The sequence below is a fragment of the Oncorhynchus masou genome, chromosome 15 (genome assembly GCF_036934945.1).
Source record: "Oncorhynchus masou masou isolate Uvic2021 chromosome 15, UVic_Omas_1.1, whole genome shotgun sequence".
NCBI classification, from domain to species: Eukaryota; Metazoa; Chordata; class Actinopteri; order Salmoniformes; family Salmonidae; genus Oncorhynchus; species Oncorhynchus masou.
In genome coordinates this window covers 44,323,389-44,384,336 of record NC_088226.1, presented here as the reverse complement: position 1 = coordinate 44,384,336, position 60,948 = coordinate 44,323,389, and the positions used below count along the sequence as shown (strand labels likewise).

At 41.5% G+C, this 60,948-nt stretch overlaps 2 protein-coding genes across 2 annotated transcripts; both read right to left on the bottom strand.

Annotated features, from left to right (window-relative positions):
* Window positions 1-483: 483 nt before the first annotated feature.
* On the bottom strand, window positions 484-22,190 carry LOC135556281 (regulator of G-protein signaling 5-like). Its single transcript, XM_064989355.1, has 5 exons — window positions 22,071-22,190; window positions 12,056-12,169; window positions 6,670-6,731; window positions 4,157-4,323; window positions 484-3,983 (listed from the first exon to the last, which is right to left on the bottom strand). Exons 1-5 carry the CDS (start codon window positions 22,112-22,114, stop codon window positions 3,822-3,824), a joined length of 549 nt encoding a protein of 182 aa, XP_064845427.1. The 5' UTR covers window positions 22,115-22,190; the 3' UTR covers window positions 484-3,821.
* A 22,853-nt stretch (window positions 22,191-45,043) lies between these two features.
* On the bottom strand, window positions 45,044-47,471 carry LOC135555109 (regulator of G-protein signaling 5-like). Its single transcript, XM_064987466.1, has 4 exons — window positions 47,359-47,471; window positions 46,956-47,101; window positions 46,331-46,497; window positions 45,044-46,155 (listed from the first exon to the last, which is right to left on the bottom strand). The coding sequence occupies exons 1-4, from the start codon at window positions 47,397-47,399 to the stop codon at window positions 45,955-45,957; spliced, it is 555 nt and encodes a 184-aa protein (XP_064843538.1). The 5' UTR covers window positions 47,400-47,471; the 3' UTR covers window positions 45,044-45,954.
* Between the last annotated feature and the right edge of the window lie 13,477 nt (window positions 47,472-60,948).

Below are 60,948 nucleotides of genomic sequence, written 5' to 3'. Positions count from 1 at the left end.
CTCGCGGGAAAATTATGCTCTCCTCCTGGGTACAATGTACGCACTATGTTAATTAGAAGAAAAACAACCTCTCTCTTTATGTGAGTAGTCGTGAGTCTGGAGGTTAGCTAACTCTGCCTCAGGAAGCTGTGTGTTTATTAATATACAATATCATAGCGGGTGTGTATTTTAGATGGGATTTATCATCATCTCCCCTCTGTCTTAAATTGGTTATTCATTTTGTGTACTGTATGTAGGGGAGAGTTGTGAGTTGAGGCATTTTTTCCATTCAGCATTACTCCCGCAAGGAAAATATAGTATTTTTTCTAACATATAGATATTTACATATATTTCAAGATGTTGTGTAGCCCTGGAAATAATCAGAATTCATGTAAATTGAGCCGCAGGACCGCATAAGTTATACCGACACGCATTTCTGTGCTGATTGAAAAATTACCATTACTTTTATCTTCATTTTTCAAACACAATTCAACACAATCACAATTGATTTTTTGTATTTTTATTATTTTAAGAATTAACACAGCCTTAACACCTAACAAACACTGTATTTTTAAAAAACACGTTTAATATAGGCCAGGCCCTGTTCTTTACCTTGTATCCCAGTGATAATCCCTCGCATTATGCCTTGGTAGAAAACACTTCAATTTGCTCAACTTGCCATTGGCTCAACCATTGGCTCAATGTACACCATGGCTCAACTTAACCCAAGGCAAATATTTTGTCTATAGCCCACACAACTTTCATGCTAGGTTTAGGACCTCATATTGAAGCTTATAAAGACCCTCAACTGATTTATAGAACAATCTTAAAATGATCTACTTTGGTTTAGATACAAGCATCATGATACCTCTAACACAGTAAATTAATATGACTTGTTGAAAATCTGTTTTTTGGACCAAACTTGCTTACCACTTTTCCCATGTGGTTTCTTCCTTCACAAACTCCATAAAATGATGAACTGTTTTTAAATATATGGTCAACATTTTTACATTTTCATTTTAGTAATTTAGCACACACTCATATCCAATGTGACTTACAGTTTGTGCATTCATAGCTACTGTAGGTGGGACAACCACATATCACAGTCACAGTAAGTACATGTTTTAAATAAAGTAGCTATAAGCGAAGTCAGAGCTAGTAAAGGGGGGAAAAAGTCAAGTGCGAGTGTTAGTTCACAAAATTGTTATTTATGGGAGGATTTTATGGTTTCCTAGAAACAAGGATGGATCAACTTACCCCTTTGGCTCAGCTTACCCCACTCTCTCTGTGTAATATTGATCCCTTATGCCATCACACAAACAAATAATGACTTATTATGAAACACTTGGTGTGCGAAAAATCCTTGTGTAGGCCTTCTCTTGGGTACTATGTTGAGAGATTTCTTTAGTAAACAATAAACTTGTGATCACAAAAAGAGTAAAAAATACATGGATATTGCATAATACAACAGATAGTCAATAGATAGTCAGATGTTTTCTCTTTTATGACAGTTAAAATACATGGTTCTCTCCTGGATACTCTTCAATCAGTCCTCTCTTGGCCATAACTCCCATTCAGTCCAGTGGGGTAGTCAACTTAATCAACACAAATACTACTAAAAACTGGTAGATATTTACATAGAAAAATAACTACATCTTCAGGAATTTAATGTATTGATGTCTTTTATGTGGTTGACTACAAATAATACAAGTGCCAGATATTAACTCCATAAGTCATAGGTCCATAAGTGTTTTCACCGAAGGCACAACATCTTGAGCAATAGCAGTAGATTGGCCAATCTATGCAACCAGATACACTTATCAATGCTACATCAGAAACATATTGTTTTGTGTTAGTATTGGGAAATTCCACAGTACGAAAATACAACGATGCAACTATGCATTAGGACGATGTTTCACAATTTCCACCGAAAATATTACAAAAACACTGAAACGTTTCAAAAACACATTTGCTTGAAGAACACTGCAGATGCAAAGTTTAGTAAAAGAAGGATGGCACAAACAGGACAAACCGTCATTCTATTACAAAACTTTGCATCTGCTGTACTTCAAGTAAATGAGTCAGTGGAAATGGTTTAAAGTCGTCCTTGAACATAGAGTTGTATGGTTGAACTTTGCAGTCATTGTTTTTGTTTGACATACGTTTTAAAGTGAAAAGTCTCAGCATCATTCTGTCAAAGTGGAATTGCCTTATCGTTACTAAACTCTATTAGTGTACCGTGTCAAGTGATTGCAAAGTACATGATTGAACATTGTAGCTTCAAGTGACATTTTTTATTGGACAATCAATGAATTACAATGACCATATAGTCAACTCCTGACCTGCAGTGTTGCAGTAAGTTGAATTGTGTGTATTGGGCAACAATATGGACTTGTATAGGTACTGAGTTGTTGTGTAATAATACTCCAATGTTGTGGCTATGACAGCTGCACCCTTAAAATATATAAAAACATGCAAGTGCAGAATAGAAACACAATGTAAGGTATTTATATCATTGCTACACTAGACTGAGATAGCATACTACAAGAACCTTTTGATACTGATACACCTCTACTTTTCAGACCGTGAAAGGTGTGAAGACTAGTTATGATAGTGAATGGTGAGTGATAAACAGAAATAATGAAAGCTGTATAGAAATACGATTAGTTAATTCATAATGGAGTGCATATATTTCTATTTTGCTATGGTAGAAAAGCCACAAAACTTTATGATGTTGATGTATTGGGTATGTGTCCTTTACTCATCTCCTATGCTTCATTGCTATCTTTAGGTGAAATGACTGACTTTCAATTAGTTCACCACACCAAAAAATATATATTTGGAAAAATACTGAGTTCTATTCTTTTATGAGATCCACTCTTACTCGGTATTCCCATCTTATCAACGTACAATACAGTGGTCCGTAAACCACTGAACAAACTGCCTACCACTTGTCCCAAGGATTGCATGAGAGCATGGTTGGGGACACATTCTCACAGCTTCTCAAGGCACCTGGTTTCTACTGTATGTCTTTTCTTCTTAGACTGTTTCCTACTTGGCTGTGGGAACACTAGAGTGTCCGGTCCCAATAAGTCCCTCACCCTTTCTTCCCATTTAGAACACTGGATGGGTCCTGGATGTGTCACTAAGAGTCTCAAGGCAGAGGTCATATTCTCCTCCCCAGAAACTCTGAAAGCCAATGGTATTTTATTCCAGGGAAAGTTGTTGTACAAATATGGTCTGTCTATCTGTCTATCTGTCTATCTGTCTGTCTGTCTGTCTGTCTGTCTGTCTGTCTGTCTGTCTGTCTGTCTGTCTGTCTGTCTGTCTGTCTGTCTGTCTGTCTGTCTGTCTGTCTGTCTGTCTGTCTAGGATGTTTTTATTTAGACTATTTATTAACACTTTTTTTATGGGACAAAATCATTGCAGATTATTTTGTCTGCAATAATTATGACCTTTGGTTTATCTTCTAAGAAATGGTGATGTTCAAATGTATTTTTTTTAAATCACTGTTTAATTGATTGGTGGTTTGTTTGTCTCTCAGTTGGAGTAAACATTTAACAAATAATGTCAAATTGTCATATTGTGTTACACTCTTTACTTTTTTAATTGACTTGTAAAATTTTGATTGGCTACAGCTATATAAGACAAATATAGTAGTAATTAGTCATTTGAAATATGGAGTCAAGGTGGTTTAGAATGAGGTCTATCTTTATGTTTGTCCTTAGTTATCAAACCTGCAGTCTTGCTTGAGTCAGTTCCATCAAATAATTTTAAAGACCTAATTCCACTTCAAATGAACCAATTCGTTTGGAATTTACCCTTACTCTGCAATCATCTTCTTAATTAACCAGCTCCTGGTACTTCTCGGATCTCAGGAAGCGGCCGAAGGAGTCCTTCTCCATCAGAGCATAAATTCTCTTCTGGGCCAGGTCAAAGGTTGTGGAGGAAAGGTCAACCAGGTTCCTCAGGGTCACATCCTTGGTGTAATGATCAATGTTCACCTTAAGGGAGGAAAAGTGAGAAGTATGGGAGGGAGGAGAGAGTCAGAGAGAGAGAGAGAGTCAGAGAGAGAGAGAGAGACAGAGAGAGACGGAGACAGGAAGGATAAGGTAAGTCTGGGCTTCCACAGCAAATACAACAATAGTACACATTTGCTTGCCACATTTTCTGTCACCTCTCTGGGTCCCTCGGTCTGGATGAAGTCCTCATAGATCTTTCTGGCTTTCATAGTCATCTTCATGGGAGACTTGGTCTTTTTGAAGTTCTCACAGGCCACCCAGAACTCAATGTTCTCCTCACTGAACTCAGAGCGCAGGAAGCCACGGAACATGGCCAGGCCATCTGGGAGAGATAGAGGAGATGGGAATATTAAATGATCAGAGAGAGAGAGAGTGGGGGAAGAGGGAAACATAGCAGAGAGCAAAGAGCAGAGAGAGAAAGTAGAGACAGAGTGAAATAGAGAGACAGTGAGTTGTTCCCATATTTTAACACAGAGGGCATTTGGCCAATCCTCCAACATCTCCCCTGAGTCCTGAATTCCAGAGACATGCTGCCACTGTGCCTCTGTTATGATAGGATGATGATAAGCTCCAATGGCTGAGTGTTTACAATATCAGAGTTGGGGGTTGGATTCTTACATGGCCCGCTAATCCTCAATGTGTTGCTGAAGTGAAAACATAATGGGCCTGACTGTATATACAGTATACTGATCAAAAATACAAGACAACATGTAAAGTGTTAATTTAATGTTAATTTCTCAACCATAAGCCGCCTCCAACATAATTTTAGAGAATTTGGCAGTACGTCCAACCGGCCTCACAACCACAGACTACGTGTAACCACGCCAGCCCAGGACCTCCACATCCGGCTTCTTCACCTGCGGGGTTGTCTGAGACCAGCCACCCGGACAGCTGATGAAAGTGAGGAGTACTTCTGTCCATTATAAAGCTCTTTTTGTAGGGAAAACCTCATTGGCCTATGCCCTCCCAGGCCCACCTATGGCTGCACCCTTGCCCGGTCTTGTGAAATTCATAAATTAAAATACATTTTTTTTCAATTCACTGATTTCCTTATATGAACTGTGACTCAGTACATTTGTTGAAATTGTTGCATGTTGCTTTTATATTTTTGTTGAGTATAAATAAATAACCAGAACCCTGATCCAGCAACTTCCCTTGACTCAGAAATAAGAACAATCTCTTTGCTTTCATCTATCCAGGGACTCTACTATAGTGGGATTGCCGAGAGCTGAAGCGCATAGAGTGTAAAAATCATCTGTCCTCGGTTGCAACACTCACTACCGAGTTCCAAAATGCCTCTGGAAGCAATGTCAGCACAATAACTGTTCATTGGGAGCTTCATGAAATGGCCAAGCAGCCTCACACAAGCCTAAGATCACCATGCGCAATGCCAAGCACCAGCTGGCGTGGTGTAAAGCAAGCTGCCATTGTACTCTGGAGCAGTGGAAATATGTTCTGAGGAGTGATGAATCACGATTCCTACTTGAATGCATAGTGCAAACTGTAAAGTTTGGTGGATAAGGAATAATGGTCTTGGGCTGTTTTTCATGGTTCGGGCTAGGCCCCTTAGTTCCAGTGAAGAGAATCTTAACGCTACAGCATACAATGACATTCTAGACGATTCTGTGCTTTCAACTTTGTAGCAACATTTTGGGGAAGGCCCTTTCCTGTTTCGGCATGACAATGCCCCTGTGCACAAAGCGAGGTCTATACAGAAATGTTTTGTTGAGATCGTGTGGAAGAACTTGACTGGCCAGCACAGAGCTCTGACCTCAACCCCATCAAACACATTTGGGATGATTTGGAACACCGACTCAAAGCCAGGCCTAATCGCCCAACCTCAGTGCCCGTCCTCACTAATGCTCTTGTGGCTGAATGGCAGCAAGTCCCAACATCTAGTGGCAAGTCTTCCCAGAAGAAAGGACATTGTTATAGCAGGAAAGGGGGGACCAACTCCCCATTACTTCCCATGATTTTGGAATGTGATGTTCAACGAGCAGGTGTCCATATACTTTTGGTCAAGTAGTGTATCTGTATTTCAATAGACGGTTCTGATTGAAAAGTGTTGTTTTTTTTGCAGCGTGGAGCAGTTCCCAGGAAAACATTTAATGCAATTGTTAGATGCTACCACATCCACCTCCAAATCAAAACCAAACATACTGTAGATGTCAATGTTTGTTCGCAAATGCTCCGTTTTACTTCCTGTCTGGCAGCATGGTGCCTGTATTGCGACGCTGATTAGCTAGGACAAACAGATGTGAAACACAGACATGCGTGCGCAGAAAATTAGAACACAATATGAAATTAATGTTTGGTTTTGATTTGGAGGAGGGTGGTAGCATCTAAAATTTGGATTTAATATGAAACAGCAACTGTGTTTTCAAGGCATTCAGTATTTTCCAGCTTCATTTTTGACCCAGGTGTCATCTTTTACTTAATATAGACTTTATGTTCACAGATGGATTATAAAATATTAGTTCTCCCAGGAGATCTCTCTGCATAATGATAATGAATACCATCAGACAATGTTAATTCTAGTCGGTCTGCTCAGTATTTCGTGTAAAGTATCATATGATTGGGTTGAGAAACAGATGGTTTTCTAGAAGACCTCATAGCTTTTCACAAGGACTTATTTGTTGTGTGTGTGTGTATTTCTGGGCGTACTTACAGCTGTTGGTCAGCACATGGTCCAGGGACTCACGCCACTGAGCAGCCTCTTCAGGAACGGGCCTGTTCAACACACAAACACAATATAACAGTTAAACAACACACACCTTACCCTTGATTAAACAGTTTGTCACCCACAGCCTATTAATACAGCACCCTGTAAGACCATTGAGGTTTAGAGGTCCTCGATTGTTCTCCCCCTAATACACACACACACACACACACACACACACACACACACACACACACACACACACACACACACACACACACACACACACACACACACACACACACACACACACACACACACACACACACACACACGCACACACTAGTGCGAGAGAGCCCTGCAGCATTTAACCATAATTGATGGCTGTACTACTGAGCTAGTAGGGAAAATAGTCATTATGTAAGAGGTTCCACAAGAAAGTGGATGATCTCTCTCGTTCTCATTATATTTTATCCAGAGTGAATTACAGGTGCAATTAGTGTTAAGTGCCTTGCTCAAGGGAACATTAAAAGATTTTTCACCTTGCAGCTGATTTGAATCCCTGAGCTGACGTTTCAGTTACTGGTATATGGCTGAATACAAACAGTTTTTCCCTCCGCAAGGCAATCAAACAAGTGAAACATCAGTATAGGGACAAAGTGGAGTCGCAATTAAACAGCTCCCACACAAGACGTATGTGGCAGGGTCTGCAAACAATCATGTACTACAAAATGAAAACCAGCCACGTTACAGACACCGACGTCTAAACACCTTCTTTGCCTGCTTTGAGGATAATACAGTGCCACCAAAGTGGCCCGCTACCAAGGACTGTGGGCTCTCTTTCTCCGTGGCTGACGTGAGTAAGACATTTAAACGTGTTAACCCTTGCCGCGTCCTCAGAGCACGCGCAGACCAGTTGGCTGGTGTGTTTATTCAATCTCTCCCTATCTCAGTCTGCTGTCCCCACATGCTTCAGGATGGCCACCATTGTTCTTGGACCCAAGAAGGCAAAGGTAACTGAACTAAATGACTATCGCCCCATAGCACTCACTTCTATCATCCTGAAGTGCATTGAGAGACTAAACAAGGATCATATCACCTGCACCTTACCTGTCACCCTAGACCCACTGCAATTTGCATACCGCCCCAATAAGTCCACAGACGATGCAATCGCCATCACACTGCACACTGCCCTATTCCATCTGGACAAGAGGAATACCTGTGGAAGAAAGCTGTTCATTGACTACAGCTCAGCAGTCAAAACCATAGTACTCTTCAAGCTCATCTTAAGCTTGAGGCCCTGGGTCTCAACCGAACCCTATGCAATTGGGACCTGGACTTGGGAGGAACCATTGGATATAAGAGCAACGTCAACTCACCATCATTACGATCAGGAATACGACTTTCCCGAAGCGTATCCTCTGTTTTGCACACCACCAAGGACAATGGATTGGATCCCAGCCGGCAAACCAAAAAAAAGACTCCGTATAAGGGGCAGACGAAGCGGTCTTCTGGTCAGGCTCCGGAGACGGGCATATCGCGCACCGCTTCCGAGCATACTACTCGCCAATGTCCAGTCTCTTGACAACAAGGTAGATGAAATCCGAGCAAGGGTAGCATTCCAGAGAGACATAAGAGACTGTAACGTTCTTTGCTTCACAGAAACATGGCTCACTCAAGACACGCTATCGGAGTCGGTACAGCCAGCTGCTTTATTCACACATCGCACTGACAAAAATAAGCATCTTTCTGGTAAGAAGAAGGGCGGGGAGGGGGGTATGCCTTATGATTAACGAGACGTGGTGTGATCATAACATCATACAGGAACTCAAGTCCTTCTGTTCACCTGACTTGGTATTCCTCACAATCAAATGTTGACCGCATTATCTACCAAGATAATTATCTTCGATTATAATCACAGCCACATATATTCCCCCCCAAGCAGACACATGGATGGCCCTGAACGAACTTCATTTGACTATGTAAACTGGAAACCACATATCCTGAGGCTGCATTCATTGTAGCTGGGTATTTTAACAAGGCTAATCTGAAAACAAGACTCCCTAATTTCTATCAGCATATCAATTGTGCAACCATGGCTTGTAAAACCCTGGATCATTGTTATTCTAACTTCCGCGACGCATATAAGGCCCTACCCAGCCCTCCTTTCGGAAAAGCTGACCACGACTCCATTTTGTTGCTTCCAGTCTATAGACAAAAACTAAAACAGGAAGCTCCCATCCTCAGGTCTGTTCAACGCTGGTCCGACCAATCTGATTCCACACTTCAAGATTGCTTTGATCACGTGGACTTGGATATGTTCCGCATTGCGTCAAACAACAACATTGATGAATACACTGATTCAGTGAGCAAGTTTATTAGCAAGTGCATCGGTGATGTCGTACCCACAGCAACTATTAAAACATTTCCAAAAAACAGTGTATTGATGGCAGCATTCGTGCGAAACTGAAAGTGCAAACCACTGCTTTTAATCATAGCAAGGTGACCGGAAACATGACTGAATACAAACAGTGTAGCTTTTCCCTCCACAAGGCAATCAAACAAGCTAAGCGTCAGTATAGAGACAAAGTAGAGTCGCAATTCAACAGCTCAGACACAAGAGGTATGTGGCAGTGTCTACAGTCAATCACGGATAACTAAAAGAAAACCAGCCCCGTCACGGACCAGGATGTCTTGCTCCCAGACAGACTACAGCTCAGCATTTAACACCATAGTACCCTCCAAACTTGTCATCAAGCTCAAGACCCTGGGTCTCGACCCCGCCCTGTGCAACTGGGTACTTCCTGGCTGGCCGCCCCCAGATGGTGATGGTAGGGTAGGTAACAACATCTCCACCCCGCTGATCCTCAACACTGGGGCCCCACAAGGGTGCGTTCTGAGCCCTCTCCTGTACTCCCTGTTCACCCACGACTGCATGGCCATGCACGCCACCAACTCAATCATCAAGTTTGCAGATGACACTACAGTGGTAGGCTTGATTCCCAACAACGACGAGACAGCCTAAAGGGAGGAGGTGAGGGCCCTCAGAGTGTGGTGTCAGGACAATAACCTCACACTCAACGTCAGCAAAACAAAGGAGATGATCGTGGATTTCAGGAAACAGCAGAGGGAGCACCCCCCTATCCACATCGACGGGACAGTAGTGAAGAGGGTAGTATGTTTTAAGTTCCTCGGTGTACACATCTCGGACAAATAGACAGTGTGGTGAAGAAGGCGCAGTAGCGCCTCTTCAACCTCAGGAGGCTGAAGAAATTCGGCTTGTCACCGAAAGCACTCACAAACTTTTACAGATGCACAATCGAGAGCATCCTGTCGGGCTGTATCACCGCCTGGTATGGCAACGGCTCCGCCCACAACCGTACGACTCTCCAGAGGGTAGTGAGGTCTGCACAACGCATCACCGGGGGCAAACTACCTGCCCTCCAGGACACCTACACCACCCAATGTCACAGGAAGGCCATAAAGATCATCAAGGACAACAACCACCCGAGCAACTGCCTGTTCACCCTGCTATCATCCAGAAGGCGAGGTCAGTACAGGTGCAAAGCAGGGACCGAGAGACTGAAAAACAGCTTCTATCTCAAGCCATCAGACTGTTAAACAGCCACCACTAACATTGAGCGGCTGCTGCCAACATACTGACTCAACTCCAGCCACTTCAATATTGTAAACATTGATTAAAAATGTATCACTAGCCACTTTAAACAATGCCACTTCATATAATGTTTACATACCCTACATTACTCATCTCATATGTGTATACTGTACCCGATACCATCTACTGCATCTTGCCTATGCCGTTCTGTACCATCACTCATTCATATATTTTTATGTACATATTCTGCATTCCTTTACACTTGTGTGTATAAGGTAGTTGTTGTGAAATTGTTAGGTTAGATTAGTCGTTGGTTATTACTATATTGTCGGAACTAGAAGCACAAGTATTTCGCTACACTCGCATTAACATCTGCTAATCATGTGTATGTGAAAAATACATTTTATTTTATTTGACGCACCGCCCCCGGTGGTGAAGGTAGGATACAACATCTCCAATTTTCTGATCCTCAACACCCCACAACGGTGCGTGCTCAGCCCCCTCCTGTACTTCTTGTTTACCCATAACTGCATGGCCATGCACACCTCCAACTCGATCATCAAGTTTGCAGATGACACAACAGTAGTAGGCTTGATCACCAACAACGATGAGACAGCCTATAGGGAGGAGGTGAGGGCACTCAGAGTGTGGTGTCAGAATAGCAACCTCTCACTTAACGTCAACAAAACAAAGGCGATGATCGTGGGACTTCAGGAAACAGCAGGGGAAGCACCCTCCTATCGAAGGACAGCAGTGGAGAAGGTGGAAAGTTTTAAGTTCCTCGGCGTACACGTCACTGAAAAACTGAAATGGTCCACCCACACAGACAGTGTAGTGAAGGAGGCTGAAGAAATTTGGCTTGGCACCTAAAACCCTCACAAAATTTTACAGATGCACAATTGACAGCATCCTGTCAGGCTGTACCACCGCCTGGTACTGCAATTGCACTGTCCTCAATAGGAGGGTTCTCCAAAGGGTGGTGCAGTCTGCACAACGCCCCACCGGGGGCAAACTACCTGCCCTCCCCGATGTCACAGGAAGGCCAAAAAGATCATCAACGACAACAACCACCCGAGGCACTGCCTGTTCACCCTGCTACCATCCAGAAGTCGAGGTCAGTACAGGTGCATTATAGCTGGGAACGAGAGACTGAAAAATAGCTTCCATCTCAAGGCCATCAGACTGTTAAACAGACAACACAGAGAGGCTGCTGCTTACACACAGACTTCAAATCATTGGCCACTCTAATTTACATTTACATTTAAGTCATTTAGCAGACGCTCTTATCCAGAGCGACTTACACTAATGAATGGATCACTAGTCACTTTATTAATGCCACTTTTATAATGATGTGTACATACAGTGCCTTGAAAAAGTATTCATCCTCCTTTGCATTTTCTGTTTTGTTGCATTACAAATTGTAAATTAAATTGATTTTTATTTGGATTTCATGTGATGGACACACACAAAATAGTCCAAATTGGTGAAATGAAACAAATAAATAAGAATTAAAAACAGAAAAGTGGTGCGTGCATATGTATTCACCCACAATTAGTCCCATTTTCCAATGTCAATTGATACTGTTTGAAGCAGAGTAGTTTCTATATGTTTCCTTCCTTTGATGAGTACAAGGATGTAACTGATGCACTCTGTAGCCATGCTGTTCTAAGGTGTTTGAGGGAGTGTGTGTGGGAGTTTTTGCGAGAGAGAGAGAGAGTATGTGTTAATGTTTGTGTATGTGAGGGCTGTCTGAGGGAAGGAGAAAGTTACACTACTCACTTCTGAAGCTTCTCTGGCTTCTTCTCTGGTTTCTCGGGGTTGGGGATAATCAGGTCAATGCCATTCTCAGGCTTCTGGAGGAGAACCCCCAACTTAGACTTGATCTCTTTAGCCCTGAGAAAGAAAACACATGAGGAAGTAAGGGCATTAAGGAGGATGCTGTAATTTTTTAATGACACACATTCAGAAGTTAGAACAGTATAACAACCATAGCGGCTTTGGCTAATGGCTTTGGCTAATGCAGATTGTAGTCAGGAAAACCAAGTGAACACAGATAGCTATAACCAATCAGTGAAGTTCATAAAGTTGAAAAGCAATCACTAACAGAGCAGAAGACCTACAGTACACTGTAAGACTTTTCTGTCATTTCAACAGTCAAACACTGTAAGATGCTTTGTATACCGTTCATGTGTTCTACAGCATAGATTGCACTGCATTATGGGTAAAATGCTGAAAAATACTGTTATTAACTGTAATTAGGAAGCCTCCTGTAAAAATTACTCTAATATACTGTACTTTTTTTTTACAATAATAGCTTATGCCTACTGTAGATTCAAATGATCCATTTCAGGTGCCATTTTCATGCTGTTGGGTGAGACATGAAGCTCAGGGTTTTTAATAAATATAATCTTGAAGCGGCTGTGAAGTGGAAGAATATTTTCAGCAGCTGCCGGGTAGGTACCTTGCCTTGTTTATAAGCAGATTTATAAACAAATAAGGGCATTAAGGAGGATGCTGTAATTCTTTTAAATGACTCAGACAGCCCTCACACACACAAACATGAACACAGCATTTACGTTTATTTACAAAGCCATTTTGGGTTTACTACCTTTTTGTTTGGGCATTTTTATTGTTCAGAAATGTGGTGGGTACTCTCTTCGTTCGCTGGACTTTATCCTGCTAACTGTTCCAAATGTCCAAACTGAATTTGGTAAAACGACTTTTATGTACTCTGCGCCATCATCTTGGAATGCCTTACAAAATAGTTTTAAACTGGAAGAACTTGTCACGATTGATCTTTTAAAAACACTGATGAATGATCTTGAGACTGATTCCCTGACCTGTCAATGTTTTTAATTGGCTATTTTTGATTTTGTTATACTCTTGTGAATTCTATGGTTTTTACTAGATTACTTGTAGTTTTTCATGTTGATTGTCTGTAATATTTGTAATGACTTGGTGCTGCCTATCTTGGCCAGGTTCCGGGTTGGAGCGAGCGGTCGCATCTACACTTCGGTCCGCAGGTAGTATAACTTTTCATTACATTTCATTATAGTACAACGGTTTGATTTGTCTAATCTTAGCAATTTCTTCTTAGCTAGCTACATAGCCGTCTTTGTATCAAAGATAATTGCGTAATTATCGTATTTCGTCGTCCTAACGTAGTCTACACTGCTTTCTGCCCAGCAGCTAGCTAACGTCCACTAGCACAGCAGCTAGCTAACGTCCACTAGCACTGTAGAAACTATTACACTCAACGACTCGATTAGTGTAGTGTTAGCTAGCTACATAGTTGTCTTTGCTGTCTTCGTATCCAAGGTAATTGTGTAGTTTAGAGTGTGTAGACTTAGAGTGATTATCTTAATTTACCGAGGTTAGCTAGCCAGCTATTTGTCGTCCTTAACGTAGGAGTCACTGCTAGCTAGCTAGCCAACAGCTAGCCAACGTCTTCCGAATTGAACTTCAACAACCCGGTCAACATTCCGCCTCGCTCCACAGGTAGTATCACATTTTCATTTCACTTCATTACAGTACAACGGTTTGATTTGTTTGATCGTAGCTAGCTAGCTACATAGCCGTCTTTGTATCTAAGACAATTGTGTAGTCTGGAGCGATTTTCTAGGTTAGCTAGCCAGCTATTGTCTTTCTTTTAACGTAACGTTACGTAATCAACACTGCTAGCTAGCCAGCTAGCCCCGAATAGCAGCACTGTAGAAACTATTACACTCGACGGAACGACTTGATTAGTGTAGTGTCAACAACGTAGCCACTGCCAGCTAGCCTACTCCAGCAGTACTGTATCATTTCAATCATTTTAGTCAATAAGATTCTTGCTACGTAAGTTTAACGTTCTGAACATTCGATAAGTGTAGTCCACTTGTCATTCCAATCTCCTTTGCATTAGCGTAGCCTCTTCTGTAGCCTGTCAACTATGTGTCTATCTATCCCTGTTCTCTCCTCTCTGCACAGACCATACAAATGCTCCACACCGCGTGGCCGCGGCCACCCTAATCTGGTGGTCCCAGCGCGCACGACCCACGTGGAGTTCCAGGTCTCCGGTAGCCTCTGGAACTGCCGATCTGCGGCCAACAAGGCAGAGTTCATCTCAGCCTATGCCTCCCTCCAGTCCCTCGACTTCTTGGCACTGACGGAAACATGGATCACCACAGACAACACTGCTACTCCTACTGCTCTCTCTTCGTCCGCCCACGTGTTCTCGCACACCCCGAGAGCTTCTGGTCAGCGGGGTGGTGGCACCGGGATCCTCATCTCTCCCAAGTGGTCATTCTCTCTTTCTCCCCTTACCCATCTGTCTATCGCCTCCTTTGAATTCCATGCTGTCACAGTTACCAGCCCTTTCAAGCTTAACATCCTTATCATTTATCGCCCTCCAGTTCCCTCGGAGAGTTCATCAATGAGCTTGATGCCTTGATAAGCTCCTTTCCTGAGGACGGCTCACCTCTCACAGTCCTGGGCGACTTTAACCTCCCCATGTCTACCTTTGACTCATTCCTCTCTGCCTCCTTCTTTCCACTCCTCTCCTCTTTTGACCTCACCCTCTCACCTTCCCCCTACTCACAAGGCAGGCAATACGCTCGACCTCATCTTTACTAGATGCTGTTCTTCCACTAACCTCATTGCAACTCCCCTCCAAGTCTCCGACCACTACCTTGTATCCTTTTCCCTCTCGCTCTCATCCAACACTTCCCACACTGCCCCTACTCGGATGGTATCGCGCCGTCCCAACCTTCGCTCTCTCTCCCCCGCTACTCTCTCCTCTTCCATCCTATCATCTCTTCCCTCTGCTCATACCTTCTCCAACCTATCTCCTGATTCTGCCTCCTCAACCCTCCTCTCTTCCCTTTCTGCATCCTTTGACTCTCTATGTCCCCTATCCTCCAGGCCGGCTCGGTCCTCCCCTCCCGCTCCGTGGCTCGACGACTCATTGCGAGCTCACAGAACAGTGCTCCGGGCAGCCGAGCGGAAATGGAGGAAAACTCGCCTCCCTGCGGACCTGGCATCCTTTCACTCCCTCCTCTCTACATTTTCCTCCTCTGTCTCTGCTGCTAAAGCCACTTTCTTCCACTCTAAATTCCAAGCATCTGCCTCTAACCCTAGGAAGCTCTTTGCCACCTTCTCCTCCCTCCTGAATCCTCCTCCCCCTCCCTCTCTGCAGATGACTTCGTCAACCATTTTGAAAAGAAGGTCGACGACATCCGATCCTCGTTTGCTAAGTCAAACGACACCGCTGGTTCTGCTCACACTGCCCTACCCTGTGCTCTGACCTCTTTCTCCCCTCTCTCTCCAGATGAAATCTCGCTTCTTGTGACGGCCGGCCGCCCAACAACCTGCCCGCTTGACCCTATCCCCTCCTCTCTTCTCCAGACCATTTCCGGAGACCTTCTCCCTTACCTCACCTCGCTCATCAACTCATCCCTGACCGCTGGCTACGTCCCTTCCGTCTTCAAGAGAGCGAGAGTTGCACCCCTTCTGAAAAAACCTACACTCGATCCCTCCGATGTCAACAACTACAGACCAGTATCCCTTCTTTTTTTCTCTCCAAAACTCTTGAACGTGCCGTCCTTGGCCAGCTCTCCCGCTATCTCTCTCAGAATGACCTTCTTGATCCAAATCAGTCAGGTTTCAAGACTAGTCATTCAACTGAGACTGCTCTTCTCTGTATCACGGAGGCGCTCCGCACTGCTAAAGCTAACTCTCTCTCCTCTGCTCTCATCCTTCTAGACCTATCGGCTGCCTTCGACACTGTGAACCATCAGATCCTCCTCTCCACCCTCTCCGAGTTGGGCATCTCCGGTGCGGCCCACGCTTGGATTGCGTCCTACCTGACAGGTCGCTCCTACCAGGTGGCGTGGCGAGAATCTGTCTCCTCGCCACGCGCTCTCACCACTGGTGTCCCCCAGGGCTCTGTTCTAGGCCCTCTCCTATTCTCGCTATACACCAAGTCACTTGGCTCTGTCATAACCTCACATGGTCTCTCCTATCATTGCTATGCAGACGACACACAATTAATCTTCTCCTTTCCCCCTTCTGATGACCAGGTGGCGAATCGCATCTCTGCATGTCTGGCAGACATATCAGTGTGGATGACGGATCACCACCTCAAGCTGAACCTCGGCAAGACGGAGCTGCTCTTCCTCCTTGGGAAGGACTGCCCGTTCCATGATCTCGCCATCACGGTTGCCAACTCCATTGTTTCCTCCTCCCAGAGCGCTAAGAACCTTGGCGTGATCCTGGACAACACCCTGTCGTTCTCAACTAACATCAAGGCGGTGGCCCGTTCCTGTAGGTTCATGCTCTACAACATCCGCAGAGTACGCCCCTGCCTCACACAGGAAGCGGCGCAGGTCCTAATCCAGGCACTTGTCATCTCCCGTCTGGATTACTGCAACTCGCTGTTGGCTGGGCTCCCTGCCTGTGCCATTAAACCCCTACAACTCATCCAGAACGCCGCAGCCCGTCTGGTGTTCAACCTTCCCAAGTTCTCTCACGTCACCCCGCTCCTCCGCTCTCTCCACTGGCTTCCAGTTGAAGCTCGCATCCGCTACAAGACCATGGTGCTTGCCTACGGAGCTGTGAGGGGAACGGCACCGCAGTACCTCCAGGCTCTGATCAGGCCCTACACCCAAACAAGGGCACTGCGTTCATCCACCTCTGGCCTGCTCGCCTCCCTACCACTGAGGAAGTACAGTTCCCGCTCAGCCCAGTCAAAACTGTTCGCTGCTCTGGCCCCCCAATGGTGGAACAAACTCCCTCACGACGCCAGGACAGCGGAGTCAATCACCACCTTCCGGAGACACCTGAAACCCCACCTCTTCAAGGAATACCTAGGATAGGATAAAGCAATCCTTCTCACCCCCCCTTAAATGATTTAGATGCACTATTGTAAAGTGGCTGTTCCACTGATGTCAGAAGGTAAATTCACCAATTTGTAAGTTGCTCTGGATAAGAGCGTCTGCTAAATGACTTAAATGTAAATGTTAAATGACACTCTTGAAAAAGAGGTTTTAAATCTCAATGAGCACTTCCTGGTTAAATAAAGTTTAAATAAAATAAAATTGCTAGCCAATGTTGAATTACTGCATATTTCCTTAGCTAGCCTAGCTAGATAGCTGGCTAATGTTTGCTAGCTACTTACCTCAAGTTGACAAAAGCCATTTTGGTCTGCTCTAAATTCCTGTAGATATCTAGCTGTATGAACTAGAAAAACATCACTGTCACTCTGAGTGCAATAGAGAATACTGAGCACAGATTCGTGACCGTTATGTTTCCACCATTAATACAGAGAAAATTGCTTGTTTCTAGCAGTTCAAAAGATGACTCATATTTTTGGGGATTGACGGGCTGCATTTTACACATGGGGCCATACTAAAGCCATACTAAAGCTGATGCGAATGACCTGTGCACCGTATTGTATCGAGGTGCCTGCCGACCTGTGCAGTGCCACTGGTCAGCTGTGGCCTAACACAGTGTCGGCGATGGAATTGAGTAACGTGGCGGATTTTCCCCTCCCAGGAGTATACAATATTTCAAGTAGGATAGCATCCTACACAAGAATAACTAATATTTGTAGCCATCTAGATGTCACCATGATATATTCTACTCAATGGGGAGAGCATGAATGGCAAAAACACTGGGAAAGAGTGTCTTCCTTAGGTGTTACAACCCTGTATGGTTCGGTTCAGTTGGCTCTCATCTGCGCAACATAAATCATTGTTTTGTAAGCCAGGATTGTCCATTTTGCCTCTCCTGCTAACCATTTGATTAATTTAAAAAACATTGTTCCATAATGTTACAGTATTTTATAGGCTAGGTCTACCATATTTATTTCTCAACTTTCCTAATATTAGGCACATTGTTTTTCTTTAAAACAGGAGTATAATCTATCTGGCTGGCATGAAAATGAAACAGGAATAGCCTCCTCGATTCACTACAATATTGGCCTATCACTTCTGAATGATATATTATCACTTGTGAATGATGCCCAGCTTAAGGCAAGAAACAGTGCATGCCTTTTTTGTTGTTGTTGACTTTTTAAATCATAGTCACACACCTCATGTAGCCTAGCCCATAGGCCTATATAGTGCCAGTCAAAAGTTTGGACACACCTACTCATTCAAGGGGTTTTCTTTATTTTTACTATTTCTACATTGTAGAATAATAGTGAAGACATCAAAACAATGAAATAACACATCATATAGTAATGTTATAGTAACCAAAAAAAGAGTTAAACAAAACTAAATATATTTTATATTCTTCAAAGAAGATGTCCCTATTTGGTAAAATAGCAAGTCCATAGTATGGCAAGAACAGCTCAAATAAGCAAAGATAAACGACAGTCCGTCATTACTTCAAGACATGAAGGTCAGTAAATCCTGAAAATGTCAAGAACTTTGAAAGTTTCTTCAAGTGCAGTCGCAAAAATGATCAAGTGCTATGATGAAACTGGCTCTCATGAGAACCGTTACAGGTAAGGAAGACCCAGAGTTACCTCTGCTGCAGAAGGTAAGTTCATTAGAGTAAACTGCACCTCAAATTGCAGCACAAATAAATGCTTCACAGAGTTCAAGTAACAGACACATCTCATCTTGTTTGCACTTAGTGGGACTATCATTTGTTTTGACAATGACCCAAAAACAGACCTCCAGGCTGTGTAAGGGCTATTTGACCAAGATGCATCAGATGACCAGGCCTCAACAATCACCTGACCCCAACCCAATTGAGATGGTTTGGGATGAGTTGGACCGCAGAGTGAAGGAAAAGCAGCCAACAAGTGCTCAGCATATGTGGGAACTCCTTCAAGACTGTTGGAACAGCATTCCTTATGAAGCTGGTTGAGAGAATGCCAAGAGTGTGCAAAGCTGTCATCAGGGCAAAGTGTGGCTACTTTGAAGAATCTCAAATATAAAATATATTTTGATTTGTTTAACACTTTTCTGGTTACTACTTGATTCCATATGTGTTATTTCATGTTTTCACTATTATTCTACAATGTAGAAAATAGTCCAAATTAAACAGGTTAATCCACTTTACAAAGCGTGTAGAGCCTAACTGGCATAAATATGCAGCATGTGAGTTTCAAGTTTGGGGAAGATAATATTAACCATAAAAATGCACCTTTATAATAAAAGCATTACATGCATAATCGCATATGCGGTCACTTTTGAGCATGGTGTTTTTCTGCTAATGGAACATTCTCCTTATAATGCGAAGACATAGTCTAATAGTTTATCAACATTTGAAGCTAAACATTCTGATTGGTTGCGTCAGCTTTTTTACTATGGGGGATAGTAGATTGACATAGACTAGTGCTTTTGCTGTTCGTTGGGCCACTCATCTTGTTGGCTGACAAAAAGTAAATGTGGACAGATCTTCCAATATCTTCAATATGCGCCTCGGAATTGGATATGGAGGCATGCAGTTGTGTCCCCGATGTGTCTGTCTTCACTTGTAGCCTGTGAGAAAGACCCGATCACGTGACGGAGAGCGATATGAGTGAGAGGTGCTTCGGAGTGCCCGGCCGGGAGAAGGGAATTATAGATATTATATTCAGCCCAAGGCCACAACTGCCATATCCTTTATATTTTATTCAGCTATGTTTAATTGTATTCTTCATACTATAAATTAATATAAAATAATGCCACAGAATTCTAAGCAAATCTTGTCAGCTAAATGAACTAGTGTAGCCCACAGCCATAATGGCATAGCCAGATCAGGGCCTAATATAAGCACAGTATGCTATTCTGTTCAACTCAAAGTATGCTATTCTGTTCTTCTGAAATATACTACATTTCTTTCATATCATGTTTCTTTAGACATGCCTAAAATAAATAATGGATTTATTGTGATGCGTAGGCAATATTACATGGACTTATTATACTTTTAAAAATGTAGATGTTCCAAAGGTATGAATTAGTGGAAGCCAGGAGATGCTAAATGTGTTTGTTCATTAATGGTCAATTACAGTGAGACTTGAAGTTATTTGCTTGACAATCACCGTCTGACAGAATTTCATGATCGATACTGCCTTAGTTTAGACCCAGGATAACACAACCCCACCTCAGATGAATCAGGCCCTTTAGATATCATGTGATGTAGCCTTTGTTTTCAATGGCACAGTGTCACAGTATACACTATAATGATCCGTTTAATAATTTACATTTAAAAGGGATAAAAAATAAATAATTCTAACATGGTTTTTCCTTTTAATCAATCATCGTTCAACTAAATATGTTAACCGTAATTTCTAATTATCAAAATACCCACTTTTAAACATCTCAAACTAAACGAAAAGTAAAAAAAGAGAAAAGAGGCAGGACACAATACTTTGCGGACACAATGACACACTAACAATTTTACTGCTATTACCAAAAACGCAGTAATCAAAATGATTTAATAAAAAGAGGACAATTTAGTGAGTAAATCAATGAGACTTTGAATAGAATAACCACGTTTATCATTACGTAGAGCTCACCTCACTCATGTATTAAAAAATGGCAGAGAAAACGAAACAAGACAAAGTCTGATCAATAATTAATAATATGGTGAACAGCAGGTAGTTGATTCCTCTTTATTACTTTCATCTATCCCTATAGTCAGCGATCAGGAGATGGGCTCAACTAAAACAACAGCCACACATGCATACATACGTGCAGCTTCTTGTTAACAGAATAGACCTGGATGTTCCTGACCGGGGATGACACTCAAATAACTAGGCCGCGTGTTTCCATTAGTTTCTACAGAATATCCATTCTAACCAGGGCTGCAATTGAGAGGTTGACCAAGAGTTTAGGGCTATGTCATAATAAATAAGGATAGACCATAAAGTAGATGAACATTTAAAAATCTCAAAGTAATGATGTGTAATTTTAAGTAATGGTGTTAAATCCCTTATGAAAATAAAATATATCTTAAATCCAGGATTTTTGATCAACTGGTAGCCGTTGTCTAATTGCTTTGAGTGATGAGCAGTTTTCAGCGAATGCATATTGGAAAAACAGCCAATGAGTTTAATTGCTTTATTTGCCAATTATTTATGAACATCCTTTATCAAAAAATACTGCTCTGAGTAATAGTTTGATTTAATAAATTAATATGCATAACTCAATATATAAGTTATAAATCATGTATGCATGATACTGGTATGTACCATCCTCTCTTGTGCCAGAAACAGGGCAGCGCAGTATATCATACTGATTTCTCTTTGCTTTTTTGGTCTAATCTGCTTCTTCATAAGTAATCACCAGAGGAAGACAAAGAGCATAAACTGTACCTATTTTTTTGCTTTTAAGTTTGGCAAAATCTTCCTGTCTTGCAGGTGGAAGAAATTGCTGAGTCTGGACTGCAGTAGTGGAATACAGTCAGCAAGATGCTAACATTAAGCCATTACGATCTTATCAGATCATGGAACAATACCTTTATCTCTGCAACTGGAACATTTCAACTTTTTGGACAGTTGAAAGATTTTGGAAGAGTATTTAATCAAGTTTCCATTTATCGTACATGTTTTGCAAAAAGTAGAAAAATGATTTAATGAAGAACTATATTCACAATTAACTTCATTACCATACAGCATATGTCAATGGCTTCAGCATGAAAAATTAACTATGAATAAAGAAATCTGATTTTAATTACAGACCAAACATTTTCCGACTAAGAAATCAGCCTCAGAAACGTGTGATGTGATATCTCTGGGGTTATTTCAGGCAAGCTACAGTAGGAGAGAAGAGATTACCCTTTCAGAGAGCAGAAGAGCATATTGCTTTTGGTATCTCACCTTTCCAGACATGATTGGGGTAATGCAGCTAATCCTCTACACATTTTCTGTTTTTCTTTTGATGTGTTGTTGAGTGAGTCCACCACTGTAAGATCCCCTTTTTCTTTTTGACTTTGTCTTTCAGCACTCTTGAGGAGTTTATATACATAGTGCCTATTGGCTCAGTGCCAAGAGCATAAGCCAATGAAATGGAGGTCTGCAACTGCAGGAAGAAAAGTCAGGGTCAACTGGATGAGAAGTGGTCTGGTAGAACTGGGATGGCTGGAAGTAGAGGTTAGTCCCTAACCACAAATCTGGGACCAGATGCTTAAATTTACAAAGGTAAAAAAAAGTTGCACTGAACTGAACCATTGATCAGGTGGTGAAAGAGAAATGTGTCAAGTAATTAAGCAGGCTTTTAACAGCCTATTTACACTCAAATCAAGATTACTTTCGATTATCTTTCTCAATTAGCAAAACATGGAAGTGAATTCAAATTTAGGTATAGACTGCAAGTAGGGGGTCCTAGTACTGGCATGAACTCCAGCGGAGCTGGAAAAACATGTTTCCGATAAACATTATCTATGTGAGCAATGCATGCTTGGCTTTTTCAACCATCACACAAAGCAAACATCATTAGCTATAAATAGGAAAGGTTCAGTCACAGATATCCTGTCTACAGCTGTTGAGGGAAAGAAAATGAAAGACCAAACCTGGTAATTTATATCGTAGTTGGAGCCATTCATGTTTATCCAAAAAGACCAACACTTATCTCCTTACAAGAGAGATCCGGACCTCATGTTAAAATTTGCTATTAAAGTAGTTTCATGTTGAATTGTTTTCAACATTGTGTTGATTAGTCAGAGTGATCTGACCATGCTGTAATCAAGAATGTTGAACAATGATTGCATTTCCCCATTGACGAGTAATGGTATGCATAGACATATAGAGTGCACACCCCCGCTCTCCAACTTTCTTTGGCACTAGCAAGTCTCAGTAGACTGAGGTTTGGACTTGAACCCTGAACAATGGGATGTGAAGTTACCATTCCTATATAGCTGATAACATTGCTTACTAATGTACAGTAACATGAAAAAGACTGGCTCACATACTCATGCCAACTCAAGCTGATTGTCAAGTTCACCACACTGGTAAAGAATGTAGCTACACCAACAACACTAAATAAGGTCTACTCGCTAATGGTGGTACAGAGTAATACTTGCTGTATATCAATCATTATAAAGCAAAATCATAAAAATGATAACAGTGGGACTTCTCAAAAACGTGCTTGTCTGAGAGTTGAGGTATTTCCCATTTATCTTGGATAGATTGTGAAACAAGCCTGCATTTAATAAACAGTGTATATTCTTAGTGATGTAATCATTCATCTAAAAACACTGGACTGATGAAGCTAATGCAATGTAACTTGTGACAACATCTCACACAATTACAGTTGAAGTCAGAAGTTTACATATACCTTAGCCAAATTCATTTAAATTCAGTTTTTCATACTTTATCACCACTTTATTTTAAGAAAGTGAAATGTCAGAATAATAGCAGAGAGAATGAGTTATTTCAGCTTTTATTTCTTTCATCACATTCCCAGTAGGTCAGAAGTTTACATACACTCAATTGCTATTTGGTAACATTGCATTAAAATTGTTTAAAACCTTTTTAGGATAGGGAGCATCATTTTCACATTTGGATGAATAGCGTGCCCAGAGTGAAATGCCTCCTACTCTGTCCCAGATGCTAATATATGCATGTTATTAATAGTATTGGATAGAAAACCCTCTGAAGTTTCTAAAACTGTTTGAATGAACAGAACTCATATGGCAGGCGAAAACTGATGAAAATTCCAACCAGGAAGTGGGACATCTGAGGTTTGTAGTTTTTCAAAGCTTGGCCTACCGAGTACACATTGAGACATGGATGAGGCTGTACTTCCTAGGGCTTCCACTAGATGTCAACCGTATTTTGAAACTTGAATGAGGAATCTACTCTAAAGGAGGGGTTCATGAGACCTGTTTGAGTCAGTGGTCTGGCAGAGAGCCTTGGTCTCATGACGCGCGCTCCAATCAGAGTTACCTCTCGTTCCAAGGCCTTTCTGAAGACAAAGGAATTCTCCGGTTGGAACATTATTGATGTTTTATGTTAAAAACATCCTAACGATTGATTCCATACATCATTTGACATGTTTCTAAAGGACTAACGAAGCTTTGAGTTTTTGTCTGGATGAAATGCTCGCGCCTCATGAAGATGGATTACTGGGCTGAACACGCTAACAACAAGTGGCTATTTGGACATAAATGATGGAACTTTATGGAACAAATCAGTCATTTATTGCCGAACTGGGATTCCTGGGAGTGCCTTCTGTTGAAGATCATCAAAGGTATGTGAATATTTATGGTGTTGTTTCTAACTTTGTTGATTCCAAAGTGGTGGCTATTCCTCTGGCTGTTTTGGGTTCTTAGCGTCGTTCTCACATTATTTATTTTCCGTAAAATAATTTTGAAATCTGACACAGTGGTTGCATTAAGGAGAAGTCTATTTCTAATTCGGTGAATAACAGTAGTATCTTTTATCAATATTTATTATTAGTATTTCTGCAAAATCATTGGATGTTTTGGAAGATTTTTGCATATAAAATCACATTATCGAACAAAACATACATGTATTGTGTAACATGATGTTCTGTGAGTGTCATCTGATGAAGATCATCAAAGGATAGTGATTAATTTGATCTATATCTCTGCTTTTTGTGACTCCTATCTTTGGCTGGAAAAATGACTGCATGTTTTTTCGACTTGCCGGTGATCTAACATAATCATATGTTGTGCTTTAGCTGTAAAGCATTTTTGAAATCGGACATGGTGGGTAGATGAACAAGATGTTTATCTTTCATTTGCTGTATTGGACTTGTTAATGTGTGAAAGTTACATATTTCAAAAAAATGTTTTTGAATTTCGGCGGAACCACTGCGCTAGAAAGGTTAACCTCTTGAAACTCTAGGGGCGCTATATCATTTTTGGATAAAAAGACGTGCCCGTTTTAAGCGCAATATTTTGTCACAAAAAGATGCTCGACTATGCATATAATTGGTAGCTTTGGAAAGAAAACACTCTGACGTGTCCAGAACTGCAAAGGTATTTTCTGTGCGTGCCCTAGAACGTGAGCTTCAGGCAAAACCAAGATGAGACGGCATCCAGGAAATGAGCAGGATTTTTGAGGCTCTGTTTTCCATTGTCTCCTTATATGGCTGTGAATGCGAGAGGAGTAAGCCTGCCCTTTCTGTCGTTTCCCCAAGGTGTCTGCAGCATTGTGACGTATTTGTAGGCATATCATTGGAAGATTGACCATAAGAGACCACATTTAACAGGTGTCCGCCCGGTGTCCTGCGCCGAAATTGGTGCGCAAAAGTCAGCTGCAAGTATTTTCCCACAGAATTCAGAGAAGAATGCAGGCTTCCACGAACGATATATCAATGAAGAGATATGTGAAAAAACACCTTGAGGATTGATTCCAAACAACGTTTGCCATGTTTCGGTCGATATTATGTAGTTAATTCGGAAAAAGTTTGACGTTGTAGGTGACTGAATTTTCGGTTCGTTTCGGTAGCCAAATGTAATGTACAAAACGGAGCGATTTCTCCTACACACAGACGCTTTCAGGAAAAACTGCGCATTTGGTATGTAACTGAGAGTCTCCTCATTGAAAACAACCGAAGCTCTTCAAAGGTAAATGATTTTATTTATTTGGTTATCTGGTATTTGTGAAAATGTTGCGTGCTAAATGCTACTCAAAATGCTAAGCTAGCTTAGCATACTCTTACACAAATTAGTCAATTGCTATGGTTCAAAAGCATATTTTGAAAATCTGAGATGACAGTGTTGTTAAGAAAATGCTAAGCTTGAGAGTAGGCGCATTATTTTCATTTTATTTGCGATTTTCAGAAATCGTTAACGTTGCGTTATGCTAATGAGCCTCTGAGGCTTTAGTCACGATCCCGGATCCGGGATGGGGAGTTTCAAGAGGTTTTAACTTGGGTCAAACATTTCTGGTAGCCTTCCACAAGCTTCCCACAATAAATTGTGAGAATTTTGTCCCATTCCTCCTGACAGAGCTGGTGTAACTGAGTCAGCTGTGTATGCCTCCTTGCTCACAAATTTTCTATAGGACTGAGGTCAGGGCTTTGTGATGGCCACTCCAATACCTTGATTTTGTTGTCCTTAAGCCATTTTGCCACAACTTTGGAAGTATGCTTGGGGTCATTGTCCATTTGGAAGACCCATTTGCGACCAAGCTTTAACTTCTTGACTGATGTCCTGAGATGTTGCTTGTCACGCCCTGACCTTAGTTATCTTTGTTTTCTTTATTATTTGGTTAGGTCAGGGTGTGACAATGGTGTTTTGTGTAGTTTTTGTATTGTCTAGGGGTTTTTGTATATTTATGGATTTGATGTAGTCTAGGTGTTTATATGTCTATGGTTACCTAGATTGAGTACCAATCAGAGGCAGCTGTTTATCGTTGTCTCTGATTGGGGACCATATTTAAGTAGCCATATTCCTTGGATAGAATAACAACCCACAAACTATGTTTAGTTGCCTGTTCTGCACTAGCCATATTGCTTCACGGTTCGTTTTGTTTAATTAAAGAGAGAACACTGAACCGAACTAAAGAGTTATGTTCGCTTACCACGCTGCGCCTTGGTCTCCTCTTTATGACGACCGTGACATTGCTTCAATATATCCACATTGTTTTCTATCCTCATGATGCCATCTATTTTGTGAAGTGCACCAGTCCTTCGGCTTGCAAGCCGCCCCCCTTTTCATCCAAAAATAACGATGGTCATTATGGTCAAACTATTTTTGTTTCATCAAACCAGAGCACATTTCTCCAAAAAGTATGATATTTTTCCCCATGTGCAGTTGCAAACTGTAGTCTGGCTTTTTATAGCAGTGTTGGAACAGTGGCTTCTTCCTTTGCTGAGCGGCCTTTCAGATTATGTCGAAATAGGACTTGTTTTACTGCGGATATAGATACTTTTGTAAATGTTTCCTCCAGCATCTTCACAAGGTCCTTTGCTGTTGTTCTGGGATTGATTTGCACTTTTTGCACCAAAGTACGTTCATCTCTAGGAGACAGAATGCGTCTCCTTCCTGAGCGGTATGACGGCTGCGTGGTCCCATGGTGTTTATACTTACATACTGTTGTTTGTACAGATGAATGTGGTACCTTCAGGTGTTTGGAAATTGCTCCCAAGGATGAACCAGACTTGGAGGTCTAGAACTGTTTTTGCCTGGTTTATTTTGAATTTCCCATGGTGTCTAGCCTGAGTTTGAAGGTAGGCCTTGAAATACATCCACAGGTACACCTCCAATTGACTCAAATTATGTCAATTAGCCTATCATAAGTTTCTAAAGCCATAACATAATTTTCTGGAATTTTCCAAGCAGGTTTAAAGGCACAGTCAACTTAGTGTATGTAAACTTCTGACCCACTGGAATTGTGATACAGTGAGTAATATCTGAAATAATCTGTCTGTAAACAATTGTTGGACAAATAACTTATGTCATGCACAAAGTAAATGTCCTAACCGACTTGCCAAAACTATAGTTTGTTAACAAGACATTTGTGGAGTGGTTGAAAAACACGTTTTAATGACTCCGACCTAAGTGTATGTTAACTTCAACTGTACCATGACTGGCATAAGCATGATTGGTTGGATCATGGTGCTGGCATTTGACAGGTTTAGTTGCCAATATACAGTATACTGTAGTTGTAGTCAATATATGGAATCATGTAGTAACAAATATATTTGAGATTCTTCAATGTAGCCACCCTTTGCCTTGATGACAGCTTTCCATACTCTTGGCATTCTCTCAACAACATAGAAAATAGTAAAACACAAAGAAAAACCTTGAATGAGTAGGCGTGTCAACACTTGACTGGTACGGTATCTTAACTTCTAGTTGCATTGACATTTTTTCAATAATTCAGTAAATTAGTACCATTTACGTACCATGACATTTATGATCTGTATGTGTAAAGTCCATAAAAAAGGAACAATCCTCCCAAATCTGCTAATGTGAGGAGTCCTCTCAGAAGAACATTACATTTCGTAAAGAAAGTTCAGGAACAAATTGGTGAACAAGCATGGAAAACTGCAATTACACACATGACATTCATGAAAATGTTCCATTACGTTCAGTCTGATCCTTCTACTGTGTGAAGAATATATATATATATATATATATATATATATATATATATATATATATATATATATATATATATATACAGTGCCTTGCGAAAGTATTCGGCCCCCTTGAACTTTGCGACATTTTGCCACATTTCAGGTTTCAAACATAAAGATATAAAACTTTTTTTGTGAAGAATCAACAACAAGTGGGACACAATCATGAAGTGGAACGACATTTATTAGATATTTCAAACTTTTTTAACAAATCAAAAACTGAAAAATTGGGCGTGCAAAATTATTCAGCCCCTTTACTTTCAGTGCAGCAAACTCTCTCCAGAAGTTCATTGAGGATCTCTGAATGATCCAATGTTGACCTAAATGACTAATGATGATAAATACAATCCACCTGTGTGTAATCAAGTCTCCGTATTAATGTATAAAAATACAGTTTTATATCTTTATGTTTGAAGCCTGAAATGTGGCAAAAGGTCGCAAAGTTCAAGGGGGCCGAATACTTTCGAATATATATATATATATATATATATATATATATATATATTATATAAGGCACTATATATATATATATATATATAAATACACTTCATTTGTCTGTTTGCTGGAAACTGAAGAGCATCTCTGAATAGAATCCAAGCCAGGAACTACACTCTTAGAAAACAAAGGTGCGATCTAGAACCTACAAGCTGACCCCATAGGAGAACCCTTTGAAGAATCCTTGTTGGTTCGAAATAGAACCAGTTTCTACATGGAACCCCAAATGATTTTTACCTGGAAACAAAAACACTTTTTGCTAGGAAAGAAAAAGGGTTCTCCTATGGAGACAGCCGAAGAACCCTTTTGGAACCTTTTTTTGCGTAGAACAATCTCATTCTCTGGGTGATGGAACGTGATTTACAGCCATACAGACTAGGCTGCTTGACAGGGATGGATATTTGGAAAGCACAGGTCGCAATTGTAAATGAGAACTTGTTCTCAACTTGCCTAGCTGGTTAAATAAAGGTGAAATAAAAATAAAGGCACACAGAAAACAGAGGCCTGTACCCTGGATAGGAGGAAGAAGGTGCCCGTTCCTGTCCCAGACAAACCAGGATCAGAACTTTAATGCAGGCAAACATAAATCAGTTTGACCTAATCTTTACCAGCATGTCACATTCGCAACCAGAGGAAAAAGAACTCTAGACCAATTTTACTACACACACACAAAATGAATACAAAGCTCTCCCTCGCCCTCCATTTGGCAAATCTGACCATAAATGTATCCTCCTGATTTGTGATTACCAACAAAAACTATAGCAGGAAGTACCAGTGACTCGCTCAATACAGAAATAGTCAGATGACGTGTATGCTACACTACAGAACTGTTTTTCTAGAACAGATTTGAATATGTTCCCGGGATTCATCCAATGGCATTGAGGAGAATACCACCTCAGTCACCAGCTTCATCAATAAGTGCATCGACGACGTTGTCCCCACAGTGACAGTACGTGCATAACCCAACCAGAAGCCATGGATTAGAGGCAACATCTGCATCAAGCTAAAGGCCAGAGCTGCCGCTTTCAAGGAGCGGGACACTAATCTGGTCACTTATAAGAAATCCCGCTATGACCTCAGATGAACCATCAAACAGGCAAAGTGTCAATACAGGATTATTGATGTGGCTCTGACATTCATCGGATGTGGCAGGGCTTGCACAGGGCCTGCCCAGTGACGCGAGCCTACCAGAAAAGCTAAATCCCTGTGCCCAAGAAAGCAAAGGTAACCTGCTTAAATTACTACCGCCCCATAGCACTCACGTCAGTAGCCATGTAGTGCATTGAAAGGAAACCCTAGATCCACTCCAATACGCATACGGCCCCAACAAATCCACAGATGATGCAATCTCAATCACACTCCACATTGCCCTTTCCCACCTGGACAAAAGAAACACCTATGTGATAATGCTATTCATTGACTACAGCTCATCGTTCAACACCATTGTGCCCACAAAGCTTATCACTAAGCTAAAGACCCTGGGACTAAACACTTCCCTCTGCAACTGGATCCTGGACTACAGGAAAAGGCGGGCCGAACAGGCCCTCATCAACATCAATGGAGCAGGTCGAGAGTTTCAAGTTCCTTGGTTTCCTCATCACCAACAAACTATCATGGTCCAAACACACCTAGAAAGTCATGAAAAGGGCACAACAATGCCTTTTCCCCCTCAGGAGACTGAAAAGATTTTGCATGGGTCCCCAGATCCTCAAAAAGTTCTACAGCTGCACCATCGAGAGCATCCTGACCAGTTGCATCACCGTCTCGTATGGCAACTGCTCCAGTCACCCAAGTCATAGACTGTTTTCTTTGCTACCGCATGGCAAGCGGTACCGGAGCACCAAGTCTAGGACCAAAAGGCTCCTTAATAACAGCTTCTACCCCCAAGCCATATAACTGTTGAACAATTCATCAAAATGGCCATCGGACTATTACATTGACCACCCCCCCATTTGTTTAGTACACTGCTGGTACTCGTTATTTATTATCTGTGCATTGTCACTTCACCCCTACCTGCATGTACAAATTACCTCGACTAACCTGAATCCCCACCACCTGTAAATAGCCTCATTATTGTTATTTTATTGTGTTAGTTTTTATTACATTTTTACTTTAGTTTAAATGAAGATGAAGATTCAATAACTTTAGTATCGGCAGTGGATCTAAACATTGGTTACATCATGTGAATGAGGTCATCATATGAGGTCATCATATGTTTTATTACAGCTTTACTGATTGTAGTTTGGTTGAAATGTGACTCAAATCTTGGTCCAATCGCAATCACACAACAAAGGGCAGGCAGAACATCTGCATGTATATTTATAGAACTATATAACTATTTAGAAAATCACCTCACTTCCCAGAGCTTTGAAGAAAGAACAAGTTGCCCAGCTATAATTGCTCTAAAGTGAGACCCTTTTCCGTTTTTTTGCATATCCCACGAGGTGCCGTTTGGAAAGAGTCTGACTTTAGGGAAATGGCAGTTAAAGACAGTTACACTGAATTTAGCTTACCAATCGCCAAATGCCTATTTTGACCCCCCCAATCACCATCTCGTCAAAGTAATTTACTACTTATAGTCCAGTTTGTAAAAATCTCTATGAAATGAGCTTTGAAATTATGGATATATGTCCATTTAAAAGTGGTTATAATCCATGCCATTTTGATGACAGTAGTATGATAAATTAAATATACATATTCGTCAAGTTGTCGATGGACCAAAATACCAAGAAATCTCAAAATATATAAGATGCAAAAATGTAATTTTAGCCTGTTGTGCCTGGCCTTTAACAATATATCAACTTTATTAGGTCTTACGGGTTTCCCCAAAAATGTAAAACAACAGGACTTCTGTACCAGAGTGTTTGGCCAAACAGGAAGGCGAGTTTAATCTCACGTTGACATTTCTCCAAAAATAACACAGAACACCAATTCTTATGTAATCTCAGTGCTTTGTTATGACTCATTGGTTTACTTGGTGTGACTCTTAGACTGGCCCTCTAACGTTTCACTTCCTACTGAGCAAAGATCAACTATAGGTGGGGCTGATAAAGCAGAGTAAGATGAAGTTGCCCCAGAACAAGCGTCATCATGGAGACTATAGTAATGAAACCCAATGGATTGCCAAGACTGTTATATCCAATGCCATATCCACACTTCTAAACTGTTCCAAACTGGACTGGACTTGACCCAGGACACGGGATAGACAGAACAGGCCTCGATGGATTCTTATGAAGTTGTCCTGTTTCTCCAGAACACTATCACAGGCCAGAAGAGAGTGGAAATTAAATGTATTTTCCCACAGCACCACTAATTGCTTACATAAAGGAGGTTTATTTGCAAAGGCTTTTCTGGAGAACTTGCCTGCTTTAAGTGGAAGAAAATAATTGCAGAAATGATTTGCTTTTGAATTACAATGCCTATTTCTCTTTTCCATTATAATATATAATAATAATATAATAATATAATATAATAATAATAATATATAATAATATATCCCATTTAGCAGACGCTTTTGTCCAAAGCGACTTACAAGTCGGCTGGGGCCACTACTTTTACATATGGGTGGCCCCAGCGGGAATCGAACCCACAACGCTTGGCGTTGCAAGCGCCATGCTCTACCGACTGAGCCACACAGGACCCATTATGCAACTATAACCGGAGCTATATACAAGCCAGGGTATAAATATATATATTAGTTATCATTCCTCTCCTTAGAGAAATAAATGAATCCTCATTGAGAGAAATTAGTTTCCACCACACATGAAATGACATCACCAGTCTAAAGAGTTATAAGTGGGTCTATTATAAAAGCCTTTCTATTGTAGTATTTTATAGATGCCATTAGGCACTGATTGATTTGTACCTTTGATCAATTTGTCAGTCAGATTTATATCAACATTGTTCCATAGATATAATCTGTGTTCAGTACCAGTCAAACGTTTGGACACACATACTCATTCAAGGATTATTTTTTATTTTTTTACTATTTTCTACATTGTAGAGTAATAGTGAAGAGATCAAAACTATGAAATAGCACATATGGAATAATGTAGTAACCAAAAAAGTGTTAAACAAATCTAAATATATTTTATATTTGATTCTTCAAAGTAGCCACCCTTTGCCTTGATGACAGCTTTGCACACTCTTGGCATTCTCTCAACCAGCTTCATGAGGTAGTCACCTGGAATGCACTTCAATTAACAGGTGTGCCTTCTTAAAAGTTCATTTGTGGAATTTCTTTCCCTCTTAATGCCTTTTTATATCCGTTATGTTACCAGGTACGTTGACTGAGAACACATTCTCAGTTACAGCAACGACCTGGGGAATAGTTACAGGGGAGAGGAGGGGAATGAATGAGCCAATTGTAAACTGGGGATTATTAGGTGACAGTTTGAGGGGCAGATTGTGAATTCAGCCAGGACACCAGGGTTAACACCCCTACTCTTACAATAAGTGCCATGGGATCTTTAATGACCTCAGAGAGTCAGGACCCCTGTTCAACGTCCCATCCGAAAGATAGTACCCTACACAGGGCAGTGTCCCCAATCACTGCCCTGGGGCATTGGGATATTTTTTTAGGCCAGTGGAAAGAGTGCATCCTACTGGCCCTCCAACATCACTTCCAGCAGGATCTGGTCTCCCATCCAGGGACTGACCAGGACTAACCCTGCTTAGCTTCAGAAGCAAGCCAGCAGTGGTATACAGGGTGGTATGCTGCTTTGAGCCAATCAGTTGTGTTGTGACAAGGTATGGGTGGTATACAGAAGATAGCCCTATTTGGTAAAAGACCAAGTCCATATTATCGCAAGAACAGCTCAAATAAGCAAAGAGAAACGACAGTCCATCATTACTTTAAGACATGAAGGTCAGTCAAAGGCGGAAAATTTCAAAAACAATTAAAGTTTCTTAAAGTGCAGTTGCAAAAGCCATCAAGCTCCATGACGAAACTGGCTCTCATGAAGATCGCTACAGGCAAGGAAGACTCAGATGTACCTCTGCTGCAGAGGATAAGTTCATTGGAGTTACCGGCCTCAGAAATTTCAGCACAAATAAATGTAACAGACACATCTCAACATCAACTGTTCAGAGAAGACTCTCTCTCTCACTCCCCCACCCCGACTGTTCAGAGTTATGATATGACAAGCGGTTATGATTTAATAAATTTATTGTTTTAAGGATGCGATAGGTAAGGACCTTTTTCGAGTTTCATTCGGGAAATGGTAACTCTTTAAACAACCGCTCTCGTGGTGCCCCAAATTCCTAATGAGTTAATTGTTACATGATTAATTTAATCGGGTAACAATTAAACATGGTTAGTTGATTCGATAAATTACAGTCATCAGGTTAATGAAAGTAAAGTCACAACACTGTGTACCCTAAGACTGTGTATCCTAAAAAAATTAGCAAACCAAACATGACCCTGAGACAATTATGGAAAATAGCTCAGTCTCAGGTGGCCACTTTTGTGGTCTTGGAGATGAAAAGGTGAATGGAAGGCTGAGTGATGCTTGTGTAACAGCCACTCAGTGAAAATTATAAACTCCCTGTAGACTATGGACCTCATTGTAATCTATAGTGTTTGGCTGCCTGACTGGGAGAAGAAGGAGGGAGTTCACACAGAGGAACACATCTAACAGATATTTAACTAAATAAACTGTGTGCCAGAATTTGGCACATTACTAGACCAAATTGCAAAATACTATTTTCACACTTTGGGCTGCAATACCTGAAAACACTTCAGGTACTTTAGTCTCTCGTTATCAGCCCTATTATAGAGATGTACAGTACTGTAGCTAGCGAAGACAGAAAGCCTTATTTTCCTCTCCACATACATATGGCCTTCTTTTTTACCAAGACCTCTTGTTGTAGCATTCCCTGGATCAATATGTTTTTGGTACTGATTAGTCCCGACAGTTCTATTTCTAAGTTCTAAATGAGTTAAGTTCAAACATGGAGGGACATGGTAAAAACTTTGAGATTGATGTTGAATTGGTGAACAACAACACATAACCTGCCGCTGGTTTTGTGCAATCGCCCATATAGCATCTGTATGTTTCTGACTTAATATTCATCACTGTGTTCCTCATCAAGGGTGCGTCCTCGTTTCAGAGAAGGAACAGAATGCACTGAGAGGAGCGCATAATTGATTCCACAAGCTGGTACAGAGTTGAGAGGAGGGGATGAATAGATGAATAGGAGAAGAACATGAAAGTGGAGGCTCAATCAGAGTGTTAGTTGATCTTAGAGAGGAGTTGCCAAGTCAAAGCTTTGCTGAGGTCACAGCAGTCCAGGCTCCTGCTGCTCTTAATCTAACACTGAGCCAGGGGATTGAGATAGGGTTATCTAACAGGTTCAAGTTAATATAGGAATTTGTATAAATTTTGTAAAAATATTTTTGTATTTTTAAATACAAAGGTTATTGATTTGACTGTTGTAGAAGGTTCTTGCGTCTCAGATTGTATGAGTAGGCGTGTATGGAACATACTGCATCTGTGACAAACAAGCATTGGGTAAGACGTCATAAAAACATATTTGAGGATATTTTTGTATTTTTGTGCCTGATGATGAGTTGAATGACCTAACAGAGATATAATGTATGAGTTGGTCTCTCTGGGTATCTCTGTGATCCACAGAGGATAAAGCATCTAAACCCCATGGAGACCAAGGTCAGGGGATAGCACAGTTTTCCCTTTTCACTAGGGACACGCAACAAGACATTTCCCACGCTTTGAGTGTAACATGCAGTTGCCTCTCTCTTTTTCTCCCTTCCTAGTTGAGGTTAGATTTTGTAACCAAATTGAATCTACATTAAACCTCAGCAGTTTTTAATTGGCCTTTCTCTAACAGACAAGCTGTACTGAGAGTGAGCATCTATCCTATACACACTCAACTGACAGTTGAACCAAGGCTACAGAGGATGAGGACAACTGTAGTTTTGTCTGAAAACAAGGCTTATTCATTTACTGGCTCTCAAGCTGAAGTAGTCCTGTTTTTTCTTTTTACCTGGTACTGTAATTCTCAACGAACCACATATAATTGTAAGTAATAATGTTATTTACACAAATGGTTCCTTCAGGACAATGGAATTAAATAAACACATACACATTTTGTCGGTAGTGAAATATGTTGGTTTAATTCCATTGTCCTCCAAGTGTTGAATCTTCCCTCTACTTCGGAGTGAAATGGACAATGGACACTTCGAGGAGAAGGGGAGACAAAGAATTGGGTTTAAGAAGGCTTCTGTTTTATTTAAAAGCCTAGCATGCCCACTGGTGGTTCCCTCACATAACTACCCCTTAAGTCTGCACACCCAGTACAGTAGCTTGCGAAAGTATTCACCCCCTTGGCTTTCTTCCTATGCTGTTGCCTTACAACCTGGAATGAAAATGTATTTTTGGGGGGTTTGAATCATTTAATTTACACAAAATGCCTACCACTTTGAAGATCCAAATATATTTTATTGTGAAACAAGCAAAAAATAAGACAAAAAAAACAGAAAACTTGAACGTGCATAACTATTCACCCCCCAAAGGAAATACTTTGTAGAGCCACATTTTGCAGCAATTACAGCTGCAAGTCTCTTTGGGTACGTCTCTATAAACTTGGCACATCTAGCCACTGGAATTGTTTTGCTAATTCTTCAAGGCAAAACAGCTCCAGCTCCTTCAAGTTGGATGGGTTCCGCTGGTGTACAGCAATCTTTAAGTCATAGCAGACATTCTCAATTGGATTGAGATCTGGGCTTTGACTAGGCAATTCCAAAACATTTAAATGTTTCCCATTAAACCTCTTACAGCTAGCCCCTACTTTTTTAAATTTCTGCCTGAAGACATACCCAAATCTAACTGCCTGTAGCTCAGGCTCAGAACAAAGTATATGCATTTTCTTGATTTCATTTGAATGAAAACACTCTGAAGTTTTGTGTAAATGTGAATTGAATGTAGGAGAATATAACACAATAGATCTGGTTTAGATAATACACTGAAAAAAACACGTTTTTTTCATTTTCATTGTTGTATCATCATCTTTAAAATGAACAAGACAAAACAAACATTCAGATAGGAAGATGGGGACAATTTCAGTGAAAAACATAAGAGGGCAACAGTACTTGTGCAAAGTTTCTAAAATGAGTGTGCTACATGACATTTATCATGAAGTCACCCAGGTGTCCCACACAAGTAGCCCAAATGTACCCAAGTGGCCAAATTGGTGAAGTTATACATTGTGAATGGAATAACTATCTACAAAATACCAAAATGGTATTCTAACACACACCCCGCCCCCAAAATGGAGAAAAAACATGAAAAAATATATACATTTACAAAATAACACTTTCAATATTTGGAAGACCCTCAGTCCTCTACACAATATTGTGCTGCTGATGCCAGGTGCCATGGCAGTCTCTTTCTGCTGTAAAGCAGAGGGTCACCAAGCATGTGGTGCAGGTGATGGGGGACTTCATTTTGCAAAGAACACAGCGACGCCTCCATGCTGTGTCCTTTTGGCCCTGAGGCACATCCATGCCTGCAGAAATACATTTGGGCAGATTAACACCACTTGTGGCAGGAGCTGGATGAACCAGCTTCAGTGGGGGATGGACACCTTGGCACTGAGGGCTCCCATTCGGAGTCAGTGTCACTGTGAAAGAAAATGTTCAGTTAGAATAGTTTCACATATGAGCCCTGTATCAACAGGTATAATAAACAGATACACACATATATATATATATATATATATATATATATATATATATAGAGTACAGGGAAAATAAGGTTGAATATATTATTATAGACCTGCTAGATCTACTGTCTCATTTATATTATGACAGACCAGCTAGATCTATTGTCTTTATTATATTACAACAGACCAGCTATATCTACTGTCTCCATTTCACTTTGGCCATTGTTGTGGGCCTGCCCTCCCCTCAACAACCTCAAATAGGCTATTTCATGTGGGGGTGGGGTGGGGTGGGGCGGCAGACACACGCATCTCACATTTCATTACATTACATTTTTATATATTGCTACTAAAAAATGTTTTTAAATCAGAAATAATATTTTATAATATTAATTTCAAACAACGGCATTAGCATGAGAAGAACTTACCAGTTCAAAATGATGTCCTCTCCGTTGAAAAAATATTCCTCCATTTGGGAATCGCTAAATGAATCTTCCTACAACAATCTCTGTTTCACTTTCCTGATCGATTTCTTCTAAAATTGTGTGTACATCAGTATATCTAGACTTAGATGCAATACTGATTGATATATAAACAGCTGAAGATGCGCTTTACCAAAACAACGCTGTGCGTAACATGCGTTGCTCCTTCCGGTATGAAACTTCAATGGCAAAAGACCCTCTTTACGCCGGAGTTTACTACATGGGTTGGTCTTCCAAAACATAACATTACATAACATTACATATTGTTGTTTACCTCAGCTCATTGGCTATCTACCCAGCTAGATTTCAAGACGATCAGTGGTCATTGGGTTAAAATACAGTCAATCAACGAAACAGTGGTCATATCATTGGTGCACAATGATGTCATTACTTGTTGTCTTCAAATCGGTTTCTTTCAGTCAATACGTCTCACGAAATGACCCATCAAGTTTGGTTGTGTTACAAACAAACCAATTGATTGCAATTAAACCAAACATGACTGGAAAAGTCATGTTTAGTGTGTGTATTTACTTCGAATGTGTAGTCGAAAATGGAATGAGACGGAATTCACGACACAAGCGGTTCACAAAATGTTTCGTGTTAGGCTATAAAAATGGATTTTATCAAACAAAAGACCATTCATTGTGTAACAATGAGCATTGGGATTGCAAACAGAGGAAGATCGTCAAAGGTAAACTATTTATTTTATTGCAATTTGTGATTTTGTTACGCCTGTGCTGGTTGAAATAGTTTTTTTGGGGGGGCTCTATCCTAATAATCGCATCATATTCTTTCACAGTAAATCCTTTTTTAAATCTGACAACGCAGTTGGATTAGCAAGATTCTAGGCTTTCGAAACATGTGAGACACTTGTATTTTCATGAATCTTTAATATGACTATTTATGTAGCGATCACCGGATGTTGTCGAATTTCATCCCGCTAACGGGTTTGGGGTGCAGAGAGGTTAAACCACTCAAGTGTTGCTTTAGCAGTATGATTAGGGTCCTTGTCCTGCTTGAAGGTGAACCTCCGTCCCAGTCTCAAATCTCTGATAGACTGAAACAGGTTTCCATCAAAAATGTCCCTGTATTTAGCGCCATCCATCATTCCTTCAATTCTGACCAGTTTCCCAGTCCCTGCCAATGAAAAACATGGATGGTGTTCTCAGGGGATGAGAGGTTTTGGGTTTGCGCCAGACATAGCATTTCCCTTGATGGCCAAAAAGCACAATTTTAGTCCCATCTGACCAGAGCACCTTCTTCCATGTGTTTGGTTAGTCTCCCACATGCCATTTGGCGAACACCAAACATGTTTGCTTATTGTTTTCTTTAAGCAATGGATTTTTTCTGGCCACTCTTCCGTAAAGCCCAGCTTTGTGGAGTGTACGGTGTAAAGTGATCCTATGTACAGCTACTCCCATCTCCGCTGTGCAGTTTTGCAGCTACTTCAGGGTTATCTCTGGTCTCTTTGTTGCCTCTCTGATTAATGCCCTCCTTACCTGGTCTGTGAGTTTTGGTCAACGGCCCTCTCTTGGCAGGTTTGTTGTGGTGCCATATTCTTTCCATTTTTTAATAATAGATTTAATGGTGCTCCGTGGAATGTACAAAGTTTCTGATATTTTTTTAGAACCCAATCCTGATCTGTTCTTCTCCACAACTTTGTATCTGACCTGTTTGGATGGCTGCTTTATTGTCTTCATGGTGCCACTTGCTTGGTGGTGCCCCTTGCTTAGTGGTGTTGCAGACTCTGGGGGCTTTCAGAACAGGTGTATATATACTGAGATCATGTGACAGATCATGTGACACTTAGATTGCACACTGGTGGACTTTATTTAACTAATTATGTGACTTCTGAAGGAAATTGGTTGCACCAGACCTTATTTAAGGGCTTCATAGCAACCGGGGTGAATACATATGCACACACCAGTTTTCCGTTGCAATTTGTATTTTTATTTTGCTAATTTCACACCATTTTGGACTATTTTGTGTATGTCCTTTACATGAAATCCAAATAAAAATAATTTTAAATTACAGGTTGTAATGCAACAAAATAGAAAAAATGCCAAAGGGGATGAATACTTTTGCAAGACACTGTACATCTCTAGGAGGAAGGTTGGCGACTCCTGCCCTTGAGTAGGTGAAAGGATATGCTGTATCAGTTAATCCCCAAATGGTGGCAGTACTCTCCTGTAAATGTTCTCCCAGTGGTCAGCCTTATGCAGTTTCTAGGAGGTTTTATAGCTTAGCTGCTGACGTGTTAGCAATACGATGTTTGGCATTGAGAAATCACATGTACAAAAGTGGAGGCTGGTGGGAGAAGCTATAGAACGGCCTCATTGTAGTGGCTAGAATGAAATAAATAGAATGGAGTCAAACATGTGGTTTCCGTGTGTTTGATGTGTTTCATACCGTTCAATTTATTCCTTTCCAGCCATGACAATGAGCCCCGTCCTCCTATTGCTCATCACACCAGCCTTCACTGATGTACAGAAAGTAGCCTATGATGTATATCAACTTAAAGTATATTTTTCTCAATACATTTGTTGTTACACAATGAAGCTATAGACAATTGCAATGGTGCAAGGTAAAATGTATTTAAACCACACACTGTAAATATCTATAAACTTGATGAATTGTACCTTTCTGTTCTTGTTTCCACAATTTCGATTTTTATAAAGACAGCAGGTGATGAATTCCAAAGTATTTTAGCATTTTTCTTTCATGAAATTACTGAGAGAACTTCAGGCAGTCGTGTCAGGAAGTTGATGACGCAGAGGTCTGCACCACTCTCTCTCTCTCCACTATCATGCAGATAATTACCATGCAGACAGATGAAGTGTGCTTTGCGTAACAGTCCACCTCCTCCTAACACAGCTTACTGTATGAGATGGTGGACAGGATAAGGTAATAGGGAAGAGAAAGAAAAGAAAAGCGGTGTTTCACGGTTGTTAAAGAAAAATATCCTAATCATGTTGTATTCTCTCCAAACACATAATAGCATTCCAAGGTATTTAAATGGTGTAATACGATTGGAAATGTCCATTGACATATTTATTTCAGTATCAGAGTCAACACATTTAGCAAGTGTATATGTTATACCTCCATTTTGCTGAGCTAAAAGTGAACCACAGTTGCTTGGTGATTCAGCTATCCAAAACCAGGGCAAACTATCTCACCTGGAATTTGCTACTCCAGTATACTATTTCCAACAAGGTTTGAGTACCTAATTGACTGGGGACACTCCACATTCATCCCTCACCACCTGTTAGCACTACAAACTAGTATGCTCTAACACATCTGCACACATAAGGGCCAGATACAAAGTAAGCTATCTCACTACAGATTGACATTTTTGGAAACTTTGCACAGGTGCAAAATGCTCTTAGGTCTCTTCTCAACCCAGGTTTCAAGCTTCATTTTTTTATTTGTTGCCTTTGTCTTCATGGTCAAACAACCGTTATCTCTGGTTTGCAAGCTTGCTTTCCCAGTCAGAACATTGCCTGGTGCTCCACTAAAGAGAATTTCCAACAATGCGTTGATGCTGAAGATGCTTCATCAAAATAGTCCTGAGTACCCCTCTTCAGAGTCCCAACTGCACTGAACAGTTCTCGACAAACAGCATATGCTTACAAAACCAGCTTTATCGACACTCATCGGCTGAGATGAATGGACATTTTGTTCCCAAGAAGATCAGATGTAACTGAGATAAAATTCAGCAGCTCTGAGTTCCACCTGCACTAGATCCACTCCTCACGGATAACATTTAAATAACAAAAATGGTATCAGTGACTAGGACACTTATCATTAAGATATTGTTGAATAAAATAACTTAACATTTCTATTGTCAAAATCAGATAACTATCCTTATCACATTAGCAGTAGGTACTTTGCAATACTGTGTAGGCTACCAACATAGTCATTACATTGCACTTCCTTGTACCGATTAATTGAGCGATTCCATGCCAGCAAATACCGAAAATGTGTTTTTGTATCTCAGATCGTCTGGCAGTTCTCACTTAGAAATTTAATTGGGATGAAGTATGTTTGAAATGCTTTTTACATTTGCAACACAAATCATTTTTGAGAAAATCGTGATGATAGTGGCCATTTTAGGCATTTTTTTTACTTATACATGCCTCCCCCCATGAACCAGACAACACCTTGATGTCATTATACTCCTAATAGGCATATCACTACATTATGAAATACAATTTGACACATTAATTCATTCAACATTAAAACTATGAAAAAAAAGTATGCTTTTTCATGTTGTTAATTTTTATACATATATTCTCTACAAGTACTTAAAATTTCCAGAGTGAGCTCTCTGCTACTTTTAAAATGATAATACATTTTATGAGCACCACCAACACAGTCAATGGGAAAATTGATTCAAAGGGAACTCCCCCTGCTGGTGATTTGCTGAATATTAAATTCTATAGGAGGGCTGTGATTGGCTAAGGACCTATAACATACATTTCTATGTATAAAATCGATAATTGATTGAAAAGTGCAGGGAGCTCACTCTGGAAGTTTGATGTGCTTTAAGAGTATATTGTTCCAAACAATATGTCTAAAAATATCTAAATAACTAATAACTAAAATAACTAAAATAACTAAATAACTAAATACTTTTGAGATATTAATAATTATATTTTTAAATGTTGAATGTTTATCCATAATCTAGCAATACTCCATATTTTAGAGCACACTATAAGGAATATATTGACACCAAGATGTTGTCTGCACCATGTATGGTTCACCGGTGATAGGGTATTACAGGAGGCATGATTAGCTCTAAAAAGGGCCTAAATTGGCCACTTTCATCATAATTTTCTTTTGTGATCCATGTAAAAAGCATGTTAAACATCGTTCCTTCCAATTAAGTTTTTATGTGAGAATTGTTATAACAATCTAAACAAGTACCCAAATTATTTTCGGATATGCTGACATGTAATAGCGATAATACTGTGGCCTCAACATTAACTAAGTCATAAAAACGGTTTTACATAATCTCAGCAGGAGTATTAAACCAATGTGGATATGTTAGATGGCTGGTGTGGTTGTAGCAGCCCTGTCACAACGCTAGCTTGATTTATGTCCTTTATTGTCAAAGATCGAGGACTTGTCCAAACAATTATGACTAACAAGGCTTTATGACTCTCTATTACGTAGATGCTCTCACACTATCTCCCTTTTATTTCCTGTTTCCAAGAACTAACTTCCATTTCACACCAAGTGAAACGAAAGCTCACATAGTCAACACAATGCACATACAATGCAAAATGAGACAAAAGCATTGTCCGTTAGCTGACAAGAACATTTAGTGTTCCTGATGCTTTGTAATACAGGCCGAACAGTTGCCTTGGTGACCCAATCAGTGTCTTGCGTGACACCTGCTAGTTCATCTCACTGTAGAGTGGGCTTAATAAAAATAATCACAGGCTCATAGTAATGATAGAGTATGAGTAAACATGTTCTATCATCATCCGGAGAGAGGAAGCAGTGTTATTAAATGAAGTCGGATATCCTATCGCATTGAGATGGATGCTGCCTAGCTTCCTAAGGATAGGCTCTGTTTAGTATCCAAGGATAAAAAGTTTAAAATAAATGGATAATTCTGTATATGCTTCATATTAATCATGCAGTGAGAATGTTAGTATTTTTTTTAAACAGTGTTGTACTACACTGTCAAAATCATGTATCTCGACTTTGCTATTCATTTACCTTATCAATATTGGGTGTCTGCAAATCTTCTCAAACTCTGACCGTCACTGACTCATATCACCCATTTGCGTATGGAAGTGGTATAATCAAAAGTAAGACAGTGTCAATATTCAAATATTCGTTTTTTATTCAAATAACTTAGCATATTCTTTCTGTCATGTAAAATCAACAACAGTATCAGACAACAGTATAAATATATTGCAGTTTTTTCTTCCTCTCTGTCTTGTTAAATACATAATTTAACACAGACAACAGAACCGAGTAGAAACAAATAAATAGTATAAATACTTATTGCATGTAGGAAACATTCAGAGTTCGCGAGTAACTGATTACATGCAATCAATTACATCAATTACATGTAATCTGATTACAAAAAACAAACTACAACTGTAATCAGTTACAGTATGATACCAGCAAAAATATTATAATCAGATTACAGGTACTTTGTAAGAACTCGATGATTACTTCACAGATTACTTTTAAATTCAGCAAGGATGCTTGAGGAAAAATACATTTACACCTTTCTGTTTTCTCAATGACAATCAATTCAGCATTGAAAAAAGGCCCAAGTTTAACCTGTTGAAACTCTAGGGGCGCAATTTCATTTTTGGATGAAAAACGTTCCCGTTTTAAACAAGATATTTTGTCACAAAAAGATGCTCGACTATGCATATAATTGGTAGCTTTGGAAAGAAAACACTCTGACGTTTCCAGAACTGCAAAGATATTTTCTGTGCGTGCCCTAGAACGTGAGCTTCAGGCAAAACCAAGATGAGACGGCATCCAGGAAATGAGCAGGATTTTTGAGGCTCTGTTTTCCATTGTCTCCTTATATGGCTGTGAATGCGAGAGGAGTAAGTCTGCCCTTTCTGTCGTTTCCCCAAGGTGTCTGCAGCATTGTGACGTATTTGTAGGCATATCATTGGAAGATTGACCATAAGAGACCACATTTACCAGGTGTCTGCCCGGTGTCCTGCGCCGAAATTGGTGCGCAAAAGTCAGCTGCAAGTATTTTTCCACAGAATTCAGAGAAGAATGCAGGCTTCCACGAACGATATATCAATGAAGAGATGTGTGAAAAAACACCTTGAGGATTGATTCCAAACAACATTTGCCATGTTTCGGTCGATATTATGGAGTTAATTCGGAAAAAGTTTGACGTTGTAGGTGACTGAATTGTCGGTTCATTTCGGTAGCCAAATGTGATGTACAAAACAGAGCGATTTCTCCTACACACAGACGCTTTCAGGAAAAACTGCGCATTTATATGTCTCCTCATTGAAAACATCCGAAGCTCTTCAAAGGTAAATTATTTTATTTATTTGGTTATCTGGTTTTTGTGAAAATGTTGCGTGCTAAATGCTACTCAAAATGCTAAGCTAGCTTAGCATACTCTTACACAAATTAGTCAATTGCTATGGTTCAAAAGCATATTTTGAAAATCTGAGATGACAGTGTTGTTAAGAAAAGGCTAAGCTTGAGAGCAGGCGCATTATTTTCATTTTATTTGCGATTTTCAGAAATCGTTAACGTTGCGTTATGCTAATGAGCCTGAGGCTTTAGTCACGATCCCGGATCCGGGATGGGGAGTTTCAAGAGGTTGTTCCACCTTAGTGAGTCTGACCACAAGTCAGAGACCACTATGATGACACACCAAATGCGTTTGATGGATCCTTTTTGTCTTCTTCTAAAGCCTCTTAAGTGGAAAGTCATCTGAATGTATTCCAAAAGTTACTTTACTGATTACAATTTTGGACAAGTAACTGTAATGGATTGCATTTACAAAGTAACATACCCAGCCTTGAAAACATGTCTAGTTACGAACACAGTTAGACATTGATGCAATAGAATGAGACACTATATCAGTGTACCTTTAATTGTTAAAGTCCAACTCATTGTCAATGCATCCTTTGCACACTTCCTTCTGCCCACTCTGTATCTCCGTACATTCACTAATGATAGTCCACATCATGTGGTGATATTGCCATGTCGGTTCTTGTCCCAACTTCTGTCCATATGGGGTTTCACCCCGTCTGTCTTTTCTCTTTCTCTCCTTCAGAGCTCTGTGGTGATTGACAGTCTTCATCTTTCAAAATAGCTGGCATCAGAATTTCCCCATCTCTTGTCCGTTCATGACGAGCCATCTGTCCACCTCCATCTGTAGACATTCCCATCTTAAGGCTTCACGACTGGTCAACGTTCAACGGCGATAAGTTCCTTTTCTGTTCAAACTTTAGATGACCACACTAGGTCCACTGCTACTAGTTTACGCCTTCTTGGAGGTGGATGTGCACTTGGCACAGAGCTGGCTGATATGGTCTTTGTAAGCTGGGGAACGGAGGAAGCGAGGGTAGCAGTCCTTTGCCATGAGAAGATAGATCCTGTGCTGGGCCATGTCGAAACAGGACGTAGATGGATCTTTCAGGTTGGCCCTGGTGATGTCACGAGTCTCGTGGTCAATGTTCACCTGGAGATAGAGAATGGAGAGAGAGAGTTTAGTCAGCTGCTGCAGTCTGAATGAAGATGTGCCATTTTTTATTTGTAGTTGTAACTTATAGTTGTAATAAAGATGATTGAAATTGGGATGCCATAAAAATTTCATTGGTGAGGGAGAATAAAGCAGGCTTTTGAGGGATGCATACCTCTCGGGGGGCGTCGGTGCAAATGAACTCATCATAGATTCTCTTGGCTTTGGCGGCCAGCTTGGCTGCAGACTTAGTGCTCCTGAAGTCCTCACAGGCAAAGTAGAACGCAATGTTTTCCTCACTGAACTCTGACACCAGGAAATCTGTGAAGGCTATCAGTCCATCTGATGAAGAGAGAGAGAAAGTGAGAGAGAGATTAATATTGGTACAGTTCAATAACAATGATGCTATGTAGTAGGCCATCCTAGCATCTGTGTCCTTGCATTACCTAATGTGTGTACATTAGTGTGTGTGTACATGTGTGTGTGTGTGTCTACATGTGTGTACAAGTGTATGCATTTGTCTGTATCTTGTGGAATAACCCCCAGCACTGTGCCAGCATGTGTATTCTACAGCAGCGGCTGTGTTATGTTGTGAGGATCAAATCTCTTATCTTCGTAATTAGCAAGCTCACAGTAATACTCTATAAGCACCTGGGGCTAAAATAGGACTATATATATATATATCTCATTTTTAAATGGGACAACATATCCTACTCTAACCTAAGTGCAGAATTAAAGGTTTATTTTTGTCACAGAACAAATTGTGTGTGTGTGTGCAGTGAAGAGTAAGGTTTACTTACGTTTATTGGACAGCAGCTTTTCAAAAGACTCTTTCCACCTCATGCATTCTTCCAGAGTAGGTCTAGTTTTGCCTATTTTGCAGCTTGATAGACTCCAGTTTGATTTTTGCAGAAAGTTGACCATTCTTGATTTCAGTTCCTTGGCCCTAAGAAGAGAGAATAATATCATAGGTAAGGTAAATAATGCACAAGTCCTTGAATTGAGTCTTTGTTCAGTACAATATTTTGATACTAACTAGTCATTAACAAATCGAGACATGTCTCATCGCTGCAAGGTCTAAATTTAGAATCCACTAAAACCACCTTCACTTTCATCATTACAGAAGCTGGAAAGCCAAATATAATCCCCTTTAATCCTTTAATCCAAATGCCAGAGACAGCGACAGTGAAGAGTTGTATGTACCTTTCTAGGCAGGTGGAAGACAGAGCTAGTCCTTTGCACATAGTTGATGTGGATGCAGAAAGCGGTACGTAGTGTAGGTAAGTAAATCCTTTGAGTTGAGGCGAGAAGTTGGACTGAGATCAACAGAGTGTGTCTGCAGTGAGGTAGCAGAGAGCTTTTATCCTCCAGCCTGAGGCTTGTCATCAGTCTACTCAGCCAATGACACGGCCTCGAGACTGTGTGTGTGTGTGTGCATGTGCACGCATGTGTGTGAGAGAGGGTGATACAGAGAGAGAGAGAGAGATGGCGAAGGAGCAGGAAAAATAGGAAGGGAGGGAGGGTGTGAGAGAGAAAGAGAGAGGGAAAAATAGGTGAGAGTGAGAGATGGAGGGAGAAGCTGGGAAATTACTTTTCAACATCCCTGATATCAAACCAGTCTTTTGTGATTGTTTTCTTTCTGCTCTCTGAAAAGATGTTATTGTCTGATTGGACAAAATTAATCTCCCACTTACATGGGCCAGCGGGTGTTTGTGTGTGTGTGTGTGTGTCCATGTCGGTGTGTGTGTGCATGCATGGATGTGTTTGTATGCATATGTTTGTGCGTGTATGTGTGGCAGTGTTTACTAACCATAAGGAAGCGGTGTCAACATGTTCACTGTTATATCCACCACATGCAAGGATGCTCTTCCTTTGTCTGTTGTTAATGATCACTGCTTGGACAACCACACACACACACACACACACACAGGAGACAACAGGGGAGATAAAATGAGAATACAGTAATAACCCCTTGACAAAGATGATCTCATACTGTAGATACGAACATTTCAGGGGCCTCATTTATCAATCATGCAAGGCACACATTTCTTACAGTAATAATCAATATTAAGTACAGTAATTTGTTCAATTAGAGGCATGTGTAAAAGTTTTATAAATCACACTTTTTCTATGCGTTTTAAATTTAATTTGTAAGTAGTATTTTAGAATAACTACGCAATATTGATAAATGAAGCTTGTTTCAGGGAAGGAAATGTGGTTTGATTATTTAGTCATGTTCAATGATCATTATAACATTTGATTGGATATACAGCTCTCGGGAATATACCTACTTCCGGCGCCGACAGCGATGGCCGCCTCGCTTCGCGTTCCTAGGAAACCATGCAGTTTTTGTTTTTTTTACGTGTTATTTCTTACATTGGTACCCCAGGTCATCTTAGGTTTCATTACATACAGTCGAGAAGAACTACTGAATATAAGAGCAGCGTCAACTCACCATCAGTACGACCAAGAATATGACTTTTGCGAAGCGGATCCTGTGTTCTGCCTTTCACCCAGGACAACGGAATGGATCCCAGCCAGCCGGCGACCCAAAAAAACAACTTCGTAAAAGAAGGAAACGAAGCGGTCTTCTGGTCAGACTTTGGAGACGGGCACATCGTGCACCACTCCCTAGTATACTTTTCGCCAATGACCAGTCTCTTGACAACAAGGTTGATGAAATCCGAGCAAGGGTAGCATTCCAGAGGGACATCAGAGACTGTAACGTTCTTTGCTTCACAGAAACATGGCTCACTGGAGAGACGCTATCGGAGTCGGTGCAGCCAGCTGGTTTCTCCACGCATCGGGCCGACAGAAACAAACATCTTTCTGGTAAGAAGAGGGGCGGGGGCGTATGCCTTATGGCTAATGAGACGTGGTGTGATCATAAAAACATACAGGAACTCAAATCCTTCTGTTCACCTGATTTAGAATTCCTCACAATCAAATGTCGACCGCATTATCTACCAAGGGAATTCTCTTCAATTATAATCACAGCCGTATATATTCCACCCCAAGCAGACACATCGATGGCTCTGAACAAACGTTATTTGACTCTTTGCAAACTGGAATTCATACATCCTGAGGCTGCATTCATTGTAGCTGGGGATTTTAACAAGGCTAATCTGAAAACAAGACTCCCTAAATTGTATCAGCATATCGATTGTGCAACCAGGGTTGGCAAAACCTTGGATCATTGCTATTCTAACTTCCGCGACGCACATAAGGCCCTGCCCCGCTCTCCTTTAGGAAAAGCTGACCACGACTCCATTTTGTTGATCCCTGCCTACAGACAGAAACTAAAACAAGAAGCTCCCACGCTGAGGTCTGTCCAACGCTGGTCCGACCAATCTGATTCCAAACTCCAAGACTGCTTCCATCACGTGGACTGGGATATGTTTCGTATTGCGTCAGACAACAACATTGACGAATACGCTGATTCGGTATGCGAGTTCATTAGAACGTGCGTTGAAGATGTCGTTCCCATAGCAACGATTAAAACATTCCCAAACCAGAAACCGTGGATTGATGGCAGCATTCGCGTGAAACTGAAAGCACGAACCATTGCTTTTAATCAGGGCAAGGTGACCGGAAACATGACCGAATACAAACAGTGTAGCTATTCCCTCCGCAAGGCAATCAAACAAGCTGAGCGTCAGTATAGAGACAAAGTAGAATCTCAATTCAACGGCTCAGACACAACAGGTATATGGCAGGGTGTACAGTCAATCACGGATTACAAAAAGAAAACCAGCCCCGTCACGGACCAGGATGTCTTGCTCCCAGGCAGACTAAATAACTTTTTTGCCCGCTTTGAGGACAATACAGTGCCACTGACACGGCCTGCAACGAAAACATGCGGACTCTCCTTCACTGCAGCCGAGGTGAGTAAAACATTTAAACGTGTTAACCCTAGCAAGGCTGCAGGCCCAGACGGCATCCCCAGCCCCGCTCTCAGAGCATGCGCAGACCAGCTGGCTGGTGTGTTTACGAACATATTCAATCAATCCCTATCCCAGTCTGCTGTTCCCACATGCTTCAAGAGGGCCACCATTGTTCCTGTTCACAAGAAATCTAAGGTAACTGAGCTAAACGACTACCGCCCCGTAGCACTCACTTCCGTCATCATGAAGTGCTTAGAGAGACGAGTCAAGGACCATATCACCTCCACCCTACCTGACACCCTAGACCCACTCCAATTTGCTTACCGCCCAAATAGGTCCACAGACGATGCAATCTCAACCACACTGCACACTGCCCTAACCCATCTGGACAAGAGGAATACCTATGTGAGAATGCTGTTCATCGACCACAGCTCGGCATTTAAACCCATAGTACCCTCCAAGCTCTTCATCAAGCTCGAGACCCTGGGTCTCGACCACGCCCTGTGCAACTGGGTACTGGACTTCCTGACGGGCCGCCCCCAGGTGGTGAGGGTAGGCAACAACATCTCCACCCCGCTGATCCTCAACACTGGGGCCCCACAAGGAGATGATTGAGAACTTCAGGAAACAGCAGAGGGAACACCCCCTTATCCACATCGATGGAACAGTAGTGGAGAGAGTAGTAAGTTTTAAGTTCCTCGGCATACACATCACCGACAAACTGAATTGGTCCACCCACACAGACAGCATCGTGAAGAAGGCACAGCAGCGCCTCTTCAACCTCAGGAGGCTGAAGAAATTCAGCTTGTCACCAAAAGCACTCACAAACTTCTACAGATGCACAATCGAGAGCATCCTGGTGGGCTGTATCACTGCCTGGTATGACAACTGCTCCGCCCACAACCGTAAGGCTCTCCAGAGAGGTCTGCACAATGCATCACCGGGGGCAAACTACCTGCCCTCCAGGACACCGACACCACCCGATGTTACAGGAAGGCCATAAAGATCATCAAGGACAACAACCACCCGAGCCACTGCCTGTTTGAGCCACTGCCTGTTCACCCCGCTATCATCCAGAAAACGAGGTCAGTACAGGTGCATCAAAGCTGGGACCGAGAGACTGAAAAACAGCTTCTATCCCAAGGCCATCAGACTGTTAAACAGCCACCACTAACATTGAGTGGCTGCTGCCAACACACTGACTCAACTCCAGCCACTTTAATAATGGGAATTGATGAGAAATTATGTAAAATATATCACTAGCCACTTTAAACAATGCCACCTAATATAATGTTTACATACCCTACATTATTCATCTCATATGTATACGTATATACTGTCCCTATATCATCTACTGCATCTTTATGTAATACATGTATCACTAGCCACTAACTATGCCACTTTGTTTACATACTCATCTCATATGTATATACTGTACTCAATACCATCTACTGTATCTTGCCTATGCTGCTCTGTACCATCACTCATTCATATCTTTATGTACATATTCTTTATCCCCTTACACTTGTGTGTATAAGACAGTAGTTTTGGAATTGTTAGTTATATTACTTGTTGGTTATTACTGCATTGTCAGAACTAGAAGCACAAGCATTTCACTACACTCACATTAACATCTGCTAACCATATGTATGTGACAAATAAAATGTAATTTGATTTGATTTGACACACCTCCTTGATATTCTAGAAATGGAAAGGTTGATAGCATCTCCGGTAAATGACTGGAGGTGCTATCACCTTTCCTTTTTTTTAGGAAAATCAAGGATCTACAATGACTCAGATAAACACCTCATTCCAGTGGCGCCACATATACTGTATATTTTAAAGTTTACTGGAACCAGGAACCACTTAAGATAAATAATATTGTACCTGCACCTCACATTCAGCAGAAAAAAACAGGACAAATATTAATTTGGGAAGTACAATAAAAACAGATGTAAGAACACAAACACACACTACAATGAAACAGAAACTCCCATCACCACACCCATTGTTTCGAGCCCTTTTTCAATAAACTCTCTCTACACAACAGCTCTGCCTTCATAGTTGCATGTACAGTATATCATCATAATGTCTTCAGAGACAGATGCATCATTTTTATTACCCATCCTTCTTACATGACCCGAGAGAAAAAAACATATGACTGTGCAGTACACAAACATAATGACTCAGAGCATGAATAAAGCGTAGTTGGCGATGATGAGGATGAATCAACCTGCATCAGTGTATGATTCATAGAATAGACCCTAGGGACCATTTGGGTTACCTAACGCTCCACACAGGGGCATCATACATCAATTATTTTAGAGGGGGCACAAATTACGTAGGATGTAGAAGGGGAAAGTCGGAGAATTTAGCATTTTTCAAACACTTGAAACAGCTTTTTCCTGCAATCTAGAACCATAATCATTATTGCTAATTCTGTGTAAACAATATGTATTTTTCTGCATATTATATAAGTGATAATGACCGAGAAGCCGGTGTTTGTTGGCTATATTGGCACGGGTGTTGTTAGGCCCGAGACGAAGTCGAGTGCTGGCAAACTGTGCCAATATATTCATGAAACACCGTACAATGATCACCAAATAATGATCGACATATTTTCATAAAACATTTAAAATTAATTTGTACTAGTTCATCCTTCCACAAGATATAATCCCGACACAAATCTAGGGTTGCTAGAGACGAGACCTCGTCGATCGTTATTTTTGTTCCGTATCTATGGACATGACCCAGTCGTTCGTTCTAAATGTTCCTTTGCCATACTGACTGGCAACGTTCTAATCCCTTGCCTACTAGCTAGCCAACTGTGGCTAATTTACTGTCACCTCAAAAGGTGCAGCCAGAATAACAAAGTAACTGCATTTGTTTAATCAGATTTCTAGATAAAATGTATTTGGATACATCCATAGTAATGCGCTTATGATGCGTGACTTTGCCTGGCAGAAAACATGTGCTCTCTTGTCAGGACACTGTTCAGACAAAAGAAACACAATCCATGAATTTCATTTGAGCTGATTTTAACAAATGAAACCATACATTCCCTTTGTTATCCACGACAGCTGACTTAAGTGATAATGCCTGAGAAGCCAGTGTTCGTGTCACGATCATCGTAAGAACATTCGGTCCAAAGCGCAGCGTGAAATCGGTTCAACATTTTTTATTATAAGTGAACCGCACAAAAAACAATAAAGCATGAACAATACATGAAGCTATGGAGTGCTCACAGGCAACTACACATAAACAAGATCCCACAAAACACAGTGGGGAAATGGCTGCCTAAATATGATCCCCAATCAGAGACAACAATAAACAGCTGCCTCTGATTGGGAACCATACCAGGCCAACATAGAAGTAAAACAACCTAGATTACCCACCCTAGTCACACCCCGACCTAACCAACATAGAGAATAAAAGGCTCTCTATGGTCAGGGCGTGACAGTTTGTGGGATATATTGACACTGGTGTCTCCCTTGGGTCCAGCTGATTCTTTGTGGCCTTGTTAAATGCGACAGTGGCATATCTGAGAGAATTGTTTGTTTTGTTTTCAAGTAGCTTAATTATGAGTGCAACTTAGAAATAACACAAACTGGCAATGAACAACATACCTTAGACCGCTCTTGTAACGGTTTTCTTCTGGGGAAAGAGAGGTGGACCAAAACGCAGCGTGGTTACTTGTAAACATCTTTAATAAAGATGAACAGTGAACAATCTACAAAACAAGAAATGTGAAACTGAAACAGCCCTATCTGGTGCAATAAACAGAGACAGGAACAATCACCCACAAAACCTAACACAAAACAGGCTACCTACATATGGTTCCCAATCAGAGACAATGATTAACACCTGCCTCTGATTGAGAACCATATCAGGCAAAACATAGAAATAGACAAACCAGACACACAACATAGAATGCCCACCCAGCTCATGTCCTGACCAACACTAAAACAAGGAAAACACACACGAACCAAGGTGCGGACTCTGAACGCACAACCTAAACCTATAGGGGAGGGTCTGGGTGGGCATCTGTCCGCGGTGGCGGCTCTGGCGCTGGACGTGAACCCCACTCCATAATTGTCTTAGTCCACCTCCTTAGCTTCCCTTGAGTGGCGACCCTCGGCGCTAACCTTGGCCTAGGAACCCTAACAACGGGCTCCACTGGACTGAGGGGCAGCTCCGGACTGAGGTAGTTCGGGACTGAGGGGAAGCTCGGGACTGAGGGGAAGCTCTGGCAGGTTGATGGATCGAGCAGATCCTGGCTGGCTGGTGGTTCTTGCAGATCCTGGCTGACTGGTGGTTCTGGCAGATCCTGGCTGAATGGCGGTTCCGGCAGATCCTGGCTGACTGGCGGATACTGGCTGACTGGCGGGTCCTGGCTGAGTGGCGGGTCCTGGCTGAATGGCAGGTCCTGGCTGAATGGCGGGTCCTGGCTGAATGGTGGATCTGGAAGATCCTGGCTGACTGGCGGATCCTGGCAGACTGGCGGGTCCTGGCTGAATGGCGGATCTGGAAGATCCTGGCTGACTGGCGGATCCTGGCTGACTGGCAGTTCTGGCGGATCCTGGCTGACTGGCGGCACTGGCGGCTCCTGGCTGACTGGCGGCTCCTGGCTGACTGGCGGCACTGGCGGCTCCTGGCAGACTGGCGGCACTGGCGGCTCCTGGCAGACTGGCGGCACTGGCGGCTCCTGGCAGACTGGCGGCACTGGCGGCTCCTGGCAGACTGGCGGCTCCTGGCGGCACTGGCGGCTCCTGGCGGCACTGGCGGCTCCTGGCGGCACTGGCGGCTCCTGGCGGCACTGGCGGCTCCTGGCGGCACTGGCGACTCCTGGCGGCACTGGCGACTCTGGGCAGACTGGCGACTCTGGGCAGACTGGCGACTCTGGGCAGACTGGCGACTCTGGGCAGACAGGAAGCTCCGGCAACGCTGGAGAGGAAGGCTCTGGCAGCGCTGGACTGAGGAGCTCTGGCGCCTCTGGAATTAGGAGCTCTGGCGCCTCTGGAATGAGGAGCTCTGGCGCCTCTGGAATGAGGAGCTCTGGCGCCTCTGGAATGAGGGGCGGAGGCGCCTCTGGAATGAGGGGCGGAGGCGCCTCTGGAATGAGGGGCGGAGGCGCCTCTGGACTGAGGGGCGGAGGCGCCTCTGGACTGAGGGGCGGAGGCGCCTCTGGACTGAGGGGCGGAGGCGCCTCTGGACTGAGGGGCGGAGGCGCCTCTGGACTGAGGGGCGGAGGCGCCTCTGGACTGAGGGGCGGAGGCGCCTCTGGACTGAGGGGCGGAAACTCTGGTAGCGCCGAACAGGCAGGAGCACCTGTGTTGATGGGACAGAGAGACAGCCTGGTGCGGGGTGCCGGCACTGGTGGTACCGGGCTGGGGACACGCACCTCAGGGCGAATGCCTTGCATACTACGCCAAATCAACTGCTCTCTTTTTTACACTCCCCCAATTCTATTAACACCTCCTCGAGTGTCTCCTCATCTCCCATCCATTCACTCTCCTCCATTCTGTCCAATAACTCCTCAACCCTCTCAGACTCAGCCCTCAGCTTTGCCGATAGCTCCGATAACATCCATGGCTCCTTAGGGTAAACAGGGGGAGTTGGCTCAGGTCTGGCTCCTGACTCTGCCACACTCTCCCTGTGCCACCCCCCCCCCAATACATTTTTGGGGCTGCCTCCCGGGTTTCCAGCCGCTCTGCCGTGCTAGCTCCTCATAATGCCACTTCTCTGCTTTCGCTGCCTCCAGCTCGGCTTTGGGGCGGCAATATTCCCCTGGCTCTGCCCAGGGTCCTTTCCCTTCAAGGATCCCCTCCCAAGTCCATTTCTCCAAATAGTGCAGCCTCTCCCACTGCTGCTGCTGCTGCACCTGTTGCTTCTCCTGCTGCTGCTGCTTTTGCTGCTGCTGCTGTTGCTCCTGCTGCACCTGTCGCTGCTGTTGCTGCTGCCTCTGTTTACCACGCTGCTTGGTCCTTGGTTGGTGGGTGATTTTGTAACGGTTTTCTTCTAGGGAAAGAGAGGCGGAGCAAAACGCAGCGTGGTTACTTGTAAACATCTTTAATAAAGATGAACAGTGAACAATCTACAAAACAAGAAATGTGAAAAAACTGAAACAGCCCTATCTGGTGCAACAAACACAGAGACATGAACAATCACTTACAAAACCCAAAACAAAACAGGCTACCTACATATGGTTCCCAATCAGAGACAATGATTAACACCTGCCTCTGATTGAGAACCATATCAGGCCAAACATAGAAATAGACAAACCAGACACACAACATAGAATGCCCACCCAGCTCACGTCCTGACCAACACTAAAACAAGGAAAACACACACGAACGATGGTCAGAACGTGACAGTTCTCGTCTGTTTTTACAAGGAATGAGTTGAACTCTAATTGTCTGTTCCCCTCTTTTCCTTTTCGACCCAGATGTAACTGCCGGTCGAACCACACTTTTTGGACCAGACCCCTTGGTGTACTGGGATTCAGAGCCTGGGAGTTTTGGAGCTGGGCCACATCCTTATCGGTGATGGGAGGGTGGCTGTTTGTGATATCTTTTCCTTGCCTTAGCTGTTTGAAATTGCCCAGAAATACATGACATGAAGTGGTAAATTCAGTATCCTTCATAAGGCACCAGCTGCAACCGATGGGTGGGTCATTTAGAAACTGGTTGAGCCCACTCCAGAGTGCCAGTACACATGCGGTCCTGCTCCCCCTTCCCATTTCGTATATTTCCATAAAACTGTCGGAGAAGGACGTTAAACTCATCCTTAGTGACAGTTTTGAAGTCAACAACTTTTTTATTCTCTGCTAGCCAGCCCCCGAAGCAACACACAGCTCAGTTTGTATTCTAATATTGTTCTTGACTGTGTTATTTTTGTTGCGGCTTTTCTCTCGGCCATTCAATGCAGTATCCTCCAAATATACATGCCTGAGTATTATTGCCATCTCTTTTTTCCATTCATCCATAGTCATGCTGCCAAAAAGATCAAAAGAAATGTTCCACTCATCCATTTTAGTTTTTGCAGAAGTATCGATTTAGCAAGTCAACTGAAAAAAAGTTCTGTATGTTGCTGTATGGTTGCTATGACAACCAGCTCCATTTGCTGTCTGTAACACGTTCTTCGTTTGTCGAAAGAGAGTCGGACCGAAATGCAGCGTGTTGGTTACTCATGTTTTTTAATGAATGAATCGCGGTACATGAAATAACTTATAAATACAAAAAAAACAACAAACGGAAACCTATTACAGCCTATCTGGTGAACACTACACAGAGACAGGAACAATCACCCACGAAATACACAGTGAAACCCAGGCTACCTAAATACGGTTCCCCATCAGAGACAACAAGAATCACCTGACTCTGATTGAGAACCGCCTCAGGCAGCCAAACCTAAACTAAACACACCCCTAATCAACCACAATCCCAATGCCTACAAAAAAAACAATACGACAACACAATAACATAAACCCATGTCACACCCTGGCCTGACCAACTAATTAACTAAAAACACAAAATACTAAGACCAAGGCGTGACACTGTCACTTTATATGGGATGGTGGAGATCCCAATTCAATATTGAAAAGGTTGGAGAGACAGACAGCAGGGTTTATACAAATCTCTGCTGTTGAAAATAAATGCAATTCTAAAAGAAATGTGAGATAATGTCTAGATGTTTTTTTTAGTGGAGATCAAGTTTATACATTTACTCGCAAGGTTGATGAGACTGTGGATTGCGCAGTGAAATGGAACACAGTAAATAGGCATTTCAACTTCATAGATTTAGCCGGTGGTAACTTGTGAAATAGACACCGGCTGGAATGCGTTTCTAACAAATCAGCATTCAGGATTAGAACCACCCGTTGAATAACTATTCATACCTCTTTACTTGGTCAATGTCACGACTTCTGCCGAAGTCGTTGCCTCTCCTTGTTCGGGCGGTGCTCGGCGTTCGACGTCACCGGTCTTCTAGCCATCATTGATCCATTTTTCATTTTCCATTTGGTTTTGTCTTGTCTTCCCACACACCTGTTTTCAATCCCATTCATTACCTGTTGTGTATTTAACCCTCTGTTTCCCCTCATGTCTTTGTCAGAGATTGTTTTATTGTCAGTGTAGTTTTATGTTGTATAGGTGCGCGTTGGGTCCTCGTACCCATGTTTGTTTATGTATGTACCTTTTAGTGTTATGGAGCATGTTACGTGGACTTTATTAAAAGACTCCATTTTCCACTCCGTTTGGCTCTCCTGCGCCTGACTTCCCTGCCACCTATACACCTATGCCTGACAGTCAAAAGCCATTGAGGGTGTCACTCTGAATGCTGTAAATTACACATCTTAATGTACTACACTAACATGCCTAGGATATTACAGTACATCCAAATTACAATGGAGTACAAGGGACCATAACACACATTCAATACAGGCACATGGCATCATAATTATTTTCTGCATATCTAAGCATCCCTCGAGCTGTCTATATCCTCCTGATTGGTGGTTCTTAAAAATATATATTTTTTCTCTACATCTCTGGTCAAATCTGGGTAAAAGATGGAAAGTAATGTGTTTTATTTAGTACATTTAGTACCCCAGGAAACCCATGGCAGGAGGTAACTGTAAAAAGTTTATACTTTACCCCAGGATACCCATTACGGGTGGAAAATATACCAAGGTAGCTTTATTCACGTTGATAGGAATTTAACAAAACAAAGTTGCTATGTTCACGTGAAGGGAAATTAGCAAAAGGTTTCAGCCTATTTGCAATGGACCTCCTTGTTATTGCAGTTCTCTTTTTTTTCTTTGCGTGTTGCACTTGCATTCAGTGGCATTAACAGTGGTTCCTCCTTTAAAAGTTACGTCATACTGCGGCACACCTTGCGGGCTGCTGCAGCATTTTGTGGCACGTTATCTATTTGTCAACCATTTTTCTGTTAATGCAAGTTATTGCTAGTTTGACCACCAGAGGTGATCTTTGAGAAGCATTTGATAGTCTTCTGCATTGGCATTACCAGAGAATGTAAAACCTTTTTTGTAATAACATAGTATGTGGGATTGATATGAAGAAATCTGTCTTAATTTGATGAATATTATGGTGTTTCTATTCAGAGAAAAAAACCCATCAGGGTTTCCGTTAGGATGGGAATGGAAAATATGACGCTGTACCATGGGAGGAAGGAGTAGGCTGTTCTTGTAAATAATAATTTGTTCTTAACTGACTTGCATAGTTAAATAAAGGTTAAACTAAGAGCATAACATTTCTGCACCCTAATTTTCTATTTCTAGTCTAACCAATACCCAAACAGAGATTAAGTGAAAATAAAAATCTTATTGATTTATTAAGACCAGTCCCCATGCTTGCCTCAGAGCAGCGCAAAACGTTGCTAAAATAGTTGTAGGATTTTGCTTCTAACTTCAATATGCTCTTTAAATAAATAAGACCTACACCATTTTAACAGCACATTACTCAATACTAGTGAGACTCATTCACCTATGGTAGGCCTACAGTATATCGAAAAAAAGATTTTTTTTTCAATGATGTGACTCTCCTCCAATAATAACATTTATACTCTATATTAATATCTAAGGGACATTGTCCATTAGGATCGGTGATAATATCTAAGGGGCTTTTATATAACTCTAAATGAATTAATAATAATAATCGCTTTGTTTAAAAAGTAACAATATTTTGGAGATTTCGTTTTCATTTAACCTAGAGTATGCAAGAAAAAGGCAATTCTTGAACATGGGGTGAGACATTCTCACTCATTTGTAAATAAAGCCAGTTGGTTATTTAGATGTATTTATTTCTGGAGAAACCTAACTTGATTATTTAGCAGACTTATTTTCATTTAACCTAGAGTATGCAAGAAAAAGGCAATTCTTGAACATGTGGTGAGACATTCTCACTCATTTGTAAATAAAGCCAGTTGGTTATTTAGATGTATTTATTTCTGGAGAAACCTAACTTGATTATTTAGCAGACTTATTCACTTATTCAGGCAACACAAAACTGAAGAATATCATGGAATATTTGAACATTTTTGATTCTCCAAGCCTGTCCAGAGCAGCGTGAAACAATGCTGAAATAGACGTCCACAGCGGGAAGGCTATGTATTCTGTGCCCACTCGTGGTATCTCTCTTCGGTTATACATCCTTGGAATAGCAGACCAGCATAACGGTCCGGGTGGCCCTTGCTGTGCCTGGTGAGCAGTTGGTCAAGTTCTGTTGTCAGAGGAGGAATGGAAATGTCAGGGTGAACCATAGACCTGCCGAACCCGCCACGTATGTTGACTCTGCCTGTCGGAGGTGGAGTTCCAGAGCTCACAGGTGTGCCTGGCATGGATTGTGACTCCATCTCGTTCCTCGCCCTTTTCAACGCGTGAGTGAGTCAATGAATATTAAAGCCATTGACTCACTGATGAATGAAGATGATGAGCGATCGGCAAAGGCAATCTGTAATCTGCCGGCATCACGGCACAACATCAACATCACTCTAATCACAGTCAGAAGACAATTGAAGAAACTTGCGTGGACTTATGGAAAGGCTTGGTTAGGATTTATTTATATATATATATTTTAAATTATCAGAACATTAACTTCTTGAAACTCCCCATCCCGGATCCGGGTTTGTGACTAAAGCCTCAGGCTCATTAGCATAACGCAACGTTAACGATTTCTGAAAATCGCAAATAAAATTAAAATAATGCGTCTGCTCTCAAGCTTAGCCTTTTCTTAACAACACTGTCATCTCAGATTTTCAAAATATGCTTTTGAACCATAGAAATTGACTAATTTGTGTAAGAGTATGCAAAGCTAGCATAGCATTTTGAGTAGCATTTAGCACGCAACATTTTCACAAAAACCAGATAACCAAATAAATAAAATCATTTACC

What these genes read in the sequence shown, in the direction of transcription:
- LOC135556281 (XM_064989355.1), bottom strand. Translation starts at nt 22,114, where the DNA reads ATGTGTAGAGGATTAGCTGCATTACCCCAATCATGTCTGGAAAG. An exon ending in CCCCAATCATGTCTGGAAAG is followed by an intron (nt 12,170 to 22,070) that starts GTGAGATACCAA and finishes TTTCTTTCTCAG; the next exon opens with GGCTAAAGAGATCAAGTCTA. An exon ending in AGACCGAGGGACCCAGAGAG is followed by an intron (nt 3,984 to 4,156) that starts GTGACAGAAAAT and finishes TCCTCCCTTAAG; the next exon opens with GTGAACATTGATCATTACAC.
- LOC135555109 (XM_064987466.1), bottom strand. Translation starts at nt 47,399, where the DNA reads ATGTGCAAAGGACTAGCTCTGTCTTCCACCTGCCTAGAAAG. An exon ending in TCTTCCACCTGCCTAGAAAG is followed by an intron (nt 47,102 to 47,358) that starts GTACATACAACT and finishes CTCTCTTCTTAG; the next exon opens with GGCCAAGGAACTGAAATCAA. An exon ending in GCACCGACGCCCCCCGAGAG is followed by an intron (nt 46,156 to 46,330) that starts GTATGCATCCCT and finishes CTCTATCTCCAG; the next exon opens with GTGAACATTGACCACGAGAC.